This window comes from Punica granatum, chromosome 8 (genome assembly GCF_007655135.1).
Source record: "Punica granatum isolate Tunisia-2019 chromosome 8, ASM765513v2, whole genome shotgun sequence".
In the NCBI taxonomy this organism is placed as follows: Eukaryota; Viridiplantae; Streptophyta; class Magnoliopsida; order Myrtales; family Lythraceae; genus Punica; species Punica granatum.
This window is the reverse complement of record NC_045134.1, coordinates 19795368-19867456: the sequence shown is the minus strand read 5'-3', so window position 1 is coordinate 19867456 and position 72089 is coordinate 19795368. Positions and strand designations below refer to the sequence as shown.

Below are 72089 nucleotides of genomic sequence, written 5' to 3'. Positions count from 1 at the left end.
CAAGAATTATAACGGGTTATCAATTGAAAATTTTCTTGATGATGACTGAGGACAAATCCTATGCAACCCGCAGGTTTATCGGCTAGTATTCTAGAGTCAACATGCTTAGGGATACACAATGCATCAACATACATAACTTCATTGGAACTACCGATCATTTCTAGCTTGACTCAACATGGTAAGTATCACGCAATTACAAATCTAGCTTCATATCTACCATTTGTATGCACTAGAGATTCTTTGGGTTGGCCTATATATATATATATATATATATATGAATTTTATCTTGAAAATTTTAGATGATCCCACCTCAAAAACGTGGTGAGAAAGAACCAATAATTTTTTTAATGAAGAATAATTATGGCAATTATCCGAGTGATTAGCACAAGGGGTAATTACACTGATGGTCCAAAAAGTTTTAATAATGTATCAGATTGGTCCAAAAAGTTTTTTTGCTACTTGATGGTACAAAATGTTTCAAAGTTGTAACATGATAGTACAAACCGTTATCTCGCCATTGACGTCGTCATCTCGCCATTGACATGGGTGGACCTTTAAGTTAATTAAAGAAATATTTTGTACCATTATGTTACATCTGTAAAACATTTTGGACCATTAAGTAACAACTTCAAAAGAGTTTGAACCATTATGTAACGTTCCACCAGCTCCTAAAAACATATCAGAGCCACGCGTCTGCCACGTTTCGGCCACGTCAGCTTCACTTGACGGTGTCAATGGTGAGATAACGGTTTGTACTATCATGTTACACTTTTGAAACATTTTGTACCATTAAGTAGCAAAAAAAACTTTTTGGACCAACTTGATACATTAGTGAAAATTTTTGGACCACCAGTGTAATTACCCCTTAGCACAAAATCTCTAGTTTTATGCAATTTGATTGGTACTTCCTCACACCGCGTGGCGAGATAGGATCACTCAATAACCTCTCGAATTCTACCTCTTCTTTCTTTAGTTTGATGTCTAACTTAATGAGGGTACAATGACTTCAAACTCCCGATTTGACCTCTGATGTGTTTCGGGTCTAAGTATGTCATGATCTATACAAGCGAGTCTTTCTGTGATTATTATCGGTCAAAGATTATCAATTCATCCAAACATAGTTCCTTTCATGAATCCCACCTTGGAAGTGCACTCGAAGAATATAATAATTTATACTACTCTCACGAGAATCTTCGATTCATTTGATGAGTAGCTTACACCTAAGCATTCTCGATAAACCCATAACTCCCATTTGATCGTCCCTTCACGTTAGGGGTGTACATGCGATAAGATAATTCGTGAACAGTTCGGGCTCAACTCAATGAAAGCTTGAATTCGGCTAGATTTTAATGATCATCTTCTCCTTGCTCAGAATTCTTTGCCTCCATAGAATCTAAAACTTGTTCCTCTCCTCTCTAAATCCCTTTTCTTTCTTCTTGTTATTCATAGCTTCAGTAAACTCTTCATTGGAGGCCTCACTTCCATAATAGCTATCATAACCATTATCATTAGCCAAAAAATCAGAATCTTCATATGAAATGTAGACATTAGCCATGTCTGCAACCATAGCATCCATACCAGAATTACCTTTACCCGTACTTCTAGCATTACCAGCATTCACAACATCAGGCATACCAACATTAGGCTTCTACTTATCTGCTTCCATCCTATATGTGAATAAGATAGAGGCCATCAGTATGTGTTGAAAGTCTAAACAACCCAATAGAGCACTTAGCAGTAGTGGTATTATTAGCAGTTAGCACATAGCAGAGCTCAGTCTTTAAAGAGTACAAGCATGATTAAAATATTATCTAATCAACCCAAAAGACCACCTAGCAGTGAACTTTGCAATAATATACTCACTAATCAATCCAACAGATCACTCAACAGTATACTCTATGCATTAAACTAATAATTGTTTTTGTCTACTTCGATAAAGGTAGGGAATCACCTTTTCTTTGAGCAATAGGTCAGGAAAGGGAGCACTCCAACACTAATTGGACAAGCTTGGTCAGGAAGGGACCACTATCAACAACCTCATCACAAAATCTTCTTTTTGGGACCACTCCGACACAGAACCTCGGGACAGTAACCTTTAGGACCACTGCTATCTTCCACAACAACCAATCTCCTAAATCTCAACAACCAATCCTGCAATCCTCGCAACAACCAATCTCCCTAATTGCTCAACTATCAATTCTCCATCACGATGTGCTTTGTCTTTACTAAGCTGTTCTCTTCAATTCTCTACCCCTAAATCACGGGATTTTTGCCCCAAATTCTCCCAAAAATGCCTTCGATTTGGAGAGCTTGAGAGAGGGGGGCGGGGGAGTTAAAAAAGGAGATTTCGTTTTGTGAGCTCCATAGAAATTCCAACTTGTGCAAAATAGACAGACATGTCAGTACTCCGTTAACCAGCTTATCTCCGTCAGTTTGCCACATCAAATTCTTTGATGGAACCATGGACAAATGATAAATTGTGTAACCTAATGAAAGTTTGTGTAATTTACAAATAAAAAATGTAGTTTGTGATAAAACGTGAAAAAAGTGTAAAGTTTGATTTATTGGGCCATTTTCCCTAATAATAATAATAATAATAATAATAATAATAATAATTGTCAGCACCCAATTTCGGTCCATCGGCTCCAGGGGGGCAAAATTGTCATTTTTCTATTTATCACTTTTTAAAAAAAAATAAAAAAATTATTAATTAATTAATAATAATAATAATAAAATTAAAAAAATATATATATAAAATAAAAAAAAAGGAAAGGAAAGAAAAGAAAAAAATCTCGGGCAGGGCCGGGCAGCGTTGACCGGCTGCCCGTGACCCGCCGGCCCTAATTTAAAAAAAAAAAAATTCGGGCAGGGGCCGGGCAGCGCTCGCCGGCTGCCCGCGATCCCCGACCTGCCCAGAACAGGAAATCGCGGATTTCCGCGATTTCCTCCCCAAATTGGCCGAAATCTCAACCAAAAATCGCAATTAAAGGGGGGGAAATCGAATTCGGGACGGACACAACAGAACCCAGAGGAAAAAAAGGAAAAATTGGCTCTCGTTTGAGAGAATTTGGAGATCGGTGCGATTCGGGATCGACGCCTGAAAATCGCGAAAACTCCCTCGATTCCGACCGTTTCGACCTCGGTGAAGTCCAAACCAGACACCGCGTGGCCCAAGCGGCGCCCAGAGCTATCTCCCGCACCCTCTCGTGCCGTCGTCGCGGCGTCCAGAGGCGCGAATCGCCGCCCCCAGCCTCGCGCCGCCGCTGCCCCCCCGATTCCGGCTACTATTCGGCTAACGGGCCTTGGCCCATTTCTCTTCCTTTGCAGGCTCGGCCCATTCAGGCCCAAGGCGCTCCAGCCCGGCCCAGCTTCTCTTCCGGGCGGTTTCTCCTTCTGACCGGCCGACCGATCCGATCCGATCCGACCCGTTCGTCCGGCAGCTTTCGTATATTACAGAAACGCCTCCAAACTTTTGGGTTAGGTAAAATCTCAACTTAGCGGCATGTTTAGGGCTTTATATTAAATATCATGTTTGCTTGAATGATGATGACATGAAATAATTGCTTGTTGGTTGCATAGATTATCAAAATTATGCCAAATCCGATTATTCTAATTTTCTGATTTGTTCCATTCTAGTCCTGCAACGAATTTTCATTTTTTTTCAATCCTGCCCAAATTCCCAAATCAATTTTAAACCAGTCCCATGACATTTTCGATATTCATCACGTCCCTAATTTTTTCAGAATCAAATACTGCTCCAGCAAACTTTTGCATTTGTTTCAATTCAGTCCCTGGAGCATTTATTATTTTTTTAAAATCAGCCCTAAATTTCAAAATTCATTTCAAACATACTCTGGGCTATTTCATTATTTCTAGCACATCCTCCGAATTTTTTAGAATTTAAAATCGCTCCAGTAAACTTTTCAATTTGTTTCAATTTAGTCCCTGCAACATTTATTCATTTTAAAAAGAAAGCCCTGAATTTCAGAAATTAATTTCAAATAAACCCTAGCCCATTTTATACTTTCCCAGACATTCTCCAAATTTTATAGAATTTTAAAAAAAAATCATTCTCCAAATTTTTTGATTTGTTTCAGTTTAGTCCTTGAAATCTTTTTCTGTTGCTTTATTAGTCCTTATTATTCTACATTATGTTGTTCGATCTTTATGCAAATTTTTTCGAGATGACTGGAAATTAGAGTTTATCGGGCGATCTATTATTGATCGTTTCGACGGCTCGAAACCCAAAAAATAAAATAAAACATTCAGCAAATTTTAATTAAACTTAATGATTTCACCAATCGGGTAAACGGGACGTTCATTTGACTAATTAATTCACTCGACCTTAATAATTTTGCACGAATTGGTAATTAATCGGAAATACGCGTCGATAAATTGTAAATACGTGTTGATGCCTTCTTTTCGAAATTCGCAAATTTCATACTAAAATCTGAGACTCGTGATCCGATGTGACATGGACGTCTGGGAAGAACTTGCATGTTTTGACTCGAGGCCTCCTAATTTTAGGTAACTCAAGTCGGGGTGTGGAAGTTCTTTTTAGATCACTTCCGGATAGATTGACGGTTTCTTTGACTCTTTTGGGGTTCTCGCATAACCCTAGAAGAATCAGGGAATCAGTCAGCGCCGGTCACAGGCCGAGGTGGCCCGCATTGCGTAGTCTCTCTCTTTTCAAAAATAAATTTTCTATACAAAGGCAAAATGGCGTATTTACAATTTATTGTTATCTATGCATGATCTTGGGTAGTTAGATCGGGAATAACGGTTTAAGATACCAAAATTTGACTTAATCGCATACTCGGCCTAATAGAAAACATAATGGGGATAGCGGGTTAGGCACTAGGTTGTAGGGTTCTCATGTCAAAATCCACATTTTATAATAACTTATCATAATCAAAGTGTCACGATATATAACAATTTAAAATCAACCCACACATTCGAGACTTGATCACGGACACATACAGTCTGTCAGGTCCGGTCAATGATGCTGAATGCTACATGCCATTCCCATCTTGCCTTTTGCTTGTTTTAGGGTAGGATTTGTATGCCAAGATTCCTCAGTTAATAATCAATTAATCCACGTAAATTTGGTGATAACAAAACCCCATTGATTGTTTATTTGAGCTTGCTTGTTACATCTTTTGCACTTGATTGTATTGCGGATCGAGCCCGGTCCTTTAGGACTCGATTCACATTGGGTCCAACGCCCATAACCGACGATCATGGGGCCCAATGCCCTTATACACATAGAGCGCACTTTAATTTCAATTTCAGTCTTTTCAAATTACACGGTGAGCACAAGTGGAATAATAACCGAAATGCGAATCGACCGGGATCCAATTGTTATAATTTGTATTTTATTTATTTGAGAGAACAATGTGAGGATTTATGTTGTATGTTTATTCATGTAAGAATCCTGGTCGGAGAGCAGACGGTCGGAGTGTTTCTTCGAATTTACGGTGTCAAAACGCGTAAGATGAGCGGAACTTAATTAAGCGGTAATTAAATAAAAAATGGCAAGCCTAGACAAGCTAGAGTACCGATAGGGCATGCGAGATATAGGCTCGCATGTAACAGAACCCCCGAATTCGGAACCTCGGGTTTCGCAGACCATATGCCTTAGCAATTAGGTGTAGCCCGTACCCCTAGACCCGGGTAACTTGCCGGCCCTCGACCTTCGGGTCGTAAAATGGCAAGTGGCGACTCCTTCTCACGTGCGTCCGTCGCGCGTCCCCGGGAAGGTGGATACTCCCAAGAGGCGCGCGCATGCGTGCCCCGACGAGACGAAATTCGGGTGCGCACAGCTTGGCGACTCCACTGGGGACCACTTAGAGGGTTCGGGCTCGTTTCCGCTTGCTTTGTTTGCTTGTTTATTTATCACTTTCTGTAATTTTTCGTTTATCTACTTTATGCATTTTTTATTTCCCGCACACGCATTGCATAATCATACTAGCTTCTAGGTACCTACGGGTCGCGTCCCGCGACCGATTTTAGGAAACACAGGTTAGATAGGGGTTCCGAGTAAGGGTACGTCGCACGGTTGGACCGTTGATTAGGCCCCCAAAGATCCCCGCTCGATTTCAAGGAATTGACACCCTTGAATCGGGAGCCCCCATCCTTACGTAGCACGGTCCCTGTAGTGCCAAAACTATGCATTCTGCAGGAGCTCCACGCCATCCTCCAACCCGACTTCAACAATAGTCCTTGAGTCGGCCTGCGCGCCAATTTGAATTTTTTTCTGTTCTTGAGAGAGATGTGCGATGTATAATATTCATTAAGCCGTGGGCATTTTTATTTCATGCATACATGCATCATCCAATTTCAAAATTAGGGTGTCATTTGTATTGACTAGTCTTAAATCGATCTTCCTTTCATCCTGGTAAGGGATGTCACGCTTGGTCTCCTGCCCGCGCCTCGACAGAGTCACACCACCGCTCGAGGAGATTACTCGTATATGGGGAGCATTACGCCCAGTCGACCGCCGTTACATCTCTGCGTTCATAGGGGATATCCCTTTGCTGGCTACTCGGCAAGTTGATTGGAATTTCCTCGAAGCCGCCATCGCATTCTGGAATCCAAGTCGTGCCGTCTTCGACATACAGGGTACCGAGCTCACGCCAACCATTGAGGAGTACCGGACACTCATCGGTCGAACCGCAGTTGTCCACGGCATCGTAGAGCCCAACTTCCACACCACCCGACCAACCCTAGTTTCACGCCTACTCAGGGTTCCCACGACTCGTTTGAATGCTGAACTCGCATACTCCGGAAGCACGGAGATTGCAATCGAAAAACTCCTATTTTTTATTAAGTCACGAGCGCATAGGGTCCGGGGGGATTTTCTTCGAAAGGATTTATGTCATGCTGTTCTATTGTTAATCTTTGGAACCCTCTTATTCCCTCGCTCGCATAGTCTCATCGATGCTGCCTTGGCCAGTGTTGTCCTCCAAGTGGTCGGAGGGCGTGGTTATGAGGTAGCCCTCGTGGCTGAGACCATCCGGTCCCTCGACCGCGTCTTGAGAACATGCGACCGAAGGATAAGAGGATCCCCTATACTTTTACAAATTTGGCTTCAGAGTCACGCAAACCCTCTGCGTCTGTTGCGCTCGATTATGTATTTTAATGGTCCGAAGTCAATTATTTCTCGATTGCTACCCCTCTTGCGTGTGGAAGAACGCAAGGTCTCTGAGTGGGTCAAAATTTTTCGTGAAATAGCACCTAGGGGCTTCAAGTGGCGTGCCGCGTGGATGCCACCCGGACCCATGGCCCTTAGGTGTCCTGATTTTTATGGAGTCCCACTCATGAGTCATGCGGGGTCCACCACTTATTTTCCGGCGCGAGTAGTGAGGCAGCTCGGTGGCTTACAGACGGTCCCCGAGGATACGGCGCGAACTAGATTTGAACATACTTGGCGGGAGGATCAGACACCCGCAGATCGCCAAAGTAACATTGAACAGGTCCTGGATGCATGGCGAACTGTGATTACCGAGCGTCCATACTTCCCCGAGCATCCGACCCTTGATGAGCGGGATTTTCAGGCTACAGAAGAATACATCATTCGCTTCTACCGATGGGGTCCAGCAGCACACGAGGATCTCGTCAACTCTCCGCGAGTCGAAGATGGCAGGTCACCCGGCGCAACTCCCACTCCAAATATGTCCATCCAAACCGAGCTCACTCATCTCAGAGCTGAAAGAGATCATCTTCGTCGAGAAGTCACAGAGAAGGACGAGCAGCTTGTTGATCAGCGCCAACTACAGAGAGAGCTCGCCCAGACCCGTGCCTAGCTACAGAGGTGCGATCAGGAATTGACACGAGTAAACGCCGCTTTGGAGAGGTCTAGGAAAAGGGCTCACGGGGGTCCATATACACCCTAGGATAGACACCCCCGCTAGACCCTCGAACTAGGGCTTTCCACGGCGATGGTTACTTGGTTCCCGGGCGTGGTAGAAGATCGATTTAGGACTATTTCTTTTAAAAATTTGCATTGTATTTTTGGATCGTTCGGAGTCAATACAAATGGCAGCATTAGTTTTCAAATTTCACGCATTTCATGCATCTCCTCTTTTATTCAATACCTTATTCTTTTTAAATAGAATCTTTACTCACGCACTTATGGAATTTAGGTGTTAACAACTGGCGGCACCTCATCGATATCCCACTCGTTTCCAGCAAAGAATGGCAGAAGAAAATCAATTAGCTGTCTTTGAGGAAGATACGCCTATCACCCCAATTCATTCTCAAGCGCCGACTATGCATGCGCCACCACCACACGTGTCTCCTATGGGCGTGCCACCAGCACATCGAGGAGCTTCCCCGACTCATCTTTCGCCACCTGTATCTTCGGGCCCACACCCGGCATATTCAGGAGGACAGCCATCTTCTGCAGCTGATGATCGTGCACGTATTGCAGTACTTGAGAGCACGGTCAATCAACTGGCCGCCACCATGGCCACCAATATGGCCGAGCTCATGGCCCTACTCAAAGGCCCAAATCGTGCTTCTTCGAGCTTCACCCCACCTCCTGGGTACGGGCCAGCGGTCGATCCAAGCCCATGGGCCCAGCCGACCTTGATCCCCGATAATGGAGATACGTCTGCCCCAACGATAGTGAATGTGCCGGCAGCCCATCCGGTTAACAATCTTCCAGCACCACCGGCTTCAGCGACAATGTTAGAACCGCCTATGCTAGTACCTCTACCGATCTCCACGTCAGTTCCGGTTCCAGTCTCTGCGTCGGTCCCAGCTCCGACTTCCGCTGTCCCACCCCCGATCATTTTCCTGCCTACAACTGCCCAGGCTCCTGCTCACACTGCTGAACCTCCCCCGTACCAGGCTCCACAACCCCATATCGGCCTTTCTTACCAAGCTCCACCTCCCATAAATATAGCCTACTCTGAACCGAGCACGCCGAACCATGCGGCCCCTAGAGCTCCACCCACAAATTTTCTCCCGGAAACGGAGACTGAACAGGAACAAAGATTGAAGAAGTTGGAAGAGAATATCCGAGCCCTACAATCAGGCGGCTCCCGCCTCGATGCTGGCGACGGCGATTGGAGTCTTTTCCCAAGCATGCAACTACCCCCAAAGATTAAGGTGCCTGAATTCTAGAGGTACTACGGCACGACCGACCCTCGTCACCATCTCCGTCACTACAGGGGAAAAATGTTGCAGTACTGGGACTACGAAGAGTTTGTCATCCACACGTTCTAGGATAGTTTGGCAGGAGCGGCGCTGGATTGGTACATGTCACTGAAAGCTGCAGATATCCCCACGTGGGCAGACCTCTCAAACAAATTCATCGACCAGTACAGGTACTGTGCGGAGACGCCCCCGACTCTGCTGGAGCTCAGCACGATGGAGATGACCGATGACCAGGGCTTCGAGGCCTATGCAGTGAAGTGGCGGGTTAGAGCGGCAAAGCATATCCCTTCGATCAGTGAGGCACAGCAGATCCAATTATTCCACTCCACTCTTAAAGGTGCCTACTACTTGCACTTGTTGGCCCATACGTCGTCATTCTCCAACCTTATCGATGCCGGAAAGAAGCTCGACATCGGCATTAAGCTCGGCAAGATAGAAGGTCCGGCCGAGAAAAAGGAAGGAGAGTCCCCGAAGAGGGCCGCCACTGGGACAGCGGGAAGCAGGAGAGGGAAAGACACGTCCGTCAATGCTGTCAACTCAGGGCGCCAGGCCCCCCAGCAATATTCTATAAGCTACACGCCCGCACCACCAGCCACTCAAGCATGTGCTCCACCTTCGATACATTATCAACAACAACCCCCAGCGCAGCAAGCTTACTATTCCGCCCCACCGGCTTCCTTGCCATTGCCGGTCCCGCAGCAATACGCCCATAATTATGCTTCTGCTCCTCCTCAGACCCCGCAATACAGGCATCCGGCTTCGAGAACTCCTCAGCCGACACAACAGGCCCCAGCCCCACAAGGTCAGCAAGGTGGCGCAACGCAAAATCGGCAGCGTAAACAGTTCACACCTCTGCCGGCTCCGCTCTCCTACATATACCGGCAACTCCTCGCGGGTAACAAGATCCGATCGATAGCACCTAACCCTGATTTTGACCCAACCATCCAAGATCAGAGTCGGCACTGCGAGTACCATCAGGGCGCACCCGGTCACACCACTGACAATTGTTGGAAACTACGGGAGAGGATCCAACAGTTGATTGATGACAAGCAACTCACGTTCAACGCCGTCAAACCCCCGAACGTGCAATCAAATCCTCTTCCCGATCATGGGTCGAGCTCGGGACCCAGCATTAACATGATCGGTGTTTGCGCTATAGGGGAGTACGAGACCGGACAGGAGGCACCGGCCCCGTTTGTGATCGAATATGTTCCTGCAGAAGCTGGTGTAGGGTACGCAGGGTTTGATGCCACGCCCGCCCCATTCGTGATAGAAGTCCTCGCACGTGAGCCATATCAAGACAGCAAGGTCCCGTGGACCTACGAAGGAAGTGTTGGGAACCTCGAGAGTCAATCTAGCGTCATGGGCGTGACGCGCTCGGGTCGAGTCTATGAAAATCCGAAGGTCGCAAACAAAGAGAAAGCCCTGGCAATGCCCGAAGTCACCCCGGAAGCCTCGTCCATTCCCCAGAAGAAGGTGACTGAAGAAGAAGCTGAGGCCTTCATGAAGATAATTAAGGCGAGCGAGTATAAGGTGGTAGAGCAAATGGCCAAGTCTCCGGCCCATATTTCGCTACTCGCCCTCCTCTTGGGTTCAGAGCCACATCGTGAAGCGCTTCTAAGGGTCCTGACAGCAGCGCAGATCCCCAAAGAGACGGCTCCGGAGCGGATTGAGGAGACTATCAGTTCGATCTTCTCCAACAACATTTCATTCTCGGATGATGAACTTCCCTCAGAAGGGTGGGCACATTCGCGGGCACTACACATTGTCTGCAAGTGCAATAACTTTATCATCGGTCGGGTCATGATCGACAATGGCTCGGCACTCAACGTTTGCCCGGTTTCCACGCTGAAGCAGATGAACGTGGACTTTAACCGCATCCGTCCGAGCAAGACTGCAGTTCGAGCCTTCGATGGCTCGCGAAGGGAAGTAAATGGAGAGATCGACCTGGTGATCGAGGTGGGTCCCTGCTCATTCGCTGTTACGTTCCAAGTCCTAGACATTCTGAATGCTTTCAGCTTGTTGCTCGGGAGACCGTGGATCCATGCAGCTGGCGCCGTTCCTTCGTCCCTACACCAAAGGATCAAATTCATCGCAGAAGATCGACTTATCACGGTCAAGGGTGAGGAGGACTACGCCATTTACAAGGAGACAGCTGTCCCCTACATCAGTATCGGGGACGATCAAAACCTCCCCTTCCATTCATTTGAAACAATCTCCGTCATTCGAGACTACGGAGAAATCGGTCCAACCCGCGCTGACCGCATGGTGGGGAAGGTTTTGCTGCGCCACAATTACATCCCTGGCACCGGACTCGGAGCACATGGGCAGGGGATCAACCGCCCTATCGAGGTCGAAGAGTACAAGAACAGGAGGGGACTCGGTTTTCGCCCTTCCTGTCACGAGATTATTGAGGCTCGCAGGGGCAAGCACCTTTACCGCTTCGCTGCACGCTATGGAAAGATCAATAGGGGCATCCCGGTTCAGCCGCTCTCCTACTTCTTTCCTGGGCCTCCACACATCGTCGGAGGTACTCTTGACGGTCCCTACTCGGATTCAGACAGCGAGCCTGTTGACCTGCCAAACATATGCGCCGTCACCGAAGAGACAACTCCAGGGGCTTACATCCGCCTTGCGCAGGAAAATGAGGAACTCAACAACTGGACCTCAGTCCCGCGTTACTCGGCTGTAATCGCCGATGTGTAAGGCCATCTATGTTTTGATATTCCTCGCGTGTCGGCATAGCCATAAGCCACACGACGGAAGAGGGATTCTTGTTATGGCATTCCGCCCTCATCATTAATAAAATCCCTACATGCATTTTTTCAGAATTCTCTTGTCTTCTTTCTTTCTCTCTCACTTATTCGCAGCACTTTAAATTTTCTAAAACAATTTATTTAAATCGCTAGGCTCCACTCGAATCTGAGTCTTCGACGCGTCGATTCGAACCCATCCGAGGAACTCCTTGAAGAGTCCCGATCCATATACTTCGGGGAAGGACTCGACGAGGATGATCGAGTGCCCGAGATAGAAGAGAGTTTGCGCCGCCTTGAGAACCGCCAACTCACTTCCGTAGAGCCGACAGAGGAGATCAATGTGGGTACCGAAGAAGAACCTCGCATCTTAAAGATCGGGACGGGTCTCGACCCTACACAACGAGCCAGGATGATAGAATTTTTAACCGACTACCAAGAGGTCTTTGCTTGGTCCTACGCCGACATGCCGGGCTTAGATCCGTCGATAGTCAAGCACTTCCTACCGCTTGATACAGAGAGGTTTCCACCCAAGCGACAGCACTTACGGCGGCAACGTGCCGGCCTTCTCCTCCGCATCAAAGAGGAGATCATTAAACAGATCAATGCAGGGTTTCTGGAAGTTTGCAATTATTCTGAGTGGGTAGCGAATATCGTGCCCGTGGAGAAGAAGGATGGAAGAGTTAGAGTCTGCGTCGACTACCGAGATCTCAACAAAGTCAGCCCCAAAGATAACTTCCCCCTACCTCACATTGACGTCTTAGTCGACAACACAGCACGCCACACGTTGTTTTCCTTCATGGATGGCTTCTCCGGGTATAACCAGATTCGGATGGCCGAAGAGGACAAGATCAAGACGACGTTCATCACAATGTGGGGCACTTTCTGTTACCGAGTCATGCCCTTCGGCCTCAAAAATGCCGGGGCAACATATCAAAGGGCGATGGTCACGCTATTCCACGACATGATGCACAAAGAAATCGAGGTCTACGTTGATGACATGATTGCCAAATCCAAACAAGGAGAGGACCACCTGGTTAATTTAAAACGCCTTTTTGACCGCCTCAAGAGGTACAAGCTCAGACTCAACCCGACGAAGTGCACATTCGGTGCTAAGTCAGGGAAACTGTTAGGATTTGTGGTCAGTGAGCGAGGCATTGAGGTTGACCCGGACAAGGTGAAGGCAATCAGGGAGCTACGTCCGCCATCAACGGCCCGCGAAGTACGAGGTTTCTTGGGACGACTGAACTACATTGCAAGATTTATCGCAAACCTGACAGACAAATGTCAACCACTCTTTCGTCTGCTTCGTAAAAATGCAGCAATTGAGTGGGACGAGGAATGTCAGAAGGCCTTCGATACTATCAAGGCATATTTGGCTCAGCCACCAGTGCTAGTTCCGCCGACACCAGATCGTCCGCTGATACTTTACTTGACAGTACGCCAACAATCCCTAGGATGCATGTTAGGGCAGGAAGACGAGTCCACGCGCGCAGAACACGCCATTTATTATTTGAGCAAGAAGTTTACCGAAGGGGAGTCTAACTACCCGGAGATTGAGAAGATATGTTGCGCGCTAGTATGGGTTATGCAGAGACTTCGACAATACACGCTCTACCACACTATCCGCTTATTGTCAAAGGCGGATCCCCTGAAGTACTTGCTCGATAGTCCATCTTCCATGAAGAACATTTCAAAGTGGCGATGTCAGCTGACAGAATACGACATTGAATATGTGCCCCGTACATCGGTTAAGGGGCAGGCAATTGCAGATCACTTAGCGGAGTTCCCAATCGAAGACGATACGCCAATCAACTCTAATTTTCCGGACGAAGGGATTCTCCAAGTGGATAGTGAGGAGAACAAATTCGCATGGAAGATGTATTTCGACGGCGCAGTGAATTCCACCGGTTCTGGTATCGGCGCAGTACTGATATCCCCTGACGGACGTTATTATCCGATTGCAGCAAAAGTCGATTTTCCTTGCACCAACAACGTGGCCGAATACGAGGCATGCATCCTTGGCCTGCAAGCGGTGATCGACTTCAAGGTGAAGGAATTGGAAGTATTCGGAGATTCTATGCTTACAATCTTCCAGACTCTGGGGCAATGGAAGACGAAGGACGAGAAATTAATGCCATATCACGAGTATCTTGAGGAGTTAGCGGAGAACTTCGAGAAAGTCTCATTCACATACACGCCGCGCCACAAGAATCAATTTGCAGATGCACTCGCGACGCTCGCATCCATGGTGAGCATCACGAAAGAAAACCTCATTGAGCCACTCGAGATTGAGATCGCCAAAGGCCCTGCTCACTGCGACGCAATCGAGGCGACCGATGAGCAGCCATGGTACGAAGACATTAAGCATTTCTTGCAAACCGGTCAATATCCTACATTCGCTAACCGTCGTGATCGAAAAACACTTCGGCGACTCGCAGCACATTATTTCCTGAGTGGAGAAACTCTCTATCGCCGTTCTTTCGACGCCACACTACTCCGGTGTGTTGACGAAGTCGAGGCACAACGTCTCATGGGAGAGATACACGAAGGGAGCTGCGGACCCCACATGAGCGGGCTTATGCTTGCCAAGAAACTCATGCGTTTGGGTTACTTTTGGTCCACCATGGAAGCCGATTGCGTCAAACACGTCAAACATTGCCACTTGTGCCAGGTGTATGCCGACCAGATCAAAGCACCGCCTAACGAGTTGCGCTCGATGGCAGCCCCATGGCCCTTTTCAATGTGGGGTATCGACGTGATCGGTCCTATCAACCCCAAAGCATCCAACGGACACCAATTCATTTTGGTGGCGATAGACTATTTTACCAGTGGATCGAGGCCGTAACGCTTGCTGCAGTCACTGCAAATGCTGTGGCACGTTTTCTCAAGCGTGACATCATCGCCCGATACGGAGTCCCCGAGACAATAATCACTGACAATGCCAAGAACTTGAACAACAGGGTCATTGACGAGCTTTGTGAGCGATTCAAAGTGCATCACCGCAACTCCACTCCATACCGTCCCCAAATGAACGGTGCAGTGGAGGCTGCAAACAAAAATATCAAGAAAATCATCGAGAAAATGACGGTCACTTACAAAGATTGGCACGAGATGCTTCCTTTCGCGCTCTTGGCGTACCGAACATCTATCCGCTCTTCAACCGGGGCAACCCCGTATTCTTTGGTCTACGGCATGGAGGCCGTCCTCCCGATCGAAGTGGAGATTCCTTCCATGAGGGTCCTCGCCGAAACCGAACTTGAAGAAGCAGAATGGGCGAAGCAACGTTGTGAACAACTCAATCTCATTGATGAGAGGCGGCTAACAGCACTCTGTCACGGCCAATGCTATCAACAGAGAATGGCCCGAGCGTTCAATGCGAGAGTCCGCCACCGCGAGTTCAAACCCGGTGACCTCGTCCTGCGGAAAGTCTTACATATTACACCTGATTCTCGGGGCAAGTTTGCATACAAGTGCGACGGGCCTTTTGTCGTCAAGGAAGTCTTCTCCGGAGGGGCAATTATCTTAAGCGACATGGACGGGACTGAAAATGCGCTCCCAGTCAACGCCGATGCCCTTAAGAAGTACTATCCCTGATTGGGTGCTTCGTCGTTCTACAGCCGTTGCATGTCCCCGCAGCTACAACTCGCATTTCCAACACTTGTCTTCTTCCGTATTCTTCAGGCTGCGCGCCCGCTTTACTTCAACACATTTTTCTATTATCAGCATTTATGCCATCTCCATCCAATCCTTCCATATAAGAACATCTCTGAGAGAAAAAGAATAATTTTCCCGCTAGGTTGAAAACCTCCTCGAGGCGGCCTAGGCAAAAATTAGGGAATGAGGGGCACGACTTAAAATCCCGCAAAGGGGAGCCGTGGCAAAAGGAGAGCATGAGTTATATCCTTGCTAGGCTGAAAACCCACAAAGGGCGGTCTAGGAAAAAGTTAAAGGAACCGAGAGGTGCGATCGGACCCTATCTTGGGCAGTCGTAGCAAAAGGAGAGCATTCATGAGAGAAAAGTCAAAATAAAATACCCCGTCAGGTCGTTGCGCGTTTTGCGGCCTGGGCAAAAATTAGGGGAAATTGTCGGTTCAACCACGAAAGAGCTGCGACACCTCGTGTGGAGCTATGACAGTAGTGGTTTAGCGGTTTTCAGCGCAAGCAAACTCTCTTCGACTCTACGGGTTCAAGACATGCCTCGAAATGAGTTCGAATCGTCGTATCCTTGATTTAGAGGATTCCTAAAAATCCTTCCTTTTACCTTCATGCAAAAACTCTGCGGGTCATGCCCGTCTTGCAAAGACCATTCCTTCAAGTCAAATACATGTCATACTCGGGGACGCGGTCACCCCTCAAACGACCACTGAATCTAAATTCCCGGAATATCATTACATAGATTTCTTTACATATCGCAATTTCAGCAAGTTTCGCCCGACTGACAACGATCGTTGGTTATCGTTTTCCTGCATACAGGTATGAGTGTACAGATCCTGGGAGGTGTCCCCCGAGCGGGCGTATGTCTGTCTCGTTCGACAAGCCGCAGTCCCTATTCGGGTGAAGGACCCAAAAAGGAGCACACGCCAACTCCGCCAGACAAACCCATGGGCGTACGACCAGCGACAGGGCGCAGTTGTCACTGAGTTATTTCAGCACAATACCGGCTTAACACCGAACAGATAGCCCTACGCTACCTCATAACAGTGATTCTTACTCTCGCATTCACCGTTCTTTGGACTTCGTGTCCTTATTTACTGTTTTCCGGACTTTGTGTCCGCATCTACTGCATTCTGGACTTCGTGTCCACATTTACTGCTTTTCGGACTTCGCGTCCAGGATTTCGTGTCCATCTTTATCTGCTTTTCGGACTTCGCGTCCAGGACTTCGTGTCCAGCTTTATCGCTTTTCGGACTTCGCGTCCAGGACTTCGTGTCCACATTTACTGCTTTTCGGACTTCGCGTCCAGGACTTCGTGTCCACCTTTACCGCTTTTCGGACTCCGCGTCCAGGACTTCGTGTCCACCTTTACCGCTTTTCGGACTCCGCGTCCAGGACTTCGTGTCCACATTTACTGCTTTTCGGACTCCGCGTCCAGGACTTCGTGTCCACATTTACTGCTTTTCGGACTCCGCGTCCAGGACTTCGTGTCCACATTTACTGCTTTTCGGACTTCGCGTCCAGGACTTCGTGTCCATCTTTACCGCTTTTCGGACTTCGCGTCCAGGACTTCGCGTCCGCCTCTTACTGCATTTTGGATTTCGTGTCCACATTCATTGCATTCCGGATTTCGTGTCCGTGTCTACTGCATTCCGGACTTCGTGTCCTCATTTACTGCTTTTTGGGCTTTGTGTCCACATTCATTGCGTTCCGAACTTCGTGTCCGTGTCTACTGCATTCCGCACTTCGTGTCCTCATTTACTGCTTTCCGGACTTCGTGTCCGCATTCACTGCATTTTGGACTTCGCGTCCGCATCTATTGCATTTTGGACTTCGTATCCACATTCATTGCAATCCGGACTTCGTGTCCGTGTCCACTGCATCCCGTTTAACAGACCAGACGATCGCTAGGATCAAACGAGGTGCTTCTCATAGTCTTTGGCTGCATCCTCTATCCGAGCACGCAACCAAAGAGGGGCAAGCTGTCAGCACCCAATTTCAGTCCATCGGCTCCAGGGGGGCAAAATTGTCATTTTTCTATTTATCACTTTTTTAAAAAAAATAAAAAAATTATTAATTAATTAATAATAATAAAAATAAAATTTTAAATATATATATATAAAATAAAAAAAAGAAAAGAAAAGAAAAGAAAAAAAAATCTCGGGCAGGGCCGGGCAGCGTTGACCGGCTGCCCGTGACCCGCCGACCCTAATTTAAAAAAAAAAAAAATTTCGGGCAGGCCGGGCAAGGGCCGGGCAGCGCTCGCCAGCTGCTCGCGATCCCCGACCTGCCCAGAACAGGAAATCGCGGATTTCCGCGATTTCCTCCCCAAATTGGCCGAAATCTCAATCAAAAATCTCAATTAAAAGGGGGGAATCGAATTCGGGACGGACACAACAGAACCCAGAGGAAAAAAAGGAAAAATTGGCTCTCGTTTGAGAGAATTTGGAGATCGGTGCGATTCGGGACCGACGCCGGAAAATCGCGAAAACTCCCTCGATTCCGGCCGTTTCGACCTCGATGAAGTCCAAACCAGACACCGCGTGGCCCAAGCGGCGCCCAGAGCTATCTCCCGCACCCTCTCGTGCCGTTGTCGCGGCGTCCAGAGGCGCGAATCGCCGCCCCCAGCCTCGAGCCGCCGCTGCCCCCCAGATCCCGGCTACTATTCGGCTAACGGGCCTTGGCCCATTTCTCTTCCTTTGCAGGCTCGGCCCATTCAGGCCCAAGGCGCTCCAGCCCGGCCCAGCTTCTCTTCCGGGCGGTTTCTCCTTCGGACCGCCGACCGATCCGATCCGATCCGATCCGATCCGACCCGTTCGTCCGGCAGCTTTCGTATATTACAGAAACGCCTCCAAACTTTTGGGTTAGGTAAAATCTCAACTTAGCGGCATGTTTAGGGCTTTATATTAAATATCATGTTTGCTTGAATGATGATGACATGAAATAATTGCTTGTTGGTTGCATAGATTATCAAAATTATGCCGAATCCGATTATTCTAATTTTCTGATTTGTTCCATTCTAGTCCTGCAACGAATTTTCATTTTGTTTTCAATCCTGCCCAAATTCCCAAATCAATTTTAAACCAGTCCCATGACATTTTCGATATTTTCATCACGTCCCTAATTTTTTCAGAATCAAATACTGCTCCAGCAAACTTTTACATTTGTTTCAATTCAGTCCCTGGAGCATTTATTATTTTTTTAAAATCAGCCCTAAATTTCAAAATTTATTTCAAACATACTCTGGGCTATTTCATTATTTCTAGCACGTCCTCCGAATTTTTTAGAATTTAAAATCGCTCCAGTAAACTTTTCAATTTGTTTCAATTTAGTCCCTGCAACATTTATTCATTTTAAAAAGAAAGCCCTGAATTTCAGAAATTAATTTCAAATAAACCCTAGCCCATTTTATACTTTCCCAGACATTCTCCAAATTTTATAGAATTTAAAAAAAAAATCATTCTCCAAATTTTTTGATTTGTTTCAGTTTAGTCCTTGAAATCTTTTTCTGTTGCTTTATTAGTCCTTATTATTCTACATTATGTTGTTCGATCTTTATGCAAATTTTTTCGAGATGACTGGAAATTAGAGTTTATCGGGCGATTTATTATTGATCGTTTCGACGGCTCGAAACCCAAAAAATAAAATAAAACATTCAGCAAATTTTAATTAAACTTAATGATTTCACCAATTGGGTAAACGGGACGTTCATTTGACTAATTAATTCACTCGACCTTAATAATTTTGCACGAATTGGTAATTAATCGGAAATACGCGTCGATAAATTGTAAATACGTGTTGATGCCTTCTTTTCGAAATTCGCAAATTTCATACTAAAATCTGAGACTCGTGATCCGATGTGACATGGACGTCTGGGAAGAACTTGCATGTTTTGACTCGAGGCCTCCTAATTTTAGGTAACTCAAGTCGGGGTGTGGAAGTTCTTTTTAGATCACTTCCGGATAGATTGACCGTTTCTTTGACTCTTTTGGGGTTCTCGCATAACCCTAGAAGAATCAGGGAATCAGTCAGCGCCGGTTACAGGCCGAGGTGGCCCGCATTGCGTAGTCTCTCTCTTTTCAAAAATAAATTTTCTATACAAAGGCAAAATGGCGTATTTACAATTTATTGTTATCTATGCATGATCTTGGGTAGTTAGATCGGGAATAATGGTTTAAGATACCAAAATTTGACTTAATCGCATACTCGGCCTAATAGAAAACATAATGGGGATAGCGGGTTAGGCACTAGGTTGTAGGGTTCTCATGTCAAAATCCACATTTTATAATAACTTATCATAATCAAAGTGTCACGATATATAACAATTTAAAATCAACCCACACATTCGAGACTTGATCACGGACACATACAGTCTGTCAGGTCCGGTCAATGATGCTGAATGCTACATGCCATTCCCGTCTTGCCTTTTGCTTGTTTTAGGGTAGGATTTGTATGCCAAGATTCATCGGTTAATAATCAATTAATCCACGTAAATTTGGTGATAACAAAACCCCATTGATTGTTTATTTGAGCTTGCTTGTTACATCTTTTGCACTTGATTGTATTGCGGATCGAGCCCGGTCCTTTAGGACTCGATTCACATTGGGTCCAACGCCCATAACTGACGATCATGGGGCCCAATGCCCTTATACACCGAGAGCGCACTTTAATTTCAATTTCAGTCTTTTCAAATTACACGGTGAGCACAAGTGGAATAATAACCGAAATGCGAACCGACCGGGATCCAATTGTTATAATTTGTATTTTATTTATTTGAGAGAACAATATGAGGATTTATGTTGTATGTTTATTCATGTAAGAATCCCGGTCGGAGAGCAGACGGTCGGAGTGTTTCTTCGAATTTACGGTGTCAAAACGCGTAAGATAAGCGGAACTTAATTGAGCGGTAATTAAATAAAAAATGGCAAGCCTAGACAAGCTAGAGTACCGATAAGGCATGCGAGATATAGGCTCGCATGTAACAGAACCCCCGAATTCGGAACCTCGGGTTTCGCAGACCATATGCCTTAGCAATTAGGTGTACCCCGTACCCCTAGACCCGGGTAACTTGCCGGCCCTCGACCTTCGGGTCGTAAAATGGCAAGTGGCGACTCCTTCTCACGTGCGTCCGTCGCGCGTCCCCGGGAAGGTGGATACTCCCAAGCCGCGTTGCATTTAGGCGCGCGCATGCGTGCCCCGACAAGACGAAATTCGGGTGCGCACAATAATAATAATAATATCATTGAATGCTTGGATTATATTTTGATGATGTTGTTTGTTGTGTGCTATAAGATTAGAATTATTGATTTTGTTTTGATAATGAGTCTAAACGAGTTCGAGCAAATTCGAGCCTATACGAATCGAGCTTTAGCTGCTGGTGAGCTTTATCGAGCCGAGCCGAGCCGAGCCGAGCCGAGTCTTTCTTTTATTACAACGAGCTGAGCCCCGAGCTTGAAGGTTTAGGCTTGCTCGAGCTCGATCCCCGGCCCAAGCTCGCGAATTACTAAACGAGCCGAGCTTTGGCCTAGTATGTTCCAACTTTGCTCGGCTCCTTTACACTCCCTACTTCACGTCCTCTATATTAATTCCATATACATAGATATGTATATATATATAAATATATATCCAATATTCGAAGTCTCTTCCTTGAATGAATACAAATTTATTCGTTAACATCCAATTCCCGCCCTAGAAAAGTCTAAAATAATCCGCTCTCACAACCCCATCTATATTTATGAACGGTGCAAAGTCTGTCTCTATGGGAGGTATAGCGACGGAGTAGAGGTGGATTTTGCCATCCCTGTTCTTTAGATTTCTTGTAGTGTATATCCACTGAGCAATTCGGAAATTTTGAGGCCGCCAAGTCGAGCCACCTCAACTTCGCTTATATACATATATATTGGATAACTTATTTATGCGTTTAGTTGCCATGGAGTCAAGATATTTTGTTCCGTAAAAGACGTGAAAGAATTCCATTTAAAATATTATAGGAGGAAATCAACATGCATGCTTGAGAATGAGCTTTTGTGCGATTCTCAACCTGTTGATTCTGCCACAATTGCTTAGATACATAGATATATTGATGGATGAAGAGACAAAGTCACTCATCATAATCATGAGTTTTGTTTTAATGTTCTGTAATATTTCAATATTTTCAGGTTGATCTGTGATGAGAAATGTCATGTAGATTTAACTAATTCGAATTTTTTTTCCCTGTCACTATGTTTCTGTACTTCAAAGGTTAATGAATCGCTTTTTGCCAAATTATGGATTTGCAGATTAATTATAATCTCATTTCATACAACATAGCTAATTAATTTATGAGAATGGTTCAAATTATCATACAAGAAGTACTTTACGTTCTTATATTGTGTAACCTAGTGATTGACTTAATTAAGGCCTATATTTAGACCCTTTATTTTGTTGCAATAACTTTTGCCCCTTTTCGAAGTGGGAAGTCTAAGAAGGAATTTGTTTCCTTTGATTAGCTGCGGAGGAACGAAGGTAATAAATTAAATTTACAAGATTAAAATGTAGTTTGTAACTACCCGCGTAGCGCGCATGCTATAATACTAATTTACGGATTATACAAGGAGAGTACCTCCTGAAAATTTAAAATCATTTCCAAAGATCACGCTTATGGAGAAGGAGCCACAACTTTTTCTTTCTAGCAAAAGTTATTCCATATATTCTTCGTTCCAGGGGCTTAATCAAAGAGACTTTTTCGGAATGAACTCTGATATTCGGAAATCTAATTGAGCCCCAACTAATCCAATAGTGTGCGCACCCAAATTTTGTCTCATCGGGGCACGCATACGCGCGTCTGTGCAACGCGGCTTGGGAGTGTCACCTTCCCGGGGACGCGCGACGGACGCACGTGAGAACGAGTCGCCACCTACCATTTTTACAACCCAAAGGTCGAGGGTCGGTAAGTTACCCGGCTTTAGGGGTACGGGGTACACCTAATTGCTAAGGCATATGGTTTGCGAAACTCGAGGTTCCGAATTCGGGGGTCTGTTACATACGAGCCTATATCTCGCACGCCTTATCGGTACTCTAGCTTGTCTAAACTTGCCATTTTAATTTAATTACCGCTTAATTAAGTTTCGCTAATCTTACGCGTTTTGACACCGTAAATTCAAAGAAACACTCCGGCCGTCCATTCTCCGACCGGGATTCTTACATGAATAAATGTACAACATAAACCCGTACAATTTTCTCTCAAATAAATAGAATACAAATTACAACAACTGAATCCCGATCGGTTCGCGTCCGATCATTATTCCACTCGTACTCACCGTATGGTTTGAAAAGACTGAAATTGAAATCAACATGCGCGCTCAGTGTTTAGGGGATTGGACCCCGTGATCTACGATTGGGGCGTTGGACCATGTATGAATCATATTCTAAAAAGAACTTCCACGACCCGACCTGAGTTTCCTGAAATCGGGTGAGACTTCGAGTCAAGACGCGCAAGTCCTTCCTAGACGTCCATGTCACATCGAGCTACGTGTCTCGAGTTTTATAAAATTTGCAAGTTTTGAGAAGGACACCAACGCATGTTTGCAACCTATCAAAGCGTGTTACCGGTTTATTACAAATTCCTGCAAAATTATTAGGGCCAAGTGAGTTAATTAATCGCATAAACGTCCCAATTATCCCATTAGTGGAATTATTAATTAAATTAATTAATGTTTTGCCAAATACTCTAAATTTACGGGTTTCAGACCATTGAGCCGATTATTGATGGATCGTCCGATGCGAATCCTAATTCCCGACTACCTTGAATTTAAAAATTAATCTTAGGTCGAGTTTGCATGATTAAACCGATTCATGTGGGATTTTCGATTAAAATGATAAAGTAAAGTGTTTACAACACGGATCAAGAGCACATTATCACGTCAAGCACGATAAACATACATATTTTACACAATCGGTGCCGCCATAATCATGATAAACACATACAAACATACACAAACATAATATTAACGGAATCGATAAAACGACACTGACTCATGGAAGCGGGAAAATATAAAAGAACACACATTGCTATGTTATATACCTATAATTACTGAAACAAAAATATTTAAGCGGGGCACATACGTCGTCGGTCGGGAATCCAAATAGGAAAGGGTTGGGTATATTTAGAAAATGTCCGGGGACTGAATTGAACAATTTTAAAAGAACAGGGACTGATTTGAAAATTCAGATAAAGTTTCAGGGGACTGATTTGAATATTCTGGAAAAATTCAGGACTGTAAAAATTACTGAAAATGTCCCAGGACTTTTTTGAAACGAATTTGAAAGTTCAAGCTGATCTGAAAAGTGAAAAATGCCCCAGGGACTGAACTGAAACAACTTAAAAAGTTCCCATAGCTGGTTTAGAAATTCTGAAAAATTCAGGGACTGCTTGGAAAATGCTAAAAATGGCCGGGACTTGACTGAAACGAATTTTAAAATTCGGGGCAGATCTGAAAAGAGCGGATAAGTGAAAAATGCCCCAGGGACTGAACTGAAACAGCGTAAAAAGTTCCCGGAACTGGTTTAGAAATTCTGAAAAATTTAGGGACTCCTTGGAAAATGCTAAAAATGGCCGGGACTTGACTGAAACGAATTTTAAAATTCGGGGAAGATCCGAAAAGGGCGGATAATAGCCTGGGACTAGACTAAGACAACTTGAAAAGTTCCTTGGGACGATTGAAAAAATTCTGAAAAATTCGAGGACTGATTGGAAGATGGTGCAAATGGCTGGGGCTTGACTGAAAGAATTTTAAAATTTGGGGCAGATCTGAGAAGGATGGAAAATAGCCCCGGGAATAAACTGAGACAACTTGAAAAGTTCCTTGGGATGATTGAAAAATTCTGGAAAATTCGAGGACTGATTGGAAGATGGTGAAAATGGCTGGGACTTGACTGAAAAGAATTTAAAAATTCGGGGAAGATCTGAAAAGGGCGGAAAATAGCCCCGGGACTAAACTGAGACAACTTGAAAAGTTCCTTGGGACGATTGAAAAATTCTGGAAAATTCAAGGACTGATTGTAAAATGGTAAAAATGACTGGGACTTGACTAAAACGCATCGGAAAATTAAGGACTGATTTGAAAAAAACGAAAAGGCGTCTTCAGGACTGAAGTGAGACAAAATGGAAAGTTCGTAAAATCGAGTTCGAGACAAATCCGATTACTTACGCAACCCAAGAACACTCATTTCACATCATATCCATCCAAGCAAGCATTATTATCCAAAAATGGAGCCCTAAACATGCCACTAAGTCGGGAATTTATCTAGTTCGAGAGGAATGGGGGCAGTTCTATAAATAAGGGGGTTCTGGACGAGTTTGGCTGCTGGGGGGGGGGGGGGGGTTGGATTGGGCTGAACTGGACTGTTGGACCGAACTGGGCTGAAATCCGGACTGGATTGGGTCGAACTGGGCTGGGATCCGGACTGGGTCGAGCTGGGTCAGAGTGGGCCGAATCGGATTGCTGTTGGATCGGGCTGGACTACTGTTGGACCGGCGCGAACGACCCTGGCCGCTTGTACGGACCCGAATGTGGACTCTCGTCGGGGCCCGCATGCGCGCTTTTGGATTGCGCGGCTTGGGAGTGTCCACCTTCCCGTGAGGACGCGTGACGGACACGCGTGAGAGAAGGAGTCGCCACTTATCATTTTACGACCCGAAGGTCGAGGGCGGATAAGTTACCCGGGGTCTAGGGGTATGGAACACCTAGTTTGTCGTTAAAGCATTGGTCTGTACGGAACCGGAAAATCCGTGTTCGGGGGTTCATGTTACGTGCGGGCCTATATCCCGCACGCCCTTTCGGTACTCTGGTTTGCTAGGCTTGCATTTTTGACACCGTAACTTCGATGAATTAAACGATGTCGGTGGAGAAGCCGAGAGAGAAGTAAACCCGTGTGTCGGGGAATTGGTTCACAATCTTACGTTACAGATCATCGAACCATGGAGGTTGAATCCCTGCGTGAACCAGAACCGCGAGTTCTTGGATTTACTTGTATCTGGGCAAGCATTAGACCGATTCGATTAATTCGACTCTCGGACCGTTCGCTCACCGACTGGAATTCTTACAGAATAAATGTACAAAATAAAATCCTTACAATGCTCTCGAAAACAATAAATACAAATTACAAAGGGGTCGAATTCCAGTCGTTTCGCGTTCGGTTATTATTCCACTCTAACTCACCGTGAGTTTAGGGAAAAGACCGAAGAACTGAAATTCAATGGACGCTCTTACTGAATAGGGCGTTGGACCCTGTGAGTGTTAATTAGGGCGTTGAACCCTGTGCTCGATGATTAGGGCGTTGAACCCTAATATTATTCGGCCTAGGGATCAGGCTCGACCCGCATGGCAAACAGGTGCGGAAAGATAACACGCAGCAGGTAAATAACAGACAAGGTGTTTGTTATTATCGAGTGTACGTGTTTTAACAAGTTGTTAATCCGGGGTATTTTGGCATGCAAATCCTACCCTATACAAACAAGCACGTGCCAATGTTTTAGCATTCGAGTTTGTTTTGAGAACTTGACAAAGAGAGTCAAATCTCATGTGTGTGGATTGCTTTTACAGTTGTTCTGTATTGTGACACTGAATTTCCATTGAATTAGCCAAACTCGTGTTTTGACTCTAGATTTGGAATCTAGAATTCCTCCTAACCATTATCTAGTGTTTGGTTAGGTCGAGTGAAAGGTTAATCAGCATTTCGCATGTTTTCTGACAGAGATAACCGTTCTAGTTACCCGAGTCTATGTTAGGATAACAGAAACTCATCAGTTAGATAAGAAAAGGCTATACAAATGAACCTGCACCTGAACAGGTAGCCCATTCTTATCCCGTACTGTAGTGTTTCTGTCATGCTAATCCTAAGGGTGTAACTGAATTGTGAAAAGACTATTTTGCCCTTTATTTGAAAATTATTTTCAGAAAAGGGGAAACATCGCAGTGCGGGCCACCTCGGCCTGTAGCCGGTGTCAACCAAATCCCTGGATCGTCCAGGGTTGTGCAAGAACCCCGAAAAAGCCAAAAAACCGGTCGATCTGCCCGGAAGTGATCTAGAAAGATCTTCTGTATCCTGACCTGAGCTACCTGGAATCAGGTAAAAACTCAAGTTGAGACACAGAAGCCCTTTTCAGACGTCCATGCTACATCGGACCACGCGTTTCGGGTTTTGAAATTGATAAGTTTGAAAAGGGCACCAACGTCATTTGACAACTCGTCGACGCGAGTTATCAGTTAATGGCCAATTCGTGTAAACTTTATCAGTGTGAAATGGGTTTAATCATGTGAGCGTCCCGATTAACCCGTTTGTGGAATTAATGCTTAAGGGTTGTGCCGAATGCATTAATTGTGAAAACGATTCGCGACTCGACGACCAAGACGATTCCATAAGGATTAAGGATAATTTGGTCCAATGACCGAAACTACCCTCGTAACTGAATGGACCCGAATGAGTCATCGATACCCGAATCCATGCATGCTTTGTTTTGAAAAGACATTTTCATGCGATATTGCGACGATAATGTAAATTGTAAATTACACGAAAGCCGAGAATGGACTCAAAACGGGAAGAGGAAGCCTCATGCAACCCGTACGAGTCTAAGAGGCTCTCGATTACTTCTCCTTGGAGATAGCCGAGAGGTCTCATGGCCCGAATGGGGTTCCACGAGGTTTCCCTGTCTCATTTCGAATCATTTCTCGCATGCTTAAACGACAAACATTATAAATGACACGATTAAACGAAAGTCGGTATTGCCATGATTTGAATAACGCATTCGAACATGGAAACATGCACAAACAAGTTATTTAAGGAATCTATAAAACAATACCGACTTCATGCACATGAGAAAATACGATGAAACTCAGGAATCGAACTTGGATCGGGTCAAGAAGATCGTTCCTTGCCCGAAAGGAGCCAGAGAGCATTCGGTCACCTCCCTTGGAGGGAAACCCGTGAGCTCTTTGCCTTTCCTGGGTCGAGATGTTCTTCTCGACTACGATCCAAGTGTTTCCCGACATGCTAGCATATAAATCAAGGATAAATATGCATGATGTAATAAGGAAATTGCATAAAATTAAAGTTCGGAATTAAAATCATGCTTAAAACCCATTAAAACTCCATAAACACAACAATAATATAAAAGTCCTAGCTCCTCTAAGTCGGGAATGGTCATACCTAGTCCCGAGATGCGGGATGGTACCTTCAAGAGTCGGGTTGGACCGTTGATGGGTCGGGTTTGGGCTGTTTTCCGTTGAACAGACCCGAATGGCACCAAACAGACCCGGCTGGAATAATGGACAGACCCGACTGGCACAAGTCGGGTCGGACGTCGCCACGGAGGCTCCCGATAGAATTTTGAGGCAAGGTCGGCGGCCTTGGGTAGCCAAGGGACCCCTCTAGGTGACCGTGGTGGTCGTTTGTTCCCAGAGTTGTCGGGTCGACTCGTACAGTCCTGCAAAATCACCCAAAACAGAGCACGTCTGGAATTTCGGACCCGACTGGCACAAGTCGGGTCGGACGTCGCCACGGAGGCTCCCGATGGAATTTTTGAGCAAGGCCAACGGCTCCCGACTGCTAACTCACCTCCGGAGGTGGCTGTGGTGGTCGTTGTCCGAAAAGAGTCCTGGATCGACCCGATCTGCAAGAAAACCGAACAGACAGTCAGAAACGCCGGCCCAACTGAGCAGTTTTCGGGTCGGAATTCATAACGGTGGATTCCGATGGAATTTTTGAGCAAGGTCGGTGGCTCCCGACTCCTAACGAACCCCCGGAGGTGTTTGATGGGTTTTGAAAGTTCAGACCGACTCGAAAAGGTGAGAAAACAGGGCTGGAAGTTTTGACCCGGCTGGGCCAAAACTGTGCTCGATTCTGTACTGAGCTGATTCTCTAACTTAGAGGTTTCAAACTTGAAATCTAAGCTTGGAAATGGATAGAGGGGGTCGAAAACATTTAGGATATGAAGTTTGGTGAAGTTTGGATTTAAGTCGGGATGGATTCCGACTTAAGTCTTGAGTGTTTTGCTTGGTTTTTGGGTGGTTCTTGCTTGCTGCGATTTTGCTGAAGTTCTTGGGAGGTTGAGAGCATTTGTTTGAGTGAGAAATGCTAGAGAGAGAGTGCTTGAAGGTCTATCCTTAAGTTAATGACTTAGAAAGTATATATAGGCTATGCTTAAGTGCAATTAAGTGAAGAAAAGTGCAATTAAGGGGCATGGATTAGGAGATCCGAATTTGTTTAATGAAGGAAGAAGATATTCTTGCAAGTGGCATTGATGGAGAAGAGATAAAACATTAATGAGCATTGATGGGGAGTTGGAGTGCAAGAATGAAACACTTAGATATTTTAGGGGATAAGTGTGCAAGTTGTCTTCTTATCTTCATGGAGATGAAGAAGACAAAGAAGAGGACACCTAGGGCAAGGATGGGGCGGCTAGACCTGATCCGTGGGTCCCACGGCCTAAGAGAAGAATCCGGGAGAAAGCTCGGGTCTCGATTGGTCGCGTATTCGAAGTTCGTGGTTCGAATTGAAAGTTGAATTGTCGATATGCGCGAGAAAACGGGTTTAATGAGCCTGAGATTGGCATTTTTCATGGAGAAATGCCTCGGAAGCGTACGAGGCTCGGAAGCCGGTTTTGCTCATTGCAGGTGACCAGAGTGAAGTTATTCGCTTCTGACAGCATATCTTGTGTCTGTGTCTCACGTTGATCATTTTGACATAAATTGTCAAATTACGTGGGCACTTGACCCTTAAGCCGGTAATGCAAAATATGGAGCCGGAAATGTCCTAGGAGGCCGAAACTGGATTTCTCAGATTGCTTTCTGAGTTTCTTGGGCGATCCGGAGATCACTGTGATCTCTGTTTACCGAGATTGGGCCTCTAAGGATATGAAAAGTGCATCTGAGACCCTTAAAGCACTGCTCGAGGGGTCTAGATGAGTTGTGTGATTCATTCCAACGATTCTACATTGAGGGTTGAGATAAGCGGCACTGGAATTGCCAACCATCCGGCGTCAAGTTTCCCCAAAGAGGACCTCCGTATATGGATCTTCACTGAAAATGGCCTTTTGTGCTCCTCGGAGGTTACTCGGGAAACCGTGAAGGGTTTTGCTGTTTGTTTTGCCCAATTGCGATTGTACGCTGGAGTTTTCAGGACAGTGTAGTGTGAACTTCGTTGGCCGTAATTCCATCAGACCAGTCTCCGGTTACGCTCTTCCGAAGAAGGGTATGCCCGTTTTGTCGCTCGGAAGTCATTTAGGGTGTTTGTATGGCTTTCAAAAGACAATCTGAAGCTCTGCACGTGCTCTGTATGATTGTGGGGCGTGGCCACATCTGATATTTGGAATTAACTTTTCTCCAAGAAACCGGCATTTTTTGACTTCCACTGAAAAGTTGTTTGTATACAGGAAGTTGTTCTGTATAGAGCAGATGATTTGCAAAATGCCTTTGGGGACACTTTTCGTCTGTTTGGCATTGGAGTGGATTTTTGGAGTCCAATATTGGCTATCTTCCGATGATCGAGTGAACTATCGGAAAATAGAACTGTCCGTGTGATATACTGAAAATGCCGGTTTTGGATATTGCTGAGCTCTCTAGTCACTCTATTACCCTTTGGTGACCCCTGGAGTCCTTCTGTCATATGCATGTGTCATTTGCTCGATTTTGCTGACTTGAGGATGAATAATGATTTTCTGCTCTGTTAAGTCGTTTTTTTGTATTCTGCTCAAGTCATGGCTTGGATCATTGCTGATGATGTAATTTAAATCGGTGAGCCAAAATGGGGTGCTGACACCGCTCACGAGCGTTGCCTGTGTGACTCGGGAAAAAAAAGAAACCGACCCGGTTAATGGCAAAAGGGAAACCGAGGAGAAAAGAGGGTGATTGGAGTCGTATCGTATGGTTACGGAGTCGAAGGGGTGGCGCGACATAGCTGGACGGTGATCTCTGAGAGTGTGAGCGGGAAGTTGAGGGAAGGGCGAGCTGGGAATTGGTTGAGGGAGAGCGTGAGGACGAGCTGAGAGTGTCGGAGCTATGAGGACGAGCTGAGGGAGTCTAGAGATGCGTGAGCTGAGAGGAGAAAGGGAGAGCTGGGGGAGAGTTACGGGTCGAGCTGAGGGAGTCGTCCCCCGCGAGAGAGAGCAACTGAGCAGAGGGTTTGGGCGGCTGTGAGGTGAGGACGAGCTCCGAGTTTTCGAGAGTTCGAGCTGCGTTTTTTTTCGGGAGAAAACAGCTAGCTCCGGGAGAGTGTCGTCCCGGGAGAGTGTGAGTTGTGGGGTCTATGGACGAGCCGAGGACGAAGAACCGAGCTGTCGGTTTTTTTCAAAACCGAGAGAGAGAGAGAGAGAGAGTTGGAGTGCACAGGAGCGATTGGCGTGTGCAGAGGGAGAAAGGACGACGGGAGCAGGTCGGAAACAGGGCATGTGTGCGAGGTTCGGGTTGCAGGCTCGGGTCAGGATTGTGCAGAGCAAGGAAGAAGAGAAGAAGAAGAAGAAAAAGGAAAAGAAGAAAAGAAAAGAAAAGAAAAAATAAAGGAGGAGAAGAAGAAGTCAGAGCAGGTACGAGTGGGAAAGAAAAGGGAAAAAGGAGGTAGGGGCAACGGTAAGACGATATTTGACCATTGTCACACGCTTTTTTTTTTCAAAATTAACGCGCGTGGAAATTGAAAATTTGTCTTCTTGATTGGACGTCGGAAAAATAATTCGAGACCGCCATCGTGCTCATAAAAATTCATTGATCAATATTGTACGATAAAATTATTTTCAATATCGAATTTTGTCCCGAATTTTGAAAATTAACGTCGATGTACGCGAAATTCAAAAAAGTTTCAAATAGTATTATTTTTGAAAAATCATAAAATTGGTGTTAAATTAGGAAAATGTGCTATTTCCACAAAGTCGTGAATACTCGAATAATTAATTGGAAATACTTCCATCACAGGTGACGAAATGACGATTTTGCCTCCTCTGGAGCCGATGGACCAAAATTAGGTGCTGACAAGTAGAGCCGAGTCGGCCTACTAAGAGATAAAGTTCTCACAGCGTGAATTTTCTGCATTCACAAGGACTCGAACCTGAGACCTTACTTAAGCGAAACAAGTACCAAACCGCTTGAACCATCCCACTTTGTTCTCTTCAAAAACCCTACTTTAGATTTGCCTAACACTCTCTTATTGACTAACTTGAGCTTCCTCAAACTCACAAAAACCACACAAATGGGCACGGACCAATAACTAAGCGTAGCTTCATAGGCATCGATCCGTGGCCACCCGGTTTTGACCTATTTATGGTGCAAACGAAGAATTAGTTAGGAACTTAGTGGAAGAATCTCGGAAAGAAATTAGGGAGAAACCTCTAATCTCTCATAGAATACCAGACGAAAGACACGCAGCCGGAAATTTCAATTGAGCATGTGATTAATTTAATTGGTGGACATAATATAACCCTGCGGGGAATCAAATCCCTTCCTAAAAGGCCTTCATATTGTATTCCTTGGGAAGAAGCATAGTTGGGTTAAATGAAGATTCAAATGAGTTGGTCTGGTTTCTATTCTCGAAAGCTCCTCTCGCCCGCTTTACAAGCAGGTATTGATTTGCTGACTAAATTAGGGTTGGGGACCTACGTGGTTTGATATATTCAGTTGGTCTGATACATTTTCCTTTTAAGTAAGGTTTCGGATTTGAATATTGTGAATATAGAGAAAATTCATAATTGGTTTAACTTTTCTCCTTTTTATCTGTGAGCTAACCATGATCGACTAGAACTTTTTTATGTTAAGGGGGTTTCCGTGATCATCTTTATCTTTTAAAAAAGGGAGTTTCCGTGAGTTGTGACTTTAGATTGATATTAATCAAGCATAACAGGGAGGCCGACTTGTCCAAAGTCCAAGCCTCCCTTGTTTAAATAACAAATCAAACCATAGATAATAAGCCATGCATTCGACTAGAAAACCTATTTCATATCAATGGTAACGGTACTTTTAAAGATTACACTTGGTGTCGCATGCGATCATAAGAAAAACGGCCATGTTGAATAATAAATAATTTATAATATATTATCAATTCTCGAACTAATATTAAATTTAGCTTTTAAATCAGTTTTTAATCAATTATAATATATAAAATCTGGCAAGCGCAATAAGAAAGTGTCGCATTAATTTGTTTTTGATGCCCTCAATCCGTGATTGAGTGATTTCCATCATAATAATAATCACAATCAATTATTATATTGAAAATAAAACAAACATTGGCCCGGAATTTTATGGCGTTAAAAAATTTAATTGCACTATACCATCATGTGAACTATGAAAAGTGAGTACAAAATTATTTTACTAAAAGGAAAAGGATGAGTAAAATTGTTTCAAAATTTGTGTAATTTATTTTGAGATTTGAATCTTTTATTTTAAAATGTGTGTAATTTGCTTTGAAATTAGTGCAACTTACTTTCTCTCTCATTTTTCTGGGTGGAACTTACTTTCTCTGCTAATATATAATAATTTACTAAAAATTGAAGCAATTTACTGGGAATAATAATTTTGTTTTGATTGTATGGTGCAATCCTTAATATTCTCAATTTGCGAGTATATATTATTTTTTATCTTTACTTTTTTTTATCATGAATAAATATGAAAACAATCTTAAACAAAATCCTCTGTATAAATTAGAATGTTTCTTTATAAACATTGAATCAATCACATTTTATTTATTTTTATCATATACCTACGCAATGCTCCTGCCGCATTCAGTGAATTTTCAAAAGCACTGAACATATATATACATCACTGAATATTTCAAAATTTATACCCAGGAAACTTCCCATGTTTTTCACGGCCTACTGAGTCAACGACAGAATCACAGACCAAAGATCAAAAGGGAAGAAGACGAATAACTCGTATATAATATGATATATATGATTCTGAGAGTTGTTTTCACATGCAAAAAGGTTAGGCCGTGGTTTTTCCACTCTCTTGTAGGAAACATCAAATGAATTTTCTACCAAAACATTATCGGATCCACCTACATGTCATATTTTATGTCTCTCTTTTCATAAGGAAATATCTGCATTTATATTTACGTCATTCTTATGACATCCATATAGTATAAAAACTTGCTTGGATTGTGAGTTATGGAGGATTTTAGGGGAGAGTGCCATAAAGGGTTATTTATGCCTTATTTGATTTCATATAATTATTTTAGAATCACAATTCTAACTTAACTCTACCCACTACAGAACAAAATAATTCATACAAAGTCAAATAGTGAGCCACATTTATATTACTTTTTTTCCATAACAAAACAACATAACTCATACAAAGTCAAATGGTGAGCCCTATTTATACCACTCTTTTTCAAAATCAAAATCTTATTTTAAAATCCTACTATGAAACCAAACGCAACATTACAAATTCGTATATTAACCTTTCATAATCCACCCCTCCATAATCTTTCATAGCCCACAATCTAAACAAGCTATGAAATTAAAGTAGAAGGTATTATAAAATGAGAAGGGCTATAATTACAGTGGCACATTCCTTGCCTGAAATCAAGAGGTAGCGGGTTCAGTTTTCGCCGATAGATTTATTGTGTTATTTTATTTTTCTTCTATTTTCTAAGTATGTGGATCTCCTTCATATCGAAAAAGGGAATGTCTTCTAGAATGAAATTGCCCTAGTTGCATACCTATATTTTGCACGACCACGTGTAACCATAGATACGTATCTGAAATTCAAATTTAAGGGTTTTCATGGCTGAATATGTAAGTCCCTTTCGGTGCAAATGTCGCAGAAATAACAACAGAAGTGGAATCGGCAGAGCAAAACAAATTAATTAAAGAAGAGAAAAAGTGAGAGATCCAAAGGGTATTATAGGAAACTGGTTATTCTATCTCCTCTCTCTCTTTTTTGGTAAGCACGAAGGCCCGTGGATTATAATCTTTACTGGGGGCGGTGCGGAAGTACTCCAAGGGAATATTTGCAATTTGACTGCGTTTACATGCAATGTATAATCATCTAATTTTCCAACGTTGACTTGACACAGTATCACAAAATGTATCAACCTATGGTTTCCTCTTCTTTTTAAATAAGGTTTTGAATTGAGTCTTACAAATGAAAAAATTCACGATATGAAGAGTTTTATTTCGAAGTGGGCCAACCGAATTTAAACATGGATCAGTCGAGATTCATTATTAGGATTTTGAATACCGAGTGATACGTGAACAGGAAAATCTTGAAATACGTGAAAAATTATCATGGAAAAGAGAGATTTTATCAAATACTATATCTATAGCAAAATAAACTTCACTATACATTAAATATGGTCATATTAATTAAGTTTAAAATATTCAATTTATATTATTATATATTAAAATTAAGTACTTTGATAATAATATTATTTATAAATGTAATTCTAAAAATTATATTACGAATGACATATTAATTAAAAATTGGAAGCCACAATAAATAAATATGATAGGGGATAGAATAAGTTCCAATTAAAAATTTTAATTGCGCAAATATACAGAAAAAATTAATTTCGAATAATACCATTACAAAATTTACAAAATAATTTTTTTCTGTATGAAGTATATATACGTGATATATTCGTGAAAATGATATATTGACATTGATACTATAAATAAGTATGAGAATGAATATTAGAATAAGTTCTACTTAAAAATTTCAAATTATAATATATTATAATAATTAGGACTTTTGGCCTAAAAAGTATGTACTTTATAAAAATTTCCTAATCTAACACAAACTTCTAAAATTTTCTGTAAATGCACGAAGTTTCAAAATTATCTCACATCTGGCATGCCATTAGCTTCTGTCCATCCACCTCCGTTAAAAGCTTACATGGCCTTTAAATTTGCTTAATTGTCGTCAATTGCCACGTGTAACCATCCCATTTGCATGGCTTTATTATTTTTTTCCCCTTTTCAACTCTTCATTCTTCACCTATTCTCTTGCTCATCCTCCATTGCACCGCCAACACTACTGCCGCCACCACTCCCCCACCCTCCATTGAATTGTGAACAACGTAGGCTCGAACAATTTCAGGAGAGCAGCTACAACAAAATCGAGCTCGTGGAGGAGGCTTGAGCAGTAGCTACAATAGCTCAGGGGAGGCCCGAAAGGGGATGGACAATGGCACAACAATAGCTCAGCAAAGGGTAGAGAGGCGTGGAGCACCAACAACAGCAGCAGCGAGTAGGGAAAGGACATGGAACACCAGTAACAGTAGCAGCACGAAGATGGTGATGTCGATGACCTTTAGGGGGAGGAGATGGAGGGGCTGTGTTGGAGTCAGCAATGATGAAGGAGATGGGGATGGTGGTGATGGCAGAGGCAAGAAAAGAGGGAGAGGTCATAGCCATGGAGCCGAAAGGTGTGTGTCTCTGTGTGTGGGGGCCGAGAGAGAGAGACAACACCAGTGGACAAGAAGAAGATGAAGTTGAGGAAGGGATGAAGAGAATGGCGAAGATGATAGGATTGAATATGATTACTAGAAATACTTGTTAGGTTGTTGATGAGCATGTTGCAGAGTTTGTTGATCCTTGCAATAACTTGACAACCCCCGATCAGCTTCGATTTAAGAATGCTCCTTAAAATGTCTAGGTAAAAGAGTACATCTATGATGTAAAATTAAGAAGCTGACTGAAATGCTTTACCGTGGTGTTCTCAACCAGCAACAATATGACGAAAAGAACATAAGAAGAAGGGTATGGTATACGAAACAACAATGAAAAGAAAGCAACATATTTGCAGAAACTAGAGGAACAAGTAAGATCACGGTTGACCATCGGATAATTTCCTGCATTTGCCCTTGCTTTCCTTCAATTGTATTACACTTGTTGACTATAGGCTCCTGAGGTACTTTTGTATATCTTTCCTCAAGTTTATAGGTCTGCAGAACCTGATACAAAGAAAAAAGCAATTATAATCGAGTGAAAATGCTCTAAGTAGAGGCATTGCTTTATCATTCGTTTTGGTTCAGGTAAATCTGCCTCCCATCACCATCATCAACTTCATCCCCCTCTTCTTTCTCTACTTGGACATCACCCACACACGGACCAACCTTTCCTTTCCTCTTTTCCTCTTCACACTATCACTTGTTGTAATTGCTGCCTCCTCTCGTCCACTGTTGCTGTTGTTGCCTCACCTCCCCATGAGCATCCTGAGTCGCTAGGTCGCTGGTGGTGTCCTCTTCCCTCGAGTTGCTACTCCGCTGCTGCTCTATTGCAAGAGGTGGCGTCTCGGAGAAGGGGAAGCATAATAGGGGTGTTTCTTCGACGTCTCGGGGGGTGGGGTAGTAGTGGTGGCGGTGGTGTTAGCAGTGGTAGTGAAGAACATGAGCATGGGAAGAAAAAATAGAAGAAGAGATATAGGAGGAAAAAGAAAGATGGATCGACCAATAGGGTAGAGACACGTGGCAAATAACGGCCAGCTGGACAGCTTTAACGACCCCATAAGTATTTCACGGCATTCCATGGATGGAAGGTAACAACATGCTAGATGTGGGATAATTTTGAAACTTCATGCATTTACAGAAAAATTTTAAAAGTTTGTGTGAGATTAGAGAATTTTTGTATGGTACATGCTTTTTTTAGGCCAAAAACCCTAATAATTATTAAACCCCACACCTAAAAAGAAGCATTTCAAATAACACCATTTTAAAATGCCAAGACGCAAATTGCATGCATGAATTAAGTACAGGCAACATATATCCCTATGTTATATCGTTGATTAAATAAATAAATAAATAAATATGATATATGTTAAACAAAATTATCAATTTCAAAATTGTTACTTACATAACTTCATTAGTTGTATTGAAGTCACCGAGCCATGTAAAATTAGTCTAAACTAGATGAACGATCCGTGCATATGCGCGGGCTAGTAATAAAAAGATGATTGACTTATGGAATAAGCTTATAAATAGTGTAAGATATTCACAACTAACAAAAGTTGCTCCATAATTGTATAAGCAGAGTTTGTCTTATAAGGATATATTTTTTCTTTTAATTTGTGACCATATATTTAGTTAAGGTTTATTTGTTATCAATCCTATTTCAATTAAACTTCTTTTTTTTCTCATATATAGGTTGTTCATATCCTACAAAACAATTAGCCGAATATTCTTGTGCTTTCAATAAAATATAAATTTAGATTTTCATAGTTCGTAAAATATGAAAGTTTGTGCTTTGTTTATGTGAAAATGTTAAGAATGTGTATAAATAAAAATTATTGTTTCAGTTTTAATCATATTACTATAATAGATGACTTTTCATCTTCCATAACTTAAAAGCCTTTAGTGTTAAATGAATGATGTCGCTCAATGATACCACACCATTTTTCGCATCGTAATTGATGAGAATTTTTGGACTCACTCAACCATGAGGTATCTACGTCCTATGTGGCATTATTTCGGAGCTTCGTTTCGGCTTTTATAATTATATATAGATATTGAAAATTATTCTTCGAAACCTGAAATAATTTATTGAAAATTTTATTGTTATTTATCTTTAAAAAATTGTGTTACTATGTCAAAAGAAATCCATGTAATGCACGTGATAAAACTCTAGTGTCTAATTAATCCCCTATGATTAAACTAACTTGGAATAAAAAAGTACCGGGAATCCATTGTTTCTTTTTTACTTCAAATCATATAAAGAAATGGCTTAAAAAAGATTTAAGGACCATGTAACCGAAAAAAAGAAGAAGAAGAAGAAAGGTTTACGGACCAAAATGAAGAACATAAACATCTTCATTTTCTGCTAAAATAGAAATTTAGAGTATAGTTTTTTTCTTCTTTTTAAGTTTATTGTGTGTACTCTAGTATCAGGAAACCTAATTACTCCAAATTGTTCAGTCTGAGCGGGGTAGGCTCACTGAGATTTTATTCATAAAATTATACATATCTATATTATAATTCATCTAAATATTTAAAAGAAAAATTCTTCGAACTTCTGGGTTATTTCTTCGGCCGAAAATAGATCACAAAAGTCTCTCCACAAACATAAATTTATCATAGTTGGACCGGGGAAAGGGTAATACTGGTTCTTTCCAAGATGATTCAGCAATTCTCTTTTGACATGAAAAGCCAAGGGAATCGGGTTGATTTTTTATTGTATCTTCTCGTTCTTTGCTCTTCTTTTTTGTTATGAATGATGAAGGTCCATGAGCCTAATACAAATATATATATTTTTATTTTTAATATAGAAAATAATAAAAACAAGAGCTTCTATATATAATTTGGCCCTTCATTGCAACACTTAAGCCGTAAGATTGCGATCTCAGTGCTCTTGTGACTTATTGGTGCTCTCAGCAATCTTCTCTTCCTTTCTACTTTGCCCCCATTTTTCTTTTTCCTAAGGTGAATATTTATATACTCACACGCACGTACTATCGGTATTGTGGTATTCGTGTTATTGCCATAACTGATTTATGTATGCAGGCAAAAATCATCAATGACGAGGACGATGTCGACCAGCACAGATTCCTCGTCAAGCCGATCACGGTTCCTACCATCCATGCCCAAGCTTAGATGGGCCCCTGGCCGATTCATGGGCATGTCCAGGAGACAGCTCATGAAGATTGAGCCTACAGAGGGCGAAGACGCAAAGGTCAAACCATGTGTCGACTCAATGCGGTCCTCATCACCAACTCAAGCCAGGCCCGGCCGAGCAGCAGCTTTCTCTGGGTCCCCCCAGCAGAATTCCGGGATGGTAATTTTGGAATTGAATATTTTTTCGGGAAAATTAAGGTTTTTTTTTTTCTTTTTAGCTTGACAATGGAGCGACTGTGCCCTGCGACGTACTTTACAGATTTGTCACCCGTCGGCACTGAGCATGTTCGCCATCATAACAAATGCAGCTAAAGGAAAGCAGATAGTGATGTTTCTTGATTACGATGGGACCCTCTCCCCTATTGTAGAAGACCCAGATCGAGCTTTCATGTCTTCTCAGGTTTTATTACATCCGAATCGTGTTCGAAGCATAGTTCTCTGCTGGTTTTTCTAACTATTCAGAAGTTCAAAGAAGATATTCATCGCTGATGTCTTTTTCTGTGGATAACGGTCCAGATGAGAGAGGCTGTTAGAGATTCTGCCAAGTACTTCCCCACGGCAATTGTGAGCGGGAGAAGCCGCGACAAGGTACGCTTTTTAACGGTTAAATAAAGTTCGATGGGAGGTTTTCACAAGCTACTTTTTATTATTTCTCAAGCCCAATCCGCTTCTGGAGAAAGGTTTTAAAATGTTGAGTTGGATCGAATTTGATGGTTGCATTAGGTCATTTTCTCCAACATATTGATAGGAGAGCTGCTTCTGCTTATAATATATCTCATCTGAGTATACATATGGATCGATCAATCATTCAGTTACATTTAGCAATTTCAAATGAGACATTTAAATTCATTTGAAATCAACCATCAGTAGATTTCTGCCCAATTTCTCAGGTTTACAATTTTGTGAAGTTACCGGAGTTGTACTACGCGGGAAGCCATGGCATGGATATCAAAGGACCCTCAAACAGTCATAACGGTGCCAAGAAAGTGAGCATATATACCACTTTATTTACAAAATCTAATTAGTTTCACCCTTTAATTATTAAGGATGTGATAGGTAAAATTGTCACTAGCAATCTTCATTGTCTTTAATCTACCAACTACCATAATGCGTGTTTTCTTACTTTCAACAACGGAATCGTCAGGATAACAAAGAAATCATGTTTCAGCCTGCGAGTGAATTCTTATCTATGATCGATGAGGTAATTAACGGTAACTTAAATACATTCTCTTCATCTATTGCGATGTGAATTGTTTTGTACATTCAGTTACATTAATTCGCAATATATGATCTATTAATTAATATTTTATAGGTTTATAAGGCATTGTTACACAAAACAAAATCCATCCCGGGGGCTAAAATGGAAAGCAATAAGTTTTGTTGTTCCGTACACTACAGATGTGTCGATGAAAAGGTATGCACATAATCTTTCGACATTTTACCTTTTTTTTTTAGATGAATAGACATTTTAGTTATTTTAATAACAATAATTTTCTGGCTTACAAAGCCCTAGCTATAACATATGTGGCTATTGATGATATATAAATCTATATTTAGTTTTTATTTTTTATAATTATATAAATAAAAACTACGGTAAAAAAAAACGGTATATCAAAACATTGGACGTTATCAAATTCTCATATTTTAGAAATTCCGAAATTTAAAAAATAATACTAAAAACTAATGTGGAACCATTTAACTGGTTATACTTAACAGTACCAATTACTTTAATCTTTTTTTAAAAAACTAATTAATTTATGATAATCCTTGACATTTTTTGAGCAGTGGTGGGGCGTGTTGGCAGAGCAAGTAAGAATCGTCCTCAATGAGTATCCAAAACTGAAACTCACTCAAGGCAGAAAAGTACTGATATTATTCTCATAATTTTCATTAATTACTTGAATTCACGTACAAATAAAATTTTCTAATAATTTTTATTTATCTCTGAAATTATGCAATATAATCGTTCTATTTTTTTTTTAATTTGAGATATTCAGGTATTGGAGATCCGTCCAATCATAAAATGGGACAAGGGCAAAGCGATTGAGTTCCTCCTCGAATCATTAGGTAAGTTTTTATTGGTAACTAAATGAATAAAACACGTGGTATCTAATAAGTTATTCTACTCGAAAAGAAACGTTGACTTAGAAGAAAAGAATTTGGTCATTTCGAAATTTCATATTTTACTTCTACATAACGTCTTGAGATTTATAGTAACAAAATATAGGAAACTCAAAATTTCTCATTTCATTTGTATAGATAAAGAATTCATAAAAACTTAATAAGAGGAATCAAAGAAACCGGATAGATGAAATTATTTTCATTCATCTGATTAAGTTCTTCCTAATCTTTCTGATCAGGATTTGCTAGTTCAAATGATGTTTTTCCCATCTATATCGGGGGACGACCGTACGGACGAAGATGCATTTAAGGTACAAAAACCATTGCATTCATTTGACTAAACTAGTATCCAACAATATTTAGGTATCGAGCAACACCTTAAAATTATATTATTGTGATCTACCGGGAAAAAATAAACTATAGTATTATGCAATATGTTATTCCAAAGACATCCAAACGAGATTAAAATAATGAGAAATAAAAAAATAACAACACTAAATATACGTAAAAATCCTTAAACGGACGGAAACATCAATGAACAAAGTAGGAGTATCCATTAGATAAAAAAATCGGAGATTACAACCGAGATATCACTGTTTTCCAAGCCCTCTTACCGACTCGAACCTTACCGGGAAGTGTCTTTCCGAACCTCTCAATTCTCTCACATTTCACACTCTAAACCCCAGAGTTACAGAGAAAATAAATTTGACAGAATTCCCAAAAGATCTAACCCAACACTCACCATCCCTCACAACGTTGTGTTCTTGAGTACTTGACTCACTCCCTACATATAAATAGAAGACCCCACATATCTCAAAAATGTTCTAAATTCCTCTAGAATAATCTTCCATTTTAGATATAAATATCTCCCATTTTTAATAAATATCTTCTAAGAATATTTCACCCTTAAAATATTCAAAAGATACAACAAAATCCAGAGAAAATAGGAAATATAACGCCTTTCCTCATTTCGACCGATCTCGTCGCCGTCTATTGAGTCTTCGATTCTTCGGGTCTTTTGGGCTTAATGCGAGACATCTTCAACAAATCTCCACTTTAGCTCGCATTCAACCAAGCATGATCAAACTCCCACTTGACTGCTCTGTCACAGCCCATACCAGGCTCCGCCTTACCTTGCACGCTTGCTCCAAGACACCCTTCGACTCCTTCAAGGTGTTGGGCTTCCTCAGCTTTTCTTTTATGCACACTCCAAAGTTGACTTGTCTACAAGTCGTATCCCCGACTTCAGCATTGCCTGAGACCACCGGTTTTGCAAGGCCGAAGCAATCCTGCTGTCTCAAATACTCCCTCTGTCTGTCTCTTGTTCGTGAACTATTCCATAGAGAATGTTGCTTCCCCTTAGACGTTTCCATCTGAACATCCTCTACCACCATAGGCTGAGTCTCATGATTCCCCGGGTCTTCCATCACGACTCCACCTTCTTCACAGGTTTTTCCACCTGTCCTCGGCTCCCGCTCTTATATTGCTCCACCAAAGTAGCTTCATCAAATACAATAATTCGATTGACAAGGAATTTTGAGAACTTACTGATGAGTGCAATAACCTGCACTCATCCACCTTGTCAAAGCCGAGATCACCCAAGTACTTTTCTTCCAGAGTTGACCTCTTGAAAATTATCGTAGTACCAGCTTTACCTTGCAAAACATATATCCCATCCCGCAACACCCTCTTCATAACCACGAGAACTCCCTTCAAGACCTTCATAACTCCACTCTGGCCCCTTTACTTGTAACCAAAATATCAAGACTTCCTAAGGAGATCGAATTTTTTCTTATACTCAGGACATGCCTAACATCTAATGATATTATTTCACTACCATCATACATCTCAATTCTAACTTTACCAAATTCGAAAATATTACATGTGTGACCATCCACCATGAGAATTCTTTCACCCTCTATCGACTAATAAGCGATAAAAAAAAAAACTCACTATCATGACAAATATCGTAAGATCTACTCGAATTGAGAACCCATGGCGTACCTGATTGACCCGATATAGTTAGAGAGCTTGTCCCACTATCCGTTGCAATCGAGAGAATGTATCCTTCTCCTCTGCTTCGCTCCGTCACCCGTATATTCAACGATGCCTTGACTTTTCGCCTTTGACAGTCCAGCTTGATATGACCTTCCTCGTCGCAAATCTAGCAAGTCCTTTTTCGGCACCTTGACTTGCACCTGCTACGAGACCTTTTCTTAGCTAATATGCCCATTGCGATAAGTCCATCACAATTGCTCCCCTGGTTATCGGTCACCTTTTTCTATAACTCCTTCGAGTTCAACAACGCCTTGACGTCTTCCAAGGTAATGCTTGTCCTTCTATAGAGTATGGTATCAACAAGGCTCTCATAGGACTCTGATAGAGAATATAACAGCAACAAGGCTTGATCCTCGTCTTCTATCTTAACATTAACGTTAGTGAGATCCATCACGAACTAATTGAACAAATCCACGTGATCACCCACGGAGGTTCCTGGACTTAATCTTAGATTGTATAATCGTTGCTTCAGGTACAATCTATTCGTCAGGGGCTTCTACAGATATAGCGATTCCAACTTCTCCCAAACTTTTGGTGCCGAACCCAAATCGCACACCTCCTGCAGGACCTCGTTTGATGGGCTCAGTTGGATTATGCTAAGAGCCTTAGCCATGACCGCCTTCTTCTGGTCTGTCGTCAGGGTCGAATCCAGCTTGTCGTCTCCTCCTAGTGCCCCCTCCAGGCCGCGCTGAACTAGCAAAACCTTCATTTTTAGTTGCCATAATCCGAAGTCGTTCGTCTAATCAAATTTCTTCACCTCGAATCTCACGCTCAACATCTTTACCGCCTCCACAACTTATGCTCTAATGCCAATTATTGTTCCAAGGACGTCCAAACGAGATTAAAATCACGAGAAATCGAAAAATACTGACACCATATGTATGTGGTGAAACCCTCAAACGAAGAGAAATATTCACGGATAGAGCATGAGTGTCCACTAGATCGAAAAAAATCGAAGATTACAGTTGAGATGTCACTCATGTTTCCCAAGCCCCCTTACCTACTTGAACCTCACCGAGAAGATTCTTTCTCGATCTCTCAATTCTCTCACCTTTCTCACTCTAAAACCTAAAGTTACAAAGAAAATAAACCCGAGAGAATACCCGAAAGATCTCACCCAACACTCCCGTCCCTTGCAATTTTGTGCTCTTGAGTACAAGACTCACTCCCTATATATAGATACAAGACCTCCCATATCTCAAAGATATCCTAAATCCATCTAGAATAATCTTACATTTAAGATATAGATATTTATTTTTAAATAATCTAAAGATATTCTAGAAATATCCCTAATATCTCTTATCAATATTTCACTTTTCAAAAATTTAAAAGATGCAACAAAATCCCTAGAAAACAGGAAATATATCGCTCTTTTCTCATTTGGACCGATCTCGTCACCACCTACCGGATCTTCGATTCTTCGGATCTTTCAGGCTTAATGCAAGACATCTCCAACACAATTAAATATCTAATTGGATATGTATCTATCTTTTTTCTAATTTTATGAGTAATATATTAATTAGATTTACCCCGGAAAATTGGCAAAACAGAACATCACTTGTCTAGGATCAATATCATCAATTTTGATATTTTACATGAATATGAAAATTGATCATGTCTAGCTCCAATGTGAATTATCAGGTCTTGCGTGACAGGGGACAAGGGGTAGGAATTCTTGTTACCAAAATGCCCAAGGATACAAATGCCCGCTACACTCTTCAAGATCCATTCGAGGTAATGATCACATTATTACTTAGCAAAATCCATTGTTACTTCCCTTGTTTTTGTTACAACTAAGTGAAAAATGTTCATTAAAATAAATGGGTCTTAGTGCAGTGGCACAAGACACCAATTTGAAACTAAGAGGTCCTGAGTTCGGTCTTTATTAGTGAGATTTATATGCCCCTTTATATTATATTATTATTTTTAATTATTGTGCTAAACTTATAAGTCTCATTTATGATTGGAAAACAAAAGAGGTTTATTTAATATATATTTTTCCTTTAATTTCTTTTTTCCGTTGGTTCAGGTTATGGAAATTTTGCGGCGTTTAGCGGAGTGGAAGCAGTCATCTTCGAACACAGCACAGAGGACCATGGGTTTTTGGAGATAGAAGAAGCCAAGCTCGTGCTGAATCTTGAATCATTTTAAGTTGAGAGCAAATTTCGTTGCGTTAAATATCTGTTTTTTTCTTTTCCTGTTCTTATATAAATATCATGAATGATGATATAGAAATGAAACGGGATAGATTTCCATATTATTTTATAAAACTTTGATTGAAGTTTGAATATGATACTATATATACATATAGATATAGATAATAAGAATATTTAACAGACTTAATATTTAATTGACAATAGCTACTACTCTTATATTCACTATATGAGCTATTTATTCACTCACTCATTTTTTTTTTATAACTCGAAATAACTGGGTTCGAGAGAAACCCACAAATATACAAAAGTTGGAGAAAGAAGATCTCCCAAATAACAACAGAATTTCAAGACGATATAAAAGGAAAAAATTACAACCAAGCTACGAAATTGACTTGTTTAGTAGTCCCCGACTTCGCCAAATGATCAGCAAAAAATAGTTTCTCTGAGCGAATGATTGTAGCGAATTACACTGAAATGAACTTGTTCCGTCACTCCTAGCGTGGTACTGCAAGTCAGATCTATCAAGAAGGGCAACTCTTGAATTGATTAAATAGCTCGATGTCTGTTGGCTAAATTTGGGGCTTCATCTCTACTAAATTCCACTCAAAGGCATTGGGATGATGTGCTAGAGACTTTGTTGCCGTCCTTTACCTCATATATATGTCACGAGTTACTTTTGTTTTCTTTGTTTTATATTATCGTCGGGCTTTTGGTTACAAAGGAGGTTTATGGATCTCTTACTCCATAACACATTGAATATGTCATGGGGAGGGGCCTAGTTCTTCGTTTTTCCTTTTAGGGTAGTCAGTGCCTCAGCACATTTATTTATATATATTTATTTTGAGGGTAAATAATACTTGCAATAGAGTTTAACCAAAATGATTGCGTCCCACACAATCATTATTTTAGTTGGTTTGAGCAGTTCGACTTTTATTTCTTGGGTTCGATTTATGTAAATGGAGAAAATCTATGTCGAGAGAGTTTTACCCTTTAATGGATTTTCATAATCCATTGGACTAGATATACACCAAATAAAATAAATCATATGATAAGTAACGTAATTCCACGCGGATTACATAAATTACGAACAAACCGATGTAAATATCAATAAGATATATTGATATTATCATGACATGCATTAAAGAATCATATTTGATGCGCGAAATGAACTCAAACGACAGGCTCCAAATCTATCCACAGTAATCAAACAAACTATAAGAAATGGCTCAGAACACTCTCTCAGCGACGGATGAGTAAGAGGCTACAAAGAGTAACAGTAGCACGAATTGCAGCGACACTTTGATGTTGCTCCCGTCGGCCACTGGAGCCGGCGGTGATGGAGTCGCCTTAGTCCCTCCTTCAGCAGGTGCATTACCTGCATAATTGTGATATATGCAAAAACTAATTAGTAAAATTAATTGCAGTCACTGTTCGGGATTATTGGAAGCTTGATTTAATTTGAGTATAGGTAAACGGAGAAGGTGATTCTTATCTCGTTATGTTTATATGCTAAAACATATTCCTTGTAAATTATTGACCAAAATATAAGCAGATAGTCAGTGGATTTTACTCGAAGGGTTGGTCGGGGCCAAAGGAGTGGCAGCAGCAGCATTGGGGGTGTCGGTTGTAGATTCGGATGGAGCGCCCACTGGAACAGTCGACGGAGCGCCTAACGGTGAAGCCGCCGGAGCGCCAACTGGTGAAGCTGCCGGAGCGCCTGGTCCACTTGCAGCTGCTCAACGAATTGCAATAAAAGAATGTCAAATAAGTGGAGAAAATAGTACTACTACACAGTCCATAAGATTATTCTGTTTAATATTATTACAAATTAATTATAAGAAAAGAATTGCAATAAAATCAATGTTACGTTTATTTATTTATTTTGTAAAAGGAGACCTTGTGGGCTAGAGGCTGATAGAATATGGAAGGGGCCATAGAAAATCTCTGGTTTTTTTTTTTTTTAATTCAATTGGGATTAGAGTTCCTGAATCTTTGGACCATTTCTATATGCATTGAGCTCTCTTTCTCAAGATAATGTTTTACCCGTCCAGTGCACAGAGTAATATTCCGTAGCTGTTTAGAGTTAGATACAGATTTAATGTCGTTATGAAAAACTGCTAAAAAAATTATTAATAACTAATTCCCGATTTCATAGAAGTTGCACAAACTGTGTTTGGATTTGGGAGAAATTAATTTAATATTATTGAAATAAAAATAAATAATTCACTAATATATTAAATATAAAATAGAAAAATCTTATAATCGCCCAATAGTCTGAAATCAAATTTGTTATAGTCAAAATTCAACTCAAACATAGTCTTAACCCTTTTAATTCTTATAAGGTATATAATGGCTAGAAGACCATTTCTATTTTTAAAGCATATATGGGACATTCTGAACAGCTAGCTAGACCAAATTAGATAGTATACCGTTGCACCGGCTGACTGGTGGGGTTTGTATGTTACAGGCGCCGGGAAGCTGCAAGGCCTGCGTCTGGTTGATGGGCACGCCGAGGGAGGGGAGACTACCATTGAATACCGAGCAAAGGCACCTCGGGGATGACTGGACTACTGTGGAAAGCGCTGAGCAGCACGAGGAAGGGGGTGTCGTTGACGAGTTCCCTGTGATAAAGCCGAGGCAAGGAGCTAGGCTGGTCAGTGCGGGGGTGCACCCGGACTGCTGTGCGGCAACCCGGTAGCACGGGTCGGCTGCTAGGACTACCATTAGTACCAGGCTGATTATGATTCCTCTCGAGGCCATGACTAACTGATCGTGTCTGGCTAGGATTCCTAGAGATTTGATTGTGATGAAGGGATTTCGGATCTTAGCTATGGATCTCGTTGGACACTTGAGTGGGAGAAGGACGAAGGATCTGAGTATATATAGGAAATGCAGGGAAGAAACGGGATAACCATTTGATTTTTTGGTTCTATTGGGTGGCCAAACTCTATAATTATGTTATGATTTGTTTAGTTAAATATATGGGCAGGCGACGAAACCCACCAAAACTGCAATTATTAGTTTATTGATTGTGACAGTGTAGAAAACAAACTTATTATTACCCAAAAAAATTAAAAAAGGATGAGCGTGATCTAGTTGGAGGGTTGCCTTTTATATGGATGAACATCTGCACACGGCAGTGCACGGACTTGAAACACATGGAAACCTCTCGTTATCGAGGTCCAAATCTAATGCCCGAACTTAAATTTTCTAGTGTCAGCTAATAAGTTGATGTCTTGTTATTTATGGAAAACTAATGGATTAGTTTCATGAGAGAAAGGGGAATGTGCTTACGACATTTTTTTTACTATGTCAAACGTTTAAACATCGTATGCACGAGGGCAATTAATTACAGCACATTAGTCCAAATGAATTAATTCATTTGGACTGAGAAGTTTGTCAATCATCCTCTAATTACATGAGACGTAGAAGGGAAGAAATCAATATATAATATATAATGGCAGGAACACTTCGCCAAGTTTCGTCACGTGGCACTACAGTCTTCTCCTATACTTGACACGTTGCATTTGAGGCTCTCATATCCTTGACACATTACTCCACCAGGTTCTGCTATGTGTCAGCCTTCGCCATGTGTCGACTACGTGGCATCCAAATGCTTCATATATTCTCAACACATTGGCATATTAACAAATTATAATTAAACTCTTGATACATCGATATATTAAAATTACAAATAAATTACTAAAAGATCATTTTATAAAAAATCATAAATTACTAATATTATAAACAAGAATACATACAACTGTGGAAAATTATTTTTTGACCCGTCGATAGATTAATTAAGGGACCAAAACAATCGCTTTAATTTTAATATGAAAAATACACATGGGACTTCTCAGATTCTCGACACATTGGAATATTAACAAATTACGATTAACTCTTGATACATCGACATATTAAAATTACAAATAAATTACGAAAAGATTGTTTTATAAAAAATAAAAAAATTACTAATATTATAAAAAAGATTGTGTACAATTATGGAAAATTATTTTTTTACAACATCAATAATTTTGATTACAGGGACAAAACAATTGCTTTAGTTTTAATACGAAATATACACGTAGCAAAAAAATACAAACTTAATTAAACCAAAAAAATTAATTTAATCAAATTGGTAGAATTGCGTTGTACATTAAAATTCATATAATATTAAACATAAAAAATAATATCAATATAATTTCAATCAAATTTAACTTTCAATATAATATATAATGGTAGGAAAATTTCGCCAGGTTCCGTCATGTGGCACTCAAGCATTCTCCTTTGCTTGACACATGGCCTTCAAGGCTCTCATATCCTTGACACATTGCTCCACTACGTTCTACCATGTGTCAGCCTCTGCCATATGTCAACTACGTGGCATCTAAGACCTCTCATATTCTTGACACATTAGCATATTAACAAATTATAATTAAACACTTGATACATCAACGTATTAAAATTAAAAATAAATTACTAAAAGATTGTTTTATAAAAAAAAGAATGAATTAGTGATATTATTAAAAAAAATTATATAGAATTGTGGGAAATTATTTTTTTGACACATCGATAGATTAATTACAGGGTCAAAACAATTGCTTTAATTTTAATATGAAAAATACAAGGGGGAAAAAAATACAAACTTAACTAAATGAAAAACTTAATTTAATCGAAATGGTATAATGGCGCTGTACATTGAAATTCTTATAAGATTAAACAGAAAAATTATTTCAATAAAAAATAATTTCAATCAAATTTAACTTACGAATTGGTATAATTGCAGCATCAAAATAATTGCTTTAATTTTAATATGAATATATATGTATAACTTTAATTAAATAAAATTTTTCTTTCAATCGAATTTAACTTTCGATTGAAATTATTGTAGTAATTTTAGTACAAAAAAACACTTGGCAAAGTTAAATATGATTAAGTGAAAAAAATTATTTCAAGAAAAATAATTAAAATCAAATTTAACCTTTGAATCAATATATAATATATAACGTCTGGAATAGTTACTGGTTGCGTCACATGTAATGATTGGCTTGTCTAGCTTCGGTCAAGTGTCGCCACGTGTGCAAGTTCCCATGTGGGTTCCAACAACCGCGTGTTGCCTTGTATTCATGTGCTTCCTTAACTACAAGATCAAAAATTATTTAATTGAATCTATATAAGATTAAATGAAAAAATATTTTAATAAAAATAATTTCAATCGAATTTAACTTTCCATTAAAATTATTGTAGTAATTTTAATATGAAAAAACACACTTGGCAAAGTTACATATGATTAAGCAGAAAAATTATTTCAAGAAAAAAATAATTTAAATCAAATTTAACCTTTGAATCAATATATAATATATAATGCCTAAAACAGTTAACCAAGTTGAGACACGTGTAATGTTTGGCCTCTCCAGCTTTCGCCAAGTGTGGCCACGTGTGCAAGTTCCATGTGGGTTCCACCAACCGCGTGTTGTCTTGTGTTCATGTGCTTCATTAATTACAAGATCAAAAATTATTTAGTTGAATCTACATAAGATTAAACGAAAAAAACTTTAATAAAAATAATTTCAATCAAATTTAACTTTCGATTGCAATTATTGTTGTAATTTTAATACCAAAAAAAACACTTGGCAAAGTTATATATAATTAAGAATGTAGACACCCCATTTTGGCCCGGGAGATAAAAGAGGAGGTCATACAAGCTAAAAGGAGGGGCAAGGGAAAAATCGTCAAAGTTGATCGAAAAGTCAACCCGAGGCCGATTAGAAGCTTAAGCGAAAAAGAGCTCAGAAACCTGTAATAGAGCAAAGTGACAAAAACATAGCAAGAAATAGAGGAAAACACTGACAAAATCACCCGGTCAAACTTGGTCAATGAATGACAAAGAATGGTCAATGGTCAAACTTGGTCAAAGTTAAAGTCAAACTTGGCTATCGGAAGACCTGACCGTAAGTAACACCGATACAAGACTTGTGGCATGCACTGTTTCGATAATTGAAAATTGATCGAGTTCGATTAAGGGCGGTTAGAGTCCCAATTGGATAAGTCAAATCAGTTAAAAGTCAATATTAGTCAACTATTGACCAAAGGTCAAACTTATCAAAACTAATCGGGCGATTCACTTATCGGGATTTGGATCGACTTGAAAGTTTTATGGTAGATAGGGCATGTCGAGAGATCCACTCAGGAATTTCGTGGCACCCATAACTCATCTCGGATCTTGAGATATGACTTTTTAAATTTCCCCATTAAGGAAGACATGACCAAAATACTGTTTCTTGGTATTTTGAGAATTGATGAAATTAGCTATCTTAACGGAAGCAATTTGGGCCACAATTATTTTTTCCTCGAAATTCAATGAGTCGGTGACATCGGGACACATAAGTCATCCCTAGAGCTTATCGGAGCCAGCAAATAAAATTCCTGGAAGTTGGGATGTCATGGAGGTGAATCTGAGACAATCCAGTTTAAGATATAAATGCACATTTCGGGTTTGATTTGGATTCAAATGGGACAATTCCCGAAGCCACGATGTGCGTAATCGAGTTAGGATCAATTTATGGGTATCTTGCCCTAAGATTCTACACGAACAGGGAGAACAAGAATTTAAAGTGAATTATGCGCACAACGTTGAACAGGTGAAAGACTCAGAATGTTGGGGGAAAATAATTCTTATAAAATCGCTCGAGTCGTATTTATGTGCAAGGCTGACTTCCATGGACTCCTGACTTCTCGAACTATACGCTTATGAAAAAATATTGGGGGGTTGGGGTATGAAGAGAATTTCGCCCAGAATTGTCAATTATTTTGAACCAGTCCAGAAACAACCCTTATCAAGAGACGAATTTTTTGACATGCTTCTCAAAGTCTAAACGAGCTGAAATTTGAATGGCACGTTCCTAATACATGATAATTTTAAATAAAAATGCTATCTTGGACAGGGATAACTTAGACATTTCCTTAAATTCTCTGAAACCCCCAGCCTTAGTAAATAATAATGAGGACTAGTGTCCAAGCCATGACAATTAGTGAAATGGTATGGGCCATCTTCCTATTGTGGGCATACCGACACAAACTCATCAGGTTATCAATCCCATATCCACCGAAAATTAATTGAAGTTAGTATAGACATCGACCAAGTACAATTGAAATTGTCATTCAATATCATATATGTGAAACTGTGAGATCTAGAGTAGGTTTTTCCTAAAATATTGACAAAGTAGAAAATAAAATATTACACTAATAAAATATTAGTTAAATGGTAAGCAGTTGCAAATTCTATTAAAAGGATAATACAAGTTCGAATTTCATAAAGTTGAAAAGGGAAATAGCATTTATTACTTGATCTTTCGGAATTATAATAGTAATATCTCCAACACCTGTATCTACGAAAAGGAAATATATTATGATGGATGAGATGGCACTTGCATAACAAATTATATATGGTAATTGTTTATTCATTGAAAATTTGATTAAAATTATTTATATATAGTAGATAAAGTAGTTGAACTCCGGAACCACTTCAAAATATGGCTAATATGATTACCCAAAAATAAAAAATAAAAAAATAAAAAATCTGGCTACTATGACTCGTCATGTGTTCGAAATCAAAAGCACAAGGAGACCATGAACTCTTTGCCATCAATGTCAACTCTCTTGTTTGAACTTCAATCATATATATGTGAGGTATCCTCTTCGTAATCTTCTCCACAACAACTCCCTGTCCCCCTCCTCCTTGGCTGATTTCACAGCCCCAAATTACTTATTTTTTTGGCGAATTTGTGCTTTCCAAAATATTAGAGAAGCAAAACTTATTCAAATTGCAAATTATGATGTCAGGAATATCATTGTTAAAGAGACTTTGTAAATTGTAACTTATACAAGAGACAATGTGTACATCAGAAGAGAGATTCTTATTGCAATCAACAAAAGTCATTGCAACATACAATCGAATAATTAAATTACCAACTCTTTATCTGGATGGAGGTAAATAGAGGGGACAGAGACACTGTATCGATATTTTCAAAATTCTTCATACAAATTCGTCTCTCTTCACTTTTCTTTTTCTTCATTTCCCTCCAATCTAAATAAAGCATAAACAGTTTAGGCAAAAATCAAGTGTTTACTACAAACAAAGTAAGACACTTTATATCTACAGAGTGATAAAATCCCAAGAACAAAAAGAGTCCGAAGATATTTAGACTGGAACTGACGATATACCAATACCGATACTACTACTCTTTAGTAGCATTGAATAGAAATCTGAATGGAGCACGGCCAAGAGGTAAGGCAATGGGTTTTGGTCCCGGTATTTGGAAGTTCGAATCCTTCCGAATCAGCCTCATGAAATGAAAGATTGTCTTTGTGAACTAATTTCTCTTTAAATTATTTTGAAACTTGTATATTTTATTTCAAAATTTGTGTAATTCAATTTGAAATCTTGATAAATAGTTTACTTGGCTTGTCAGTAAATTAGTAAAAATCCAAATAATTTACTACAAGTTATAATAATTTTTTTGATCGTATGATATAGTCATTCGTAAAGTAATTGCACCATAAATCTTGCAATGTTGAAAATGTTAAAGAGTATTTATCATATTTTTCTTTGGTATCGGTATTTACCACTGCATATAATGGATAACAACTAAACTATTAATTTGGGTTGAGTTGGAATTTTGAGGACCCGAAACTTGGAAAAGTTATAAAGATATGGCTTATATATGTCCACTAATGTTGGATGGAGCACCTGCGCACTTCTCCAGCTATGATTTCTCTGATAAACATAGGAAATGAAAAAAAATAAAAAATAAGACTTGTCATTAACTTTTACGTCATATTTTTATCATTGGAGTACATGACCTCCTCATAGGTGCAAGTGGGGTCTTGCTTGTTTCAAGAGCGTTATTTCACGTTAGCTGGGAATCATTTGGCATTCGCATAAGTGAAAGGAAACGGCGATGTTTACTAACACCTTAATGAAGCCTATGGAAGAGCATATACGATAATGCAAGAGAAAGAGAGATGAGTTGAAATTATGAAAGATGGAATATCCACCAATATAAATACAAATATGATCTCGCATGAAACTCGTCGACAAATAACATATAATGCCACACATATCATACAACTCATGAAAGAACCAATGGCAACACCAATACAAATGATGACCCAACCAGATCAAAGCAACAAAGAATCATATCTCTCAAGTGTAAAACGAAATCCACAACGGGGCTCGCAATCTCCATAGGAATGGCTCAGCATACTCATTGGGCAATGGAAGAGTAAGAGGCTACAAAGAGTAGCAATAGCACGAACTGCAGCGACACTTTGACACTGCTCCCGTGTGCAACCGGCGTGGGCGAGGATGGAGTCGCCTTAGACCCACCACCGACATCCGAGGTACCTGCATGTTATATTTTAATGCAACACGCAAATAATTAGCTACTAAAAGTTAAAATTTGTAAACTCCGAATTCGGAGGTATGATTTTCTAGTGGATATGTTATGGTAACCGTCGCTAATTTCTTCCAACTTGAGCAAAGCAGTCTTATATTCGAAAAGCAGAAGATGGATTTTAGCGACATCTAATGCCGTACGTACCGTGAAAAACAACCGTGATTTACCCATTATTTTAACATAATAAAAGTGAGGTGTCGATGAATATTTACCTGAAGGAGTGGTGGAGGCCGAAGGAGTGGCAGCGGCAGCATCAGGAGTGTCACTTGTAGACTCGGACGGAGCGCCCACAGGGGCACCCACGGGTGAACCCGCAGAGGCTGTTGGCCCGCTTGCAGCTGCTTAATTAATTCCAATACAAAAAATTACTATAAATAAATGAATAATCGCTAACTATATAGTGCTTTCATCTTTAACATCTAAATGTTGGATAACATACGCGTACCGTTGCACTGGCTGACTGGTGGAGTCTGGACGTTACAAGCACCCGGGAGCTGCGTGGCTTGAGTCTGGTTGATGGTTACGCCAAGGGAAGGGAGCCCGCCATTGAGGACCGAGCAGAGGCACTTTGGGGATGACTGGACCACGGAGGAGAGTGCCGAGCAACATGAGGAAGTAGGGGTCGACGAGTTCCCTGTGACGAAGGCGAGGCAGGGATACATGGTGGTGAGCGCAGTGGTGCACCCAGATTGGGCTGCAGCCTGGTCCACCGACCCTGCCAGTAGGACCGCCATGAAAATAAGACCCATTGTGATTCCTCTTGACGCCATGATTGGAGTGATCGTGTGGAGGCTTCGTAGAGAGATATGTGTTCTAGTGATTAGAAGTGGCCTTTTGGAGAATCAGTGTTGAGGGTTTGATTGTGGAACTTGATGGTATGTAGAAGGGACGAGTTTGGGTTTATATAGGAAAAGATGTGCAGAAGAAGCCAGGGGAATTTTTGGTTCTATTGGGTGGCCAAACCTATAATTAGTTCGTTCAATTATGACACTTCATGACAAACCCAAAAATAAAATTAAAATAAAAATTGCTCTATTATACTTTCGCATTGGTAAATTACAATTAATTGTTTTACCTTAATTAATGTAATATGTTGTACAAGCTCATCTCTGATATACCTAGTAGTTCAACTAGTTGAAAATGGGGGAATGAGAAATAAAAGAGTATGCAAATATAGAATTTTTTGGATTTGAATAAAGAGAACAAGTGTCACTGCATCAAATCATTTTTCGTGAGATAATAACTATTAAATAAATCGGAAAATATATTCTAGACTAATATGCCTAAAACTAAAATTTCATGACAACGATCTATAAAGTAATCTCTCATAGAATTCGGTTAAAAGCGATTGAATGTTCGTTTGAATTATTCGAATAATATTCACTTACGAACAATAGGATTTTTCCTTTGGTCGAGTTAACTATACCCTCGTTCAGAGGATCAATTAAATAAGCTGAGAGGATAATAAAAAAAAAGTCCAAAATAAACCATTTGTCCATCTGTGTACATCTCGTGATTGTTAGATCTCAATTATTCCCAACAAAATTAAAATAATTAGGCAATGAGCTAGGTGGCACTCACTTATCAAATTAAGCAATTGTTTGAGGAAGACTCTAATGGAAATTAGTTAAAAAGTAGTTGAACTCCAACACCACTTCCAAATCTACCTATGACTCTCGACGCTTTCGGGGAAATTGTGGCTTGGGATATCCCTCTTTGGGATACCACACGTTGAACTACTCTTTTTCGGGCCAGAAGAAAACTCTATGAAACTTAGGAATAAAATAGCATATAAAATAAATAAATACACACGAAAAATCTCACTAACTAAATTATAATCTAAAGTCTCTCTATAGTTCAAATCAAAACGTATGACTCACTACCAATTTGGGTTGATTCAAGCGTTTTGACACTTCATTTAAATAAGGTTTCAAATTTGAGTACTGTGAATGAAGAAAATCAATGCTGAAAGAGTTTTAATATACTTTAGTGAACCGACCCAACTCGAACTAAATTTTTCGGGATCTATTGAAATTTCGGATATCAAGTAAAATGAAAAGAAAAAAAAAAGCATGTTCCACTACGTTATACTTTTTTTCCCCTCCTATGACTATAACTAATTGAGATACTCTATTATGGAATGCGGGAGATAGTCGAAAATTTTTCTCACTCTCAGGCGTATCGTTACTTTTTTTTATTTTATTTTATTAGTTGATTCATCTCAAATAATTCTTGTGTTTGACATTAGAATTATGATGTAGGTGCTCCTAGTTGTTCATACTCAGATCTGCAAAAAGGTTTTTGTCTTTCAATCAGTGTTATCAGAACCGGACCAGATGATGAACCGGAAGGGGTATAAATTCATGGGTTTATGGGTCCAACCGAGAGTTCGATGGGTCTGACCGCATGTTTAATTAAAATAAAATAAATATTCATATTATTAAAAAAATTATGATAATTAAGATAGAAGTATGATGATTTCAAAGATATACGAGAATAGTATAAGAAATATAAATATATTTAATATTTTTTACTTCAAAATAAATATTAAATTTTAATAAGTACTTAAAAGTAGAGTTAAAAGAACAAGAAAGTAGTGGTTGTTTGGTTGGTCGTATACTAGTATGAGAAGTAAGAGGTCATGAGTTCAAATCTTTACATAACCAAATAATTTTTATAATAAATAGTAAACTCATAGAACCGGCCGGTTCTATGGGTCCGGCGGTTCAAATGTGCATTTTGAGTTTTCATGCGAACCGGACCGGACATGATGCCGGTTCCCGGTCCGACCGGTCGATTTCAATTGCACATTTTTTGCCTATTAATTCTACGTTCCCCTGTAAAGTAAATCATCAGCAGTAAATCGGTAGGGTAGAAGTCCAAGTTTTTAAAATTGGAATAAGTAAGTCTTATGATTCGCTTGGTAAAAGAAAAGCTGAGCCATTTTAAAAACCAAGAATCATGTAAAATCAGCACTTAATAGAAACAAGTAATTTTTTAGATGAAATTTCATCACTAATATGGTACTGTACATTCTGCATTGTTATATATAATTAGTTAATTTGATTTTGCATTTAATTAATGATGATAATGTGAAATAATAAAATTTGATTCTGAAATTAGGAAAAGAAGGAAATTTCGTTTGTATACCTATTTTATTTTATTAGTCGTTTTATAGTTAAAAAATAAATGCATGCATTATATATAATTCAAACAAGAAAAAGAACTAATCGGGCGCATTACTCTTCTTCCTTTTTTTTTTTGGCTCGAGCCCCTTATTATCTTCTCACCATGATATAAAATTGCAGAAATCGGTGAATAAGTCTATTTCTTTTTCAATTACAAGGGAGGTCTAAGACTTAGTACAATAAAAGAAAAATCTTAAATAACTAATAAAGTGCTTGAGTTATCACACTGGGTATCGAACCTATGACATCTAGGTCAACAAGTGAGTGCATCCGCCACTATATTACATCCTCTTTTGAGAAATCCTGATATACGTCTGTTTCTTTGCCTCTTTTATTCCTTTTTCTTTTTTTTTATATTTCCATTAGAACTTTTCCGTCCCATCTTCGTCAATTCATTGAGTCATTATTTTTTTTACACACACACACATATATATATATATATATATCATTATTTTTCTATCTTAAGAAAATCTTCCCTTTACTTTTAATTTGATTTTTCATTGTAAATTTGGTTGTTACTATTCTCAATCGCTTTTGTAGTTTATTCTGCTACTTTCTCTATTATAACTTATATTTAAAAATGCAGATTTCAAGGACTAAACACATTCTTATAGAAGTAACAAATATGTTTTAGAATTCATAAATATTACAATGAAAAGTTCATTAGTAAATTAGCGAGATAAGGAAAAAAATAGTGTGGTACACCCCTGCAAAGCACAGCTAACACTCTAGTATATGCATATAATAGTTTTATTTTGGGCCTGCGAGCCTGTGATATATTTTGCAGACCAGATTTGCTATTTCTCTGATCCGATTTAAATTGAATGGGGAGCAAAGCTTACAAGTGAAAAATAAAAAATAAAAATAAAAATTTGTTTAAGCCGGTAGCTCGCTAGGGTCAGACTGGGGGGTCTCACCGGCGGCTCCCAAACCTTGAGTCGAGGTTATCGGCACCTTTTGAAGGTGCTGGCAACCTTATGCCACGGGTGTGGGGGGCACCACCCCACCTCTGCAAATTCTTTTGAGACTTGGATCTCAATCTTGGGCCTAATTGCATAGGTGAGGGCTCGCTAATGGCCCCCTCTCTCCTGTGTGAGGTTACGTTGTTGGCATCTTTTGTGGTCGTCGGAAACCTCATCCCAGGTGGTGAAGGCCGCTGCTACCCAGCCAGCTACCAGCTCTAGTTTTGGTGGGTTCTTTATTTCTTTAGTTTTTGTTTAAAATTTTATATTTCTATTATTTTGATGTTGTGACATTGCCACATCAGCTAAAAGACAACAATACATATGCCATATCAGCTAAAAGTATAATTGTGTGACAGATCTAAAACGAAAGTGAAAGTTGGTGTTTTATGGTTAAAAAGGATACTTCGTGAAAGATCTGGGACAAATATGAAAGTTCATGGTTTCGTGTGAAATATACCCTTGTTTAATAAAGTTTTTCTCATGGGGATTGCTGTATGTCCAAATCAGCCTCACATTCCATTTATTCGGTCGATAATATCATCCATTAGGTTCAGACTGTTATTATATTTCCTTTACAGTCAGTTTAGACGAGTTTGGTTGATATATTATTGGTCTGGTCTGATCTATCATTTAAATTAGGCATATAAACCATGACAGGACAGGACTGGTCTCAATCTAGTGGACATGCTATTGAAATTCACTATGTAGCAGTAGACAAATTTTTTTGCACCAATTGTACATCTAAGTGCACTCTCGGTCTCTGCAAACAAGGTGAAACTCACTTGGCATTCCCAAAAATTGAAGAGGAAGTTTACAGTCACGGTCATATACAGTTGCAGCTCCAGTCGAGTATACGACAAGCTATCCTTGTCAAGTCACGCGGTGTGCTTGTCCCCTGTAGCCTCTTCATCGGGGATGTATTTACCCCAGAACCAATGCGCCTTCATAAGCCTGTTCATCTCTTCAATTGGGACGTTCTTTGTCTCGGGCAAGAAGAAGAACACGAAAATGGTCATGAGGATCACGAAGCCGCCGAAGAAAAAGAAGAGACCAAATTTCATGTGGCAGAGCATGGAAAGGAAGCCCTGAGCAATGATGAAGGTGAACAACATGTTGACGGACACGTTAATGGCCTGACCAGGCGATCGGACTTCAAGTGGGCAAATCTCACTAGGTACCAGCCACCCCAGCGGGCCCCATGACCACGAAAAGGCCGCTACGTAAGCGCAAATCAGGAACACCAGGAAGTTGGCTTCGCCCTTACTGAAAGACCCTTCGCCCGTCAATCCGAACTTGGAGCCGATCATGACTCCTACAGCAATCTGCAATGACAATAATGAACAACTAATAGAGTGTCCATCGTCTTTATCTTTTCAATCGCCATATATAGGTGGGAAGGAATGAAGGAAGGATACAATCAATGATGTCCGACGGATACCTGGCAAATGATCATTTGGACGCCACCTTCAATGAAGAGAGCTTTCCTCCCGAACTTGTCAACCGTAGCAACAGAAACAAAGGTCCCAACAACAATAACGACGCCAGTTATAGCTGCAGACATGAGGGATGCCTTGTTGCCGAAGCCCAAAGTCTTGAAGAGAACAGGAGCATAGAACATGATGACGTTGATGCCTGTGATTTGCTGGAAGAATGGAATGAGAGAGCAGATGACGAGTTGAGGTCTGTATCTTGGGAGGAACATGTTCTTCCACGGTTGTTGGACTTTCTGAGCAGCTTCGCTTGCTGCAATGAGGTCCTCAAACTCTGCGTCGACATTTTCGGTGCCACGGATCTTTTGCAACATACGCTTGGCCTCCTCGTGGTGGCCTCGCTCAATGATGGAATTGGGAGTGTCCGGAAGGAAGATAGATCCGATGGTCATGAACAGGGCAGGGACCCCTGCAAGAGCCAAGGAAACTCTCCAGCCCCATCCACCCTTGATCTCTGCAGTTCCGTAGTTGACAAAATTCGCAACAAGAATGCCGATTGTGATCGCGACTTGAAACCCGATATTGAGTGCTCCTCTGACTTTCGCCGGTGCCATTTCGGACAGGTAGACTGGAACCGACTGTAGTTGCATGCATTGAACATATGTGATTAATGTCGGTTGAGATAATATTCATTAATATAATTGACACATTACTTCAATTCATATCAATGGTCTGTAGGTATATATACCTGATTGGCAAATCCTACACCAACACCAAGCAATATGCGACCGATGATGAGCACTATGATGTTCATGGCAATGCCGTTGAGGATAGCTCCGATGAGAAAAGATAGGCCTCCCAAGAACATGGACACCTTGCGGCCGAAGACACGGGTTATCTCAGAGGCAAAGAAGGAAGCAACCAATGCGGCAAGGTAGAGGGAGGATGTGAACAGCGTCAGCAAATGGTTATCGTATTTGCAGTACTGATTATTGTCACGTGCTGACCCGTCTGTTGTTCTATGGTACACTGCCGGGAAGAACTTCATCAGGAAGTCGTCCATGGAAGTCACACCACCTGCAAATTTTTGGTCAAATTGATCATGCGAATTCAAATTCAATCACTGATAAGTCATGCCCGTTAATTAATAAATGTTTTACTTCATCCGGAATTTTTCTTTGGTCCACGTGAAAAAGCATATGTAGCAATAAATCGACTGACCTGAAATACCAATATCGTAGCCGAACAGGAGACCTCCCATAGCAGCCACAATGCAAGTGATGACAACGAAAGTAGTGAGACCCCCATTGTAGTTCCCAACGGGACCTTGCGCAATGAAACCACCTCCCGCCATATATATTGGTTTCTTAGATTAGTTAATTGGATAGATCAACGCTAGCTAATTGTGTCTAGACGTCGATCGTCTTTGAAGTTGGATAGATGGCGAGATAGTTTTCTGATCGAACTGAAAAGTAAACTTGAAAGCTGTGGAACGCAGAGCTATGATCAAGATTGAAGGAAGGACGATTGATTTGAGGTCCTAAGAATTCAGCAATTATATTTATAGACATAATAAGGGGGTCATCCAGTACTTATCAAAAAAAGATCAGATGAGGCCAGGTTGCTGTTTTTAGGGTTGTTGGAAGAATTAAGAATTGTAACCATTAACTATTTGCCGAAGAAAAAAAGAATTAGCCATTGACTAGCTAAAACAGTTGATCTAGGTGGATCTTGCTAGCTGTAAATACACTAAAACAGTTGCTTTTTGTCTATACATGGAAATGAGGACACCTGTTTTACTCTTTTCTTTTCCCATTTTTAACATTTTTCCAATAAACTTTAAATATTTTTCATCTTTGTCCCTTCTTTTGATTTCTTCTCGCATCCTCCACAAAAATTTCAAAGTTAACATATCCTTGCTACGTATAAATTTAACTAATCATATCACGTCCTACAAAAGTACAGTGGAATATCATTTTGGTACTCATGTGCATATTTATTTTTCTCAAAATGACATCATGTGTAACTTTTATTTATATAAATTAGTGGAGAATGAAACAATGAATTTGGTACTACTAGAATTTTATAATATTTTTCGATTATGATGTCTCAGGCTCTAACTAATTCTACAATTCTCTATTTTTTTTCTTTTTTATTAACCAAAATTTATTATCATAAAATCCATCTCTTCAATTATGATATCTCGAGCTCTAACTAATTCTACAATTCCCCATTTTTCTTTTATATTAACCAAAATTTATTATCATTAAATCCTTCTCTCTACATATATATATATATATATATATATATAACATCATAGGTAATAAATTTATAAGATCTCTATTAATCGATCCTAAGAAAAGAATAATATTATAAGATCTGTATTTTTCTTTTTTATTAACCAAAATTTATTATCATTAAATCTTTCTCTCTGTATATATATATTTTTACAACATCATGAGTAATAAACTAGCCATTCCATCCACATGTTGCTTGCGATTGCTTATTATAGTAGAAATTTGTATATTTTTATAATAAAGTGTCTTTAAAAATATTAATTAATAGAACTAACTCTTTGATTATTGTCAAAGTAACAATAAATAAAATTGTTATATTTATTATATATACATAAGAAACTATATCATTTATTTAATAGTATTAGCTTATATATTTTATAGATAAGATTACTAAATCCATGAATAAAATTAATTTGATTAAAATTAAGATAATAATTATATCTTTTAGTTTCTAAAAAGAATCTTAATTTTCAATATTGATATCGTAGAAGATATTTGGATATATATCTTTTGTATTAAAATAAATCACTCGTAGCTTACTGAAAAGTAAATCACTCATAGAATTTAAATGTTTCAACTTTAAGTAAATTTAATAAAAATAGAAACTAAATTTATTCTATTCGTTTTACTAACTTCTAAAGAAATCAATTTTCTTATCCAACGTTGGTTGGTTCAAGCGGTTGGAATCTTATTTCGCTTAAATAAGATTTCGGATTCGAGTCTTTGTGAATACAGAAAATTTACGCTATGAGAGCTTTACCCTATAGTGAGCCGACTCGACTTGACTGAATTAGTTGGGGCCCAATTGAGCTTCTCAAGGTTAACAAAAAAAAAAAGAAAAAAAGAAATCAATTCTCATAGCATCATATTTATTTCTAAGTTTAGTATTGATACAAAACATGTAATGGTTAATGGATATTCCAAAAATCCTTACAATTACAATTAATTTTGTAAGTAATTAGTCGCGTAAAAAGTTTTTAAAAAGTATTTCAACATCCTTTTTGAATTAAATAATCCAATTACGATTTCATGAGTATAATTAAGCATTTGTAGAAATGAAATATGAAAAAAGAAACTAATTCTAATTAATCGAATTTGAAAAGATATATATTTCTAAATTGTATGAATTCTAAGAGTAATTTACTTGTATGATTTTTTTCTAAGATCCTTGTGATTTCAATAATGTAAGTAAAATTACTTGCATTGAAATTTTTGAAAAATATTTCAATATCCTTTTTAAACTGAAAAATTGAATTTGATTTCAAGAATATGTTTAGGCTCATGGAATTGAAAATTAAAAACAAAAATAAATCACCCATAGCTCACTGAAGAGTAAATCACTCATAGAATTCAAATGTTTCAAATTTAAGTAAATTTAATAAACATAGAAACTAAATCTATTCCATTCGTTTTATGAACTTCTAAAGAAATCAATTCTTTTTATCATCATTATTATTTCTAAGTGTCATTAACTTTAATACAAAACGTGTAATGGTTATTGAATATTCCAAAACTCCTTCCAATTTCAATTTTGTAAGTAATTACTTGCATGAAAAAATTTCAAAAAATATTTCGACATCGTTTTTTAGCTAAATAATCCAATTATGATTTCAAGAGTATAATTAAGCATTTGTAGAAATGGAAAATGAAAAAAGAAATCAATTCTAATCAATCGAATTTGAAAAGATATATTTATTTCTAAATTGCACGAATTCTTAGATTAATTTACTTGTATTCTTTTTTCTAAGGTCCTTGCGACTTCAATAATGTAAGTAAAATTACTAGCATGGAAAGTTTTGAAAAATATTTCACTATCCTTTTTAAATTGAAAATTAAATTTAATTTCAAGAATATTTCAATACCATTTAAAAAAAACATTTTAATAGCTTTTTTTAATAAATAAATTCATAAGCATCACTTTTAATTTCTAAGTGGATTTAATATTAACATAAAACTTGTAATAGCCTTTAAATATTCCAATTACTATTTCAAGAATGTAATCACGCATTTGTAACATTGGAAATTTGAAGAAGAAAATAATTTAATTAATTGCATTTGAAAAGATTATTTTTATTCCTAAATTATATGAATTCTTCAATCAATTTATTTGTATTATATTTTTTTAATCTTAGAGTTTATTTCATGTTGGCGAAAATTCTTTTAGATATTCTAGTCAATATCGATTTACTTGTTAAACCGAGTATTGGAAAATGGAGATAATTAATAAATTGAATTTACAAAATTATATTTATTCATGTATTGCACTAATTCTGAAATCCATCAATTCTTGAATTCAAGAGGGTATAGAAGATGCCGCATGGAGATCCATTTGTTGTTTGCATTGACAAGGATTGAGAAGATGCTATGTGGCGGGATTTAGAGAAATCAAAAGTGACACATAGTAGATTCTGGTGAAGTCAAGAGTAACACTTGGCGAAATCATATTCACTATCTCCCTTCGTATTGGCATTATATATTATATATAGGTTTATAAGATCTCTAATAATCAATCTAAGAAAAGAATAATATTATAAAATGAGTTGATTTCATTAAATTCATTGATGAAGTCAAGTATCTATTTATTTTGGAAATATTGTCGAAGTAAATTTTGGTTCTCGTGTGTTATACTTGGTTTTTTATAGAAGGGGTTTTTACCCCAAATGACTCATGGTTTACGCGTTTTGTCAAATGTATTCCATGTTTTTTTTTGTTAGCTATATCCCATGGTTTACATTTTGCTTCAAATCTATCTCGTCGTTATCTTTTCTGTCGACATCTAACGGCCGTGCTGACGTGGCGCTCACGTGGCAAATGTGGCCCACTATCGCTCCACGTACCACGTCAGCACGGCCGTAAAATGTTGACGGAAAAGATAACGCCGGGATAGATTTAATACAAAAAGTAAACCATGGGATATATCTAACAAAAAAAATATATGATAGATTTGACAAAACGGGTAAACCATAGGCCATTTGGGGTAAAAACCCATTTATAAAATAGCATAGGTGTTTCGCACAACAAATAATTATATAAATATATTATATAATTAATACAAAATATTTGTGACTAGAATAAAATGTTTACATTGTTCCTTTATTATTTATTTCCTTTTTGTAACTTTTTTAATATTTATATTCTTCCACCTGTCAATACAAAAAAAAGAACTAGGAAATTAAATTTGTCTAAATAGATTTCTACCCAATACTTAAAATATAAATTTTTAATGCTTTCAAATTTCCTTTATCTATATATATATATATATAAATAAATCTTTGATATTCCTATGTATTATATCCAATCATTGGAAGTTTTATTCAAGAACCTAATGTAATATAATTAAGACTAATTAAAAGTGTTCAATTAGTTTTTTTTCCCAGAGAAATTGAATATTTCGTGCTTAACACAATATAATCGTGTTTAACAAAAGCAATGACACATGACGATAACAAATATATAATGTAGTACTCATGCATTGTATTTGAAAATTTTGATAATTCAATTTTGACCGATCTTTATTATGCCATTATATTGATACATCTTATCTATAATATTATTGGCTTATCCAAGTTCCAAAAGTAACAATCCATATTTAAATACTTTATAAATCGACCTATAAGATTTAATTAAGAATAGATTTAAGACTCGTCGTGTATTTTTTTCTTAGTTAAGCAAAATGAATTGCGTATTTTTATTTGAAAAATTACTATTACTACTACTACTATTATCACTATCATCACCATCATCATCATTACTTCTACTACTATTACTACTATTATTATTATTATCGTCATTATTATCTGCTTCACAGCTAAGTAAACGTATATATTATTATATTAATTTTTATTATTATTACCTACTTCATGGTTAAGTAATGTGTATATTTACATAATTTATTCATATTTTTAAAAAAATAAAAGAGAAACTCGAGAGTATGAAAAACAAAGTTCTTTATAAAGTATTTGAAAATTTTGACAATTCAAAATCCTTGTTAAAATTACATGATGTACTCTTAGACCGACCATTATTATGCCATTATATTGATGCATCTTATCCTTAATATTGTTGGCTTATTCAAGTTCTATAGGTAACAATCCTTGTTTAAATACTTTATAAATCGGCTTATAAGATTAAATTGACAACAAAAATAAGAGTCATCTTGTATTTTTTTCTTAGTTAAGTAAAATGAATTTTGTAATTAAGTTAATATAGAAGATTAATTAAAGTTTTTTGTATATGGCAAATTACTATTATTATTATTATTATTATTATTATTATTATTTACTTCACTACTAAAAAGATGTATATATTATTATATTAATATATATTTATTATTTTATTATAATAGTGACATTATTATTATTATTATTAGTATTATTATTATTTGCTTCACTGCTAAGTAAACATATATATTATTAAATTAATTTATAATATTGTTACCTACTTCATAGCTAAGTAATGTATATATTTTCATTAATTTATTCGTAGTTTTAAAAAAACAAAAGAGAAACACGAAAGTATGAAAAACGAACATATTCTCTGTGAGAACTTCCGAAATACGTTCGATTGGTATATATACTAGTAGGGTTGCCCTACAATGCACGGGGAAACTAAAAAATAAAAATCGTGCATGGTATATTTATGATGGAAAATATATATTATTTGCTTCACGGTTAAATTCTTCTTCAATTTAATATAATCGTTATAAAGCATCGTTATAGATTTAATATCCTTATTAAATCTACATGATATATTATTTGACCGACCTTTATTATGACATTATATCGTGAACTAAACGATGTTGGTTGAGAAGCCAAGAGAGAAGTAGGCCCGTATGTTGGGGAATCGGTTCACAATCTTGCGTTACAGTTCATCAAACTATGATGTTTGAATTTCTGCGTGAATCAGAACAGCGAAATCTTGGGATTACTCTTATTTGGGCAAGTATTGGACCGATTCAATTGATTCGACTCTCGGACCGTTCGCTCACCGACTGGGATTCTTGCAAATTGAATGTACAAAATAAATCCTTACAATGCTGTCAGAAAAACAATAAATACAAATTACAAATGATTGAATCATAGTCGATTCGCGTTCGGTTATTATCCCGCTCCGACTCACCGTGAGTTCAGGAAAAAACCGAAAACTAAAATTCAAATGCGCTCTCGGTGAATAAGGCATTGGACCCCGTGATTGATGGTTAGGGCATTGAACCCTAAGTGCAATGCGCCCTGTGGGTCGGGCTCGACTCGCATGGACAAACAATAGTAGAAAAGTAACAAACAACATGCAGATTGCAGACAATGTGTTTGTTATTGCCAAATGTACGTGGATTAACAAGTTATTAATCCATGGGTGTTTTTGCAAGCAAATGTCATATGTTAAACAAGCAAACGCGTGCAAAACATTTTGTATTTGGCTTTATTTCAAGGGTCTGACAGACATGGTGTTTGTAGTCAAGTCCTTTGTGTGTTGATTGCTTTTAAATTTGTTCAGTATTGTGACACTAAAATTTCACTGAATTCGCCAAACTCGTGTTTTGACTCTAGATTTGGAACCTAGAGTTCCCATAACCATTATCTAGTGTTTGGTTAGGTCGAGTGAAAGGTTAATCAGTATTTTGCATGTTTTTTGACAGAGATATCCATTTACCCGAGTCTACGATAAGATCACAGAAACTCATCAGTGGATAAGAAAAGGCTTTGCAGATGAACTTGCACCTGAACAGGTAGTATATTCTTATCCTGATACTGTAGTGTTTCTGTCAAGCTAACCCTAAGGGTGTCCCTAAGTTTAAAAAGACGATTATGCCCTTTATTTGAAAATTATTTTAGAAAAGGGAAACATCGCAATGCGGGCCACCTCGGCCTGTGGCCGGTGTCGACCAATTCCATGATCTTCCAGGGTTGTGCAAGAACCCCGAAAAAGTCAAAGAATCGGTCGATCTAACCGGAAGTGATTTAAAAAGATCTTTTGTATCCTGACCTGAGTTACCTGAAATCATGTAAAAACTCAAGTTGAGACACCAAAGTCCTTTCTAGACGTCCATGCTACATCGGACTGTGCATTTCGGGTTTTAAAATAGACAAGTTTTGAAAAGGGCATTAACGTCATTTGACAACTCATCGACGCGAGTTATCAGTTAATTGACAATTCATACAAACTTATCAGTGCCAAGTGGGTTTAATCATGTGAGCGTCCTAATTAACCCGTTTGTGAATTTACAGCTTAAAATTAAATGCCGAATGCAGTAAATGTGCGGATTATAAACAATCAGACAGATCATGAATTGATCAATTGAATGAAGTCTAAGTACCCAAAAAGCTTAATTTAATAAAAACAATTCATGATATGGCGACTAAGACGGGTCCAGGAAGGTCGAGGATAATTTGGTCAAAATGACCAAAATACCCTCGGAACCCAAATGGCCTCGAAAGAGTCATCGATACATGAATCCATGATATTGCTTTAAAAACAATGTTTTAAAGTTATTAGCATGTGGGATTTGTGACAATGTTAAAATTGCAATTTTGCACAAAATCTGAGAAATGAATTTCATCGAGGTAAAGAGACCGTTCTTGACCCGAATAAGGTCGAGGAATCTTCAGCTCTTTCCTCTTGGGAATAGCTGTGGGTTTCTTTGGCCTGTTTCGGGTTTCAAGCGTTCTCTTTAACCCAATTTTGATCATTTCTCGCATGCTCAAATGTTAAACACAATAAATGACACATATTTAACAAAAGCCGTTATTTGGAAAAACATATTTAAACATACAAACATGCACAAACACGTTATTTATGGAATCAATAAAACAATACTGGCTCCATGGATGCGGAAAAACATAAAAATTTGGGAAAGAACTTAAATCAAGGCGAGGAAACTGGTTATAACCCGAAGAACCAATAAAGGGGCCACGGTTACCTTTTCTCAAAGGAAACCCGTGAGCTTCTTTGGTCGTTCGGGTTTAAATCGGTCTCCTCGACTTCGATTAAACATTTCCCAACATGCTAGCATGTCAAACAACGATAAACATGCATAATATAACTTGAAAGTTGCATAAAAACTAAATCTTGGAATTAAATCATGCTTAAAACCCCATATAACTCCATAAACACAATGAAAACGTAAAAGTCCTAGCTCCTCTAAGTCGGGAATGGTTATACCTAGTCCCGAGATGAGGGATGGAACCGTAAAAGTCGGTTTGGACCACCGCTGGATCGGTTTCCGGGGTGTTTTGGCTTGAACAGACCCAAAATGGGCTCTCTGACCCGACTGGACACCTGAGAGAAAACTCAGTTTGGACAGCTCGAGTGGCTTTTCGGAGATTGCTCGATGTTCCGGAAAGCCAAGATGATGCTTAACATCCCTGCGGTGGTTTCGGGAGGAGAGCACACGTAAATTTTCTGGAAAGCAAGTGCAAAGTCAGGTCAGTAAAACAGAAACGGACCGGACTAGGTCAAAATAGACCCGACTGGCAGTCCGGAAAGAAACGGCTCTCCCGGAGGCTTCCGGTGGTATTTTATTGCAAGGTCGGTGGCTCCCAACTCCTAAGAGACCCTCGAAGGTGGCTGTGATAGTCATTTGGTTCCAGAGTTATCGGGTTGACCCGTATAGCAGAGCACGTCCAGGAAACAGACTAGACTGGGCAGTTTTTGGGTCGGACATCACCACTGTGGCTCCCGATGGAGTTTTGAGGTAAGGTCAGTGGCCCCCGACTCCTAACCGACCCCCGAAGGTGACTATGGTGGTCGTTTGGTGAAAAGAGTCTCGGATGGACCCGATTTGCAAGGAAACACAAAGACAGTCAGAAAATCGACCCGACTAGGCAGTCGGGCAGTTTCTTCTTGCTGGGTTAAAACCAACAAGTATTTTATGGATTTCTCGACTCCTTGACACCCTAGGGTCGTGTGGGGAGGTGTTTGATGGGTTTTGACAACTCAAACCGGTCCGGAAATGCTTGAAACCCGGGTTGACATTTTTGACCTAAGAAGGGCCAAAAACTGTCCGGCTCTGTACTGAGCTGGTTCTATGGCTTAGAGGCATCAAACTTAAAATCTAACTTCAGAAATGGACTGAAGGGGTCGAGAACATGTGTGATATAAAGTTTGGTCAAGTTTGGATTTAAGCCGGGATGGTGAATACCATGATTCCGACTTAAATTCTTGAGGATTTTGCTTAGTTTCAAGCTTGTTCTTGCTTGCTGCGGTTTTGCTAGTTGCAAGGGAGGTTGAGAGCATTTTTTTGAGTGAGAAATGCTAGAGAGATGATACTTGAAGGTGTACGATTAAGTTAATGACTTTTGGGCAATATATAGGTGAAGATTAAGTGCAATTAAAGAAAGAAAAGTGCAATTAGAGGCAAGCATTAGAGGGATCCGAATTTTTAATCAAGATAGGGATGAATATCATCCAAGTATTCTTGATTAGGAAGAGTTAAGAGCATTGATGGCTTAGATGGGAAGTTGGAGTGTTGAAGAAGAACACTTTGGATATTTTTGGGCAAAGACAAATGCAAGTTGCCCTATCTCTTGGAGAATTCGGCCATGAAGGGAAAGGGAGAGGTTAGGGCTGATCTGTGGGTCCCATGGGCCTTGAGGGAAGTTCGGGACAAAGTTCAGGTCTCGATTGATTACGTGTTCGAGGTTCGTGACTCAAACGAACGTCGAATTGTCATTGTGCGCGTGAAAACGGTTCAAACGAGCTTGAAATCATCCATTTTTGCCTAAAGGAATGCCCGTGTGGTTTTTAGGCTCAGAAGCCGGTTTTGCTCATTTCAAGCGATCAGAGCAAAGTTAGCCATTTCTGAATACACATCTCATGTCTGCATTCCGCATTGGTCATTTTGACGTGCATTATCTATCAGACCGAATAATTGACCCTTAAGTTGGTATTGCCAATGTGAAGCTGGAGACGTCTTAGGAGTCCGAAGCCGGATTTCTCATAATGTTTTCTGAGTTGCTTGGACGATCCGGAGATCGCAGCGATCTCTATTTATTGAGAAAAGACCCCGAATGATTGAAAAAATGCGTCTGAGACCCTAAAAGCATTGTTCTGAGGGCCTAGATGAGTTGTAGGATTCCGTCTGAGGATTTCACACTGAGCCTTGCGATGAGCGGCACTGTATTGGCCAACCAACTAACGTCAAGTTTCTACCAAAAGGACCTCCGGTTATGAATTTCCGTTGAAAACGGTCTTTTCTACCATTCGGAGGTCATTCGGGAAATTGAAAGGGATTTTGCAGTTTGATTTGCCCAATTGTGTATGTCCGCTATAGTTTTTGGGGCA

At 39.7% G+C, this 72089-nt stretch overlaps 3 protein-coding genes and 1 pseudogene across 3 annotated transcripts; 1 reads left to right on the top strand and 3 right to left on the bottom strand.

Moving 5' to 3' along the window:
- Nucleotides 1–39055: 39055 nt before the first annotated feature.
- LOC116188821 lies at nucleotides 39056–45429 on the top strand (annotated as a pseudogene).
- A 1066-nt stretch (nucleotides 45430–46495) lies between these two features.
- LOC116189572 (non-specific lipid-transfer protein-like protein At2g13820) lies at nucleotides 46496–48417 on the bottom strand. The gene is made up of 3 exons (XM_031519287.1): nucleotides 47902–48417; nucleotides 47043–47204; nucleotides 46496–46847 (listed from the first exon to the last, which is right to left on the bottom strand). The coding sequence occupies exons 1-3, from the start codon at nucleotides 48230–48232 to the stop codon at nucleotides 46699–46701; spliced, it is 642 nt and encodes a 213-aa protein (XP_031375147.1). The 5' UTR covers nucleotides 48233–48417; the 3' UTR covers nucleotides 46496–46698.
- Nucleotides 48418–54485: 6068 nt separating this feature from the next.
- LOC116189573 (non-specific lipid-transfer protein-like protein At2g13820) lies at nucleotides 54486–55801 on the bottom strand. The gene is made up of 3 exons (XM_031519288.1): nucleotides 55376–55801; nucleotides 55143–55268; nucleotides 54486–54878 (listed from the first exon to the last, which is right to left on the bottom strand). The coding sequence occupies exons 1-3, from the start codon at nucleotides 55698–55700 to the stop codon at nucleotides 54739–54741; spliced, it is 591 nt and encodes a 196-aa protein (XP_031375148.1). The 5' UTR covers nucleotides 55701–55801; the 3' UTR covers nucleotides 54486–54738.
- A 4157-nt stretch (nucleotides 55802–59958) lies between these two features.
- Nucleotides 59959–61867, bottom strand: LOC116188820 (sugar transport protein 10-like). Its single transcript, XM_031518288.1, has 4 exons — nucleotides 61735–61867; nucleotides 61262–61590; nucleotides 60522–61151; nucleotides 59959–60405 (listed from the first exon to the last, which is right to left on the bottom strand). Exons 1-4 carry the CDS (start codon nucleotides 61865–61867, stop codon nucleotides 59959–59961), a joined length of 1539 nt encoding a protein of 512 aa, XP_031374148.1.
- Between the last annotated feature and the right edge of the window lie 10222 nt (nucleotides 61868–72089).

Coding starts and splice junctions, on each gene's coding strand:
- LOC116189573 (XM_031519288.1), bottom strand. CDS start 55,700: ATGGCGTCAAGAGGAATCACAATGGGTCTTATTTTCATGGCGGTCCTA. Junction 55,269..55,375: donor ACCAGTCAGCCAGTGCAACG/GTACGCGTATGT, acceptor TTAATTAAGCAG/CTGCAAGCGGGCCAACAGCC. Junction 54,879..55,142: donor GGCCTCCACCACTCCTTCAG/GTAAATATTCAT, acceptor TATAACATGCAG/GTACCTCGGATGTCGGTGGT.
- LOC116189572 (XM_031519287.1), bottom strand. CDS start 48,232: ATGGCCTCGAGAGGAATCATAATCAGCCTGGTACTAATGGTAGTCCTA. Junction 47,205..47,901: donor ACCAGTCAGCCGGTGCAACG/GTATACTATCTA, acceptor TTCGTTGAGCAG/CTGCAAGTGGACCAGGCGCT. Junction 46,848..47,042: donor GGCCCCGACCAACCCTTCGA/GTAAAATCCACT, acceptor ACAATTATGCAG/GTAATGCACCTGCTGAAGGA.
- LOC116188820 (XM_031518288.1), bottom strand. CDS start 61,867: ATGGCGGGAGGTGGTTTCATTGCGCAAGGTCCCGTTGGGAACTACAAT. Junction 61,152..61,261: donor GTGTAGGATTTGCCAATCAG/GTATATATACCT, acceptor ATGCAACTACAG/TCGGTTCCAGTCTACCTGTC. Junction 60,406..60,521: donor TCCAAATGATCATTTGCCAG/GTATCCGTCGGA, acceptor TTGTCATTGCAG/ATTGCTGTAGGAGTCATGAT.